The sequence below is a fragment of the Sminthopsis crassicaudata genome, chromosome X, assembly GCF_048593235.1.
Source record: "Sminthopsis crassicaudata isolate SCR6 chromosome X, ASM4859323v1, whole genome shotgun sequence".
NCBI classification, from domain to species: Eukaryota; Metazoa; Chordata; class Mammalia; order Dasyuromorphia; family Dasyuridae; genus Sminthopsis; species Sminthopsis crassicaudata.
In genome coordinates this window covers 32,698,727-32,770,815 of record NC_133623.1, presented here as the reverse complement: position 1 = coordinate 32,770,815, position 72,089 = coordinate 32,698,727, and the positions used below count along the sequence as shown (strand labels likewise).

At 39.1% G+C, this 72,089-nt stretch overlaps 2 protein-coding genes and 1 long non-coding RNA gene across 5 annotated transcripts; 2 read left to right on the top strand and 1 right to left on the bottom strand.

Moving 5' to 3' along the window:
- Positions 1–19,368: 19,368 nt before the first annotated feature.
- On the bottom strand, positions 19,369–32,967 carry LOC141548988 (uncharacterized). Of its 2 annotated transcripts, XR_012484218.1 has the most exons (5): positions 32,907–32,967; positions 32,262–32,488; positions 23,469–23,587; positions 20,567–20,693; positions 19,369–19,851 (listed from the first exon to the last, which is right to left on the bottom strand). It is a non-coding gene; the product is annotated as an uncharacterized LOC141548988 (long non-coding RNA). The 2 variants fall into 2 exon arrangements; XR_012484217.1 differs by lacking the exon at positions 32,907–32,967 and having other exon boundaries at positions 32,262–32,899.
- A 157-nt stretch (positions 32,968–33,124) lies between these two features.
- Positions 33,125–57,560, top strand: TMEM185A (transmembrane protein 185A). Its single transcript, XM_074278336.1, is given in 9 exon segments — positions 33,125–33,316; positions 42,841–42,900; positions 43,062–43,238; positions 44,793–45,000; positions 50,351–50,398; positions 50,400–50,435; positions 53,882–54,058; positions 54,807–54,930; positions 56,588–57,560. Coding segments are annotated over 9 exon segments (1,113 nt in total). The 5' UTR covers positions 33,125–33,278; the 3' UTR covers positions 56,833–57,560.
- Positions 57,561–62,556: 4,996 nt separating this feature from the next.
- On the top strand, positions 62,557–66,566 carry LOC141548265 (uncharacterized). Of its 2 annotated transcripts, XM_074277028.1 has the most exons (3): positions 62,557–62,901; positions 63,701–64,312; positions 65,559–66,566. In XM_074277028.1, the coding sequence occupies exons 2-3, from the start codon at positions 63,779–63,781 to the stop codon at positions 66,471–66,473; spliced, it is 1,449 nt and encodes a 482-aa protein (XP_074133129.1). In that variant the 5' UTR covers positions 62,557–62,901; positions 63,701–63,778; the 3' UTR covers positions 66,474–66,566. The 2 variants fall into 2 exon arrangements, with proteins under 2 accessions (XP_074133129.1, XP_074133127.1); XM_074277026.1 differs by lacking the exon at positions 62,557–62,901 and having other exon boundaries at positions 63,453–64,312.
- Positions 66,567–72,089: the final 5,523 nt, after the last annotated feature.

The window sequence follows — 72,089 nt, the reverse complement described above, 5'->3', positions numbered from 1 at the left end:
GCAGAGGATGCTGTGGATTCTAAAGAAAGCATGAAATCAGAGCAAGATGTTCCTCAATGGCAAAGCAGTATTTATGGCCTAGACAACTGAAATAAGTGGTAAAGAAAAGCTTAAAACCACAGTGGAAATCCTCACCAAAGAAAAAAAAAGCAAATTATTGATTAGGAATACAAATATACAAAAAATACAAATATAAAAAAGTAAAGAGACAAATAACATAACATTAAAAGAAATCACGATGTCCACACAAGCAAAACATTGATCTCAAGGACAGGATCCATAGAAATAATTCTCCTAGAAAAACACAAGTTAAAAAAAAATTGAACATCTAGAAAAAACATCTAACTATAAAAATAAAGTTCCAATTGAAAAGAATCTACAAATTGTCTCCAGAAAATAACAATAATTAGCACTGCAAAGTATTTTACAAATATCAACTCTTTTTCTCCTCAAAATCCTGGGATGCATGTGCTATTACTATTTCCTTTTTCAGATGAGTAAATTGGGGCAGAAAAGCATCAAGTGACTTGCCCAAAAATCACAGAATTAATAAGTGTGTGAGGCCAGACTAAACTTGAGTCTCTCTGACTAGATCCAGAATTTTATGCTACATTTTGTAGGATATGCAGGAGCTAAATTAGAGAATTTCATTAACAAACAACTAATTCTGAAAGCAAAGAAGAAAAAAAGATCATATAAAAGAGAGTAAATTCAACTATCACAAGATTATTCTGCACCTACCAGAAACTACAAAAGGAAATGGAATGTGTTTTGAAGAGCAAAGGAGTTCAAGATGCAACAAAGTGACATGGCCTATTCTGCTAATCTGAGCCAAAACATAAAGACATACATTCAATTAAAAAAAAAAAAAAAAAGAGGTATTCAAATCATTCCTAAAAAGAAAACCAGATCTAAGAGATTATTTCCTTTTAAGGAAACAGAGGGTAACAAAAACAGTAACCAAGGACAAGAAAATAACAAGAGATCATTAATAGATTTCTTCATTTAGAAAAACAAAACAAAAAGACATGACTGAAAGGAGAAGCCAAAAGAGAAGTGATATGTAAAGGAACAAGCCTGAAACATCATGAAGTACACTTCACAACACAACAAAAGCAGTTTTCTTTAAATTATTATTTAATTGCTGAATGAGAGGTAACACAAAAAGGAAGAGGAGATAACAAAGGGAAAGCTGGATATTGTGAAGTAGCTTACTCAAGTCAAAGGCTAACAATGAAGGGAAAATAACCCTTACAGTCTCTCAGGGGAAAAAAAAGGCAACCTATGGAAGAATGGGAGTAGAGCCAAAGAAAGACAGTGGAGAAAAAAGGAAAAGGGGAATATCTTCTTTCACTAGTGGGAAAGGGTACCACTGTTCCTGTGGGCGAGGAGAAAATCTATAAGAGATGAGGACCTCACAATGGGGTTTATCTACAGGGATTTAGTATGTACACATACCATTTATCCTGACTCAGGAGAAAGAGAATCAGAGATCCTGTAGATAGGAGAGTAGGAAGGAATGGACCCAGGGAAGAAATGGAAAGGCAAATGGGGCGTGGGGGTGAAGTGGCCAAATGGAGGGCAAAATGCAGTTCAATAACACACTGCAGTTAGGAAAATGGGAAAAGGAAAAGAAATAACTACATAAAAGCAAGTGAAAAAAAAAGGGACTAAAAGGGAAAAATCCAAAATCAAGGAAAGAGGTAACAATTTGGGAAGAAGAAGGTTTTCAGAGAGAAGGAAAGGGTCAGTGGGATAGTTGTCTTAAGGTAAAGTAACTGAAGGAAGATAATATTGTGTTTGCTGAAGAAGGGGGTAAAATTTTAATTAGGGGGAAAATGTTAAGAGATAAAATGTGGGAAAATATAAGCCTACCTTTCAACTTTAAATGTCAATCCAATAAAATGAAAAGGAGTAATAAATTGGACAAGAAAACAAAACTCCATAATCTATTTCTTACAAGAAATAGATTTTAAAAACAAATATATACAGAGAATAAAAATTAGGAGCTAAAAATTTTATTGTGCATCAAAAACAGCAGGAGTTGCATTCTTCCTATGAGACAAAGCCAAAACAAATTCTTTAACAACATAAAAAAGGACAAACAAAAAACTAGATTATGTTGAAAAAAAACTATCACCAATATCAATATTAAATTTATGTTCTCCAAATGCCTTCTCATCCAAAGTGAGAAAAGAAAAATTAAATTAATTACAAGAAGACACAGAAAAACAATAGTGGCAGAAGATTCCAATTTCCCTTTCCCAGTTTTGGATAAGTCTAACAGAAAAATAAACGGAACATAGGGAACAGTAAATAAATTTCTGGAGAAATTAGACCTAAGATATTTACGGTTGTCTTCTAAATAGGACTGCTAAAGAATACACGTATTTCTCAGCACCACAAGGAACTTTGAAAGAAACTAAGTAAATACAGAAGTGTTACAAATAAATATTTAAGAAATGGTAATCATATTCTTTACAGACTATAATAAAAATATTAAGCCATTCATTGTTCACTTACAAAAGACAAAGACCTAAATGGGGCTTAACGATGAAATAATGAGTAGATAAAAGAACAAATCATAGAAAAATAATTAAAACTATGTAAAAGAAAATGAAAATGATTTAACAATATACCAAAATTTCTGGGATGCAGTTAAAGTAGTCCTTGGGAGAAAATCATATCCTTTAAATATATATTAACAAAAGAGAGAATTGATTGTCTGATATACATTTTTTTAAATTAGTAAGTTAACAAAAGCAAACCTAAAATAAGCCTAAGAGAAAATATTTAGAAGTAGAGGAAAAAAATATAAAATAAAACCCCCAAAACCCTAGAAATGGTAAACAAAACTAAAAACTAGTTCTACAATGGTTAAAGGTGTAACAAGACTATGGTGACTTATGCTGTTAATAATCTGAATCAGAGTTTTGAGTTCTGGCAATAGCAATGGAAGGAAAAGGAATAGACACTGAAAGTAGGATGATAATATCTTCCAATGACCATCATAATTATGACCCACATTTTACAGATGAAGAAACAGGCTCACAGAGGCTAAGTGATTTGCCCATGGTTACCCCAATAATAAGTAGCAGAAGTGGGATTCCATTCCAGCCCTCCATTCTCTTCCATGACTCTAAATCCATAGCACTTACCTGTCAATTGTTCAGATGAGGGGTATAAGGGAAAGAGAAACACCAATACAGCCCCAAGTTTTTGAGCCAGGATCAGGAGACAGGTGACTGAAGTATTCAGCAAAGGAGTATCTTACATCTTATGTTGGGACACAGGGAACAGGAATTTCCCAAGACCCTCCAGCTGTTCCCAATTGCAAACTATCCCCAAGCCTTTGTGTAAGAAAGCCTGTTTAGGGGACTTCTAAGACTCATTCTGATGAAGAAAATCAGAGGCATGTCCTTGGTTAGAAATCCTTTCCAAGTTCATGTTTCAGGATAGTTCTCCAGGCAGCTGGCATGCCAAGTCCCTCACTCTCACTGGTGTGCTGTTACAAAAAGACCTTTCTAACACAGTTTAAAATAGACACACATACACACACTCACTCTCTCACAAATGGCCTTGTATTTTGAAAGACTAAATAGTTACTTACTTTAGACTGTATAATTCTTGAGGGTGAGAGAATCTTACCCCTAAGATTTCTTATCTTCCTTCCCTCTCGAAAACAATAAGATGAGAGGTACCTCATATTAAATCATATTATAGTGTTCTAAAAATCTGTGAGCTATTTTTTAATTGTTCATAAAAGTCAAAGTAATAGATAAGAGTTCATTCTACTCAGAAGTGATTCTCTAGATACTGCAGTATCATTTGAGAGCCTTATGAAAAGACTAGAAAATACTCCATGTTTAAATAGTCAGAAAAAAATGGTCTCACAAAAATTAATTCACAGTTACTAAAAAAGCAGAAAAGAAAATGCAGTTATCACAGCATTTGTGAAATATATTTTTTAAAAAAGAAATAATTTGTTCTAAGAGCTTGCAGATTGTAATCTTTGCTTTTGTTCTGATTCAGATCTGTGATTTCATCAGTCCACAAAGGAAGATCAGCAACTCATCTCTTATTTTTGGTCTTCAAGTTAAATAACTTGCCTGTGATCAAAGCTAGTATGTGACAGGAGAACTTGGACTTGGATCTTTTAGAATCCAAGTCGAACCCATAATGGATTACAAATGCAGCAGCATTTGGCCTAATTATCTCAGTTTTCCTCTTCCTTTTATAACTAACATGAAGTTTGAGGGACAGGTTGAAGTATTGATGGTTCTAGAGTTCTAGAGCACAACATGTTTTGGTGGCTTCAGTAGATCTATGACAGACAGCATACCTCAGTGAAAGAAGCTTCTACATCTGAAGTACTTTAATGGATAGGCTGGGATATTGGAGGAACTGGCTAATCTACACAATTGAAGTCTGGGTCATTGAAGAAGTACCTCTCTTCTTTTAGTATATGTGAGTACTATAGGAATGGAATGTGGTGCTTGAACCATGTTCCCTCTGTCCCACAGTCACATGTCAGCATAACTGCTTAAAAGAGTAAATGTTTCTCTTTGGTACAAAGGACTCACTTGGTAGTGGCTGAGGAGGGCTAGATTTGGAATTGATTGAAGTAAAAATGAAAGGCACCCATAAAATTTTTTAAAAATAATTAAAAATTTTAAAGTACCAAAAAATTGATTTGAGAGATTGGTTAGTCCAAAAAGGGGTTGAGATTACACTGTCTCTAAAATCCCTTCCATTATAATTAGTAGTAGAAATAATAATAGCTAAAGTTTATATATCTTGTTAAAGTCAGCAAAGTACATTATACAAAATATTTCATTTGATCCTAACATCAACCCTTAGAGGCAGCTATTATTACTCCCATTATTCAGAAGAGGTCATTGAGGCTCAGAAAAGCTAAGTGACTGACTCACAATCTCAAAGCTTCAAAGAATCAGATTCCTATGATAACTGGATCATAGATTTAGAATAAAGGGGTCTCCAAAGTCATACAGTTCAATTCCTCCATTTTCCAGATAAGGAACAGACCACCCAGAGAGGTTGAATGACTTGCTTAAGGTCACACAGGTCTTAAATGACACCACCAGGATTTAAATGCAGGTCCCCAGATGTCAATTAAGCCTTCTTTCCATTATCCACCTCTGTCTCTACTCTCCCTTAATGATGAATTTTGTGAAAGATCTAATCGAAGGCAGGAAGGCAGATTTGTCCTCCAAGAAGCAAGAGCTCAGATAAGGAAAATACCAACAAGTAAATGCTTACTCATGTCATTCTCTAAACTGAAGTTTCCCCTTCCAACTTCTCTTGCACCAATCAAATTTCTACTTCAAGCTTTTTTAAAATGCCACATCTGTGCTGCATACCCTTAATATATACACAGTTCTCTGGCTTAGTCTCCTCTAGCTCTCACACAAATGACCCACCTAATCACGTTCTTTATGCTAACTTCATGCTTGTAGCACAATCTCACCAGCAGCAGCAACAAGACAGATGCCTTTGTCCCAAAGATGAACATCTCACTGTACCAACTCCATTGCCTGTCTCACATGCCTATCTGAGCTGAAGATCCAGTTTCTGTGGTTAAAAATGCTTTCCCTGATGAAAAAGATCCTAACTACTAACCATTTAGGTGATGGAGATACTTTCAACTTCAGAACTGCAAAAGGTATTCCTGGCTAAGAAAATTGTGGAATCCACAGACATTGTCGTGCCTGACATTCCTATGACGGAAGAAAGGATCTCTCATTTAGCAGAACTTTACATTTCAATCTGTCCCCACAAACTTTTGTTCCCTCACTATAAACACATTAGCTGCACTATCATTAGGGAACATTTAGGTTATGGAATTTACTGTTGAGCAAAGGGAAGACCATCTATATGGATACACTGTCCACTACAGTATGCCAAGTATCTGCAGGATCTAGGAGAATTCTATCTTCCTTTCCAATGGGTCTGTTTTCTACTCTATAAATCAATGGGGTTGAACTGGACCACCTTTAGGATCCCTCCATCTTTAAATGGATGAACACCAAAGTATCACTCAAACTTTCCTTCTTCTACTCCCTTTTCTCTACAAGACATTTCATAGCACAGAACCAATTCCATCCTGGCCCTGCACAAGAGGCAGTGTCACAAAGTAGATTACAGTTCTAAACTTGGAATTAGGAGACCTAAATTTGAATACTGTATCAAACCTTAATTAAGTGGAATGACTTTACTGCAAGACAATCTGAGTCTCATTTTCCTCATCTATAAAATAAAAAAAGATAATTTTGCAATTCCTACCTCACAGTATTACTGGAAAAGGACTACACCTAGAAAAGCGAGTTGTAATTTCTGGGTTCTCCTGATATTTTTCAAGCTACAAAGTGGACTACGGTTAAATAAGTTTAGGAAACAATATAACACAAGATCTGTAAACTGAGTTATATAATTCTGGGGACGGATTGGGGAGACTGAGACACATAAAACTGAGCAAAAAAAAAAAAAGAAAAGAAACTAGCTACCAAAAAGCAAGTTGATTAGTAATTTACTGCTAGGTGGCAACCTTGAATTCAGGAGGACCCGAGTTCAAATCTGGTCTGAAGACACTTAATACTTCCTAGCTGTGTGACCCTGGGCAAGTCACTTAACCCCAGCCTCAGGAAAAAAAAAAAAAAAAGAATAGCCAACTAGGTAGATTTTAAAAGGGATGATTCTGCCCTCTAACACATTCTCTTCCTGTGTCTATTTAATAAGCCCTCTGCTAGCCTGAACACCCTCCCCCCATCCCCGTCAAACTTCTTGTTGGGGTAGGGAATTCTTTTCCTCCTCTTTGGCAGCAATGGAAGTTGTTCATACATATAAGTAAATTAGGTATTCTGCCTAGAAAAATCCAAGTCTGGAACTCAGGCCTCTTCTTTCGCTGCTTAAGTACACACCTGTTTGGGACTGGCTACCTCAGAGTTGGAGAATACCTGGAAAACTCAGTAGGTATCAGTAACAGAAATTTTTAATGCAATTGTACCCTTCTCAGAGAAGATGACCACTGCCAGGAGGATGCCAGGCCCTGAGTTGTCAGAAGATATTAAGAAAAGACAGAGTGAAGCTTAAGATGAAATGGCTATTTGGCAGTCATAGCAAGTGTTTCATGTTTGAAATACCCTAAATAACAACCTCCCAGAAGAGTACAATCATAGTCATGGATAGAGACATATTATAGATCTTTGTCGATGTATGCTGATTGGCCATACTTTGTTCTTTTACACCTGATCTGCACTATACCATGAGCACCTTCCTAATCCCTTTTAAGGAGACCATAGACATGACACAAATCCAAGCTTTAAGTGATTTTCTCCATGGTTACAGAATGGAGATCCTTACTGGGAGGAGGCACTCACTCTGGGTCCAGTCATTTCTACCATTACACTTGAAAAGGAAGAGAGGAGAAAATTTTTAAAGTTGATAATGAGACCTGACATTTTTACAGTGCTTTAGAAACATTATTTTATTTCACACCTAAAACAATCGTATGAGGAAGATCTGGATCATCCTAATTTTATGGTTGCTGAAATGGAACAGCAGAAGAGCAAGTATCACACAGGAAGCTACTAATTTATACACACCCTAATTTGAGCCTCAAAACAATCCTGTGAGGCAGGTGCCAGTATACTCATCCCATTATTTTGATGAGTAATGGAGGCTCAAAGATCTTACCCACATTCGCATTTATTAGCAAGCTTGTGAGTTGGCATTCAAACTCAAGCTTTCTTGATTCAGAACCCAGCATACTAGCTAGCCACACGAGCCACTGACGGTTTGAAGAGGTAACACCAACCAATCTAATCTAAGAGGAAGTAGGACAAAATGAGAGCTATTACAGAGGCACAATGTCAGAGAACTTTGGGATCAAATTTCTTGAAATGTCCTGATCCCCGTATTTTACTATCTGGATGGATAGCTCACTCTGGGCCTGGGCTCCTTTAAACCTAATTGCTGACTCCTCCCTTCTCTCAAGGCATCAGCTCCTGGCAGTAGGTAAGAGGGTACAGATGTGTGTGGTACTAGGTCAGAGTCCAACCTTCCTCTTATAATAATAATGGGATCCATTAGAGGGTCCATGTGGAAACACCCTCCACCAGCACAGATAAACAATTTTCCCTCTGTAACTAAAGATTAGAGAACAGTTAGGGGTACTGAGTGGCTTCCATGACTTGTCTTGAGTCACAATTAAGATCCGGTCAAAGGCAGGACCTGAACTCAAGGTCTTCTGATTTCAAAGTCAGTCACTTAGCCACTGAGAATCCCTAATGTTCCAATTTTATTTTGGTATATGAAACCCTTATGAAGCCATAAGATATGTATAAAGAAAAAAACAAAAGTTATACATCAGCCTACCATACCTGGGTTTCAAAAATAAAAAACCACCCCTCTCACACTTGGGGGTTTGGAGTACAAAAAAATTTAGCAAATGATGAAAGAGACTATGAACAGGGTTATTACTCTGATGTACTGAGAAGATATTCTCTTCTCAGCATTAACCCCTCTTTATCTCTCTCTTTCTGCCAGGATTTTGCTGCTAGTCCTTTACTTCTCTGTCAGGACCTTGGCACTGAGGAAGTCAGCCTCCTAGCAAAAGCTGACTTCTCAGTGCCGATAAACTTCTTTTTGCTTGTCTAAAAAAAAATTGAGAGGCAGAACAGCAAAGTTAACAGAGAAAAGATCTTAGAGTGAGGAAGACCTGAGTTCAAAAACTGACTTTGTCATTTGCCAGCTGAGTGATTATAGGAAAGTGACTCAATCAGTAAACATTTATTAAGTAACTACTATGTTCCAGGGACTGGATTAGGCCCCAGATATACAAAGAATTAAATAATTCCTATTTTCAAGAGGTATACAATAAGAGGCGAGGCAAGAAGTACATATATAAAACAAATATGGAGTAAGTATAAATAGAATAAAGGATTTAAAATACAAAGCAACCTTTCCTGGATTTAGTTTCTTCATAAGTTAAAGGAGGATAAAATGCTTTAGTATCTGCCTCCCAAAGTCATTATAACACAAATGAGATTCTCTTTCTAAAACACACACACACACACACACACACACGAATGGATGGATGGATTTCATTGCATATCTGTAAGCTCCACATACACACCAGTTCTTTTTACAGAGAGTATGAATCAGGCTACTATGGTCAAATTATAAACATTTATTAAGGACCCAACATACACCAGGCACTGAGCTAGGTAGAGGGGATACAAAGACAAAAATAGAACAGTCCTTGCCTTCAAGAAGCTTACATTCTATCAGGGAACACTGTGTGTATTAGGTTTTCTTAAAATATATGATAACCATTTCCTGGGAAGGGTGAGGGAAAAAGAGATAAGAAGGCTAAAAAAACCATTACTTTTCTTCCAAGTAATTAAGGAAGACTTCCTAGAAGGAACAGGATTTTAAATCTAATCTACCTACAGGAAAGAAATTGGCAAACTGGAGAAAGGACACTTTTAAGTAAAGTACTTTAGAGGAATAACTGGGATACCTAGATGATGTGATGAAATTTGCCTTCAAATAACTTTATGCAGTCTACTAAGAAAGCTGTTTATACTCCCTCAAAGAAAAGACCTCTTGAGGCCCTCTGCTGTGAATTTCTGTCTTTGGGATCACTTTGTGATCATTCATCATCACATGTTCCCTACACAATTTGGGATTTTCATCTGTTTTTATATAAATGAAAAAATTAAATAGCCACATTTAGAACAATGATTAGAAGATGGTTGGTATAGCAGGAAAAGAACTGTATTTAGAGTTAGAGGAGCCAAATTCATTTTCGGGATCCATATGGACTTTGGAGACTTCTCTGAACAAGAGGGAACTGAACTGTATGGTGTCTGCTCCTCCTTCCTAATAGTAGGACATTGGTAAGAAGCAAGCAGCGAGCTACAGAAGAAAGAATGCTGGCTCAAAGAAGTAGAGTTAGATCCTATACACTGCCATTTAGTATGTTTGTATTTTGGGCCATTCCAGCACAAATGTGCTCCTTCTATAAAATGAGAGCTTCTTTCACCCTGAAATCTTATCAAACTTACTCCTTTGTTCAAGGTATCCTCAAATAACCAGCACTGTATCACAAGATCTGTAAAATCCCTCTTGTGATTTAGAAGGTTAAGTGCCAAGGAATCTGCCTAAGGTATAGAAACAAAATGATTTGGCCATCATCACCTACTTTTTGATTATGGAAGATGGGACTTGAACACAGATCTTCTGGACTTTTAGCACACCCAGGTTGACTCATACAGAAATAGTTATCTTGATAGATCATAAATTTAAAACTGTAAAAGAATTTAGAATTCTTCTAGTCCAGGCCCTTCATTTTACAAAGCAGAAAAGTGAAATCTAGAGAAGTTAAAGCAGAAGTCTGTTTGAAAGTGGTCTTATGATGACAAAACCAGTCCTTTTCAGTATCCTGCTCCCTTTCCAATGGCAGGCACTCATTATAAACTGGCTGACGTGACTTGAAAGTACCTGAAGATCTTCCTGTTGGATGATTTCCATACCTGAAGATATACTGGGGGCCTAATAGGAAGCAGAGGGGAAATTTTCTGAAGGAATAACAAACACCAGTTATTACTTTTACAAATAAAATTCTAAAACTAGCAATGTAAAGATCATCTATAGCTTATTAGACACAATAAGAAATGTCTCCTAGTCCAGTGTTTCTGCTTGTCATAATGCTTCTCTTAAAGTAGCTCTAATTAGAGCATAATCAAACTCTTATGTGATTTTATGAAAACCCATGGCTAAGTTAAATCATACATGCACACACATCATCTCCCAGAAGAGACTATTCAGTCTTAGCCTGAAGACTTCAGGTGATGCAGAATTCAATACAGCTGAGAATAATCCAATTCCAATTTTGAAGAGCTGTCACAGGAAGTCTTTCCTGTTTACATTCAACCAAAACTTATCCACTCAAACTTCCACTTCCTTAGTTTTCCCTTCTGGGATCCAGCAGAACAAATTAAAATCTTCTTTCACAAAACACTTCATAAAAGATTGACAGTTTAGATCACTCACTTTTTTAAATCAAATCAAGATAAATATTTCTTAAGCACCAACTATGTCCTAAGCACTAGAAATACAAAAATAAAGAATCAAACATCTCCTACTTGCAAAAAAGTTATATTTTAATAGAGGAGACAACAAGCATTTATAAAAAATATATACAGTCAAAGTTAATAAATATAAATATATACAAAGTAGTTGAATTCAAGGTTGTTTGGGAGAGAGGATACAAAGCAGAATAAGAATAAGAAAGGCTTCATACTAAAGATGGTTGCTGGAAACGCATCCAATTCTCCCTGTGCAACAAGAGAACTGTTCGGTTCTGCACACATATAGTGTATCTAGGAAAGACTATAACATATATAAAATGTATGAAGACTGCCTGCTATCTAGGGGAGGGCGTGGAGGGAGGGAAGGAAAAAGTCGGAGCAGAAGTGAGTGCAAGGGATAATGTTGTAAGAAATGGTACTGTCAATAAAGTGATTAAAATAAAAAAGATTATATGATGATCAATTCTAATGGATGTGGTTCTTTTCAACAATGAGATGATTCAAACCAGTTCTAATTGGAACCATGGGAACTGAGTGTGGACCACAACATAGCACTTTCATGCTTTCTGTTGATGTTTGCTTGCATTTTGTTTTCCTTCTCAGGTTTTTTTCCCTAGATCCAATTTTTCTCATGCAGCAAGATAACTGTATAAATATATATATACTTATATTGGATTTAACATATATTTTAACATGTCTAACATGTATCGGACTACCTGCCAATTAGGGGAGGAATTGGGGGGGGGAGGAGGGAAAAATTTGAAACAGAAAGTTTTGCAAGTGTCAATGTTGAAAAATTACCCATGCATACGTTTTTGCAAATAAAAAGCTTTAATAAAAAATAAATAAAAAAAAAGAGTAATGTATCTAATCTTTAGTATTTTACACTAAAATTGAAAAGTGAAACTGAAAAAAATATGTAGATTCAAATTTTGTTACAGGCCTCAATAAGGGATCCAGGGGATTATTAAATTGTGTGTGTTTATTTTTTAAAATATACATGTGTAAATATATTAAGATTTTCTAGGTATGCTTAACTCGTATTCCTACAGTACTTACTATTTGCAAATCACTTTCCCTCAGGATTCTGTGAGTCAGAATGCATGGTTCTTGGCCACATTTCAGAGAATCACAGACTTAGAAGGGATCTCAGAAACCATTTAGTCCAACAATATATATGTATGACTTTAAAGAGAAGAAAAAACAACACTTTGATAACAGGACTAAGAATTATTCATTGGTATTTTAAAGTAACGCCAACAGATACTAAGCTGATTTACCAAGGCTAGAAAAGAATATAATGCAATTCAGATTTAAACCAACCAACATCGTTTCCAAATTTCATAAATTTCATTGTTTAAAAAGAATTTTGGACTTCGAAGGGATCTTAAAGGTTATTTAGGACAAACCACACATAGAATATATGATCTTTACAAAGGACTCAGCTACTATTTTAAAGCCTCCAAAGGCAAGAAACTCCATCTCACTTTTGGAAAGCTTTAATTTTGTAGCATTCTTTCCTTAATGAGCTGAAATCTGCCTCAGTGAAATTTCTATCTATTGATCCTATTTCTAGGTGTAAAACATTACTAATCCATGCATTCATTTTGGAGACCTGAATCCAGAACCCCTAAACCAGGGGTTCTCAAACAACAGCCCACGGGCCAGATGCAGCCCGCTTGAAGACGTTTATGCGGCCTACCGGGTTATGGCAAATGGACTGAGGGGCAGAGACAGAGTGTGAGTTTTTGTTTTTACTATAGTCCGGCCCTCCCACAGTCTGAGGGACACTGAACTGGCCCCTATTTAAAAAGTTTGAGGACCACTGCCCTAAACCATCTATTCTTAACTACTCTCAGGAGAAATTACAAATTTCTACTTGTTCCTTGTTTCCCTTTAAGGGCCTTTGAACAAGGCTTAGAAAGAAACATGAGGAAATTGGCAATAATTTTGCATCCAGACCATTGATCCAAACATAAGGATAACTGAAGGTCACCTATTGACTTAGAAAACCACAATTATAAGTTTTACTTTATTTCTTAATTATTCATTACTTTGTTAATTATTTTTAATTATATTTTAACCAGGCTCATGCCACACTCAGGAATATTAAGGATCACATGAGGCTTGCAGGCCATGTGTTCAAAGCCTCTACTTCAGAATATAACAGTGTCTTCCATAATGAGAGGTATAGTAAATGCTGAAGCAGTGTCCTGCAAATTTCCACATATTTTACATAAGGTGGGCCCATAGTGTAGGAAGCTAAGGCTCTGGGACAGTTATGCAGAATAGTGATGTCACTTTGGCAACAGGACTGCTGTATGATAGTGAATCAAACGCGGGACTCAAGGAACTATGGCTTGAATTACAGATGTTACTATTACTTAGAAGGTGATCTTAGGTACCTAAGAATGAGTTTCCTCATTTGTAAAATGACAAAAACTAAATGACTTGTGATTCCCCTCTAAGTCTATGATTCTATGATTGCTGGTTATCACTATCTCGTGGTTCTATATTTTAGACTTCATATAATATCTGTGCTATACAAAACAAAAAGTAAAACTTTTTTAAGAAAGGGAATGGACCACTGGGTGGCTGATTTCCACCTAAATCTGTGTTGTGTCTGTTAATAAAAATCTCTAACCCTTATCTTACAGAAGTTATTTTTATCACTTACTAATTATAAACTCAAGCATTGATTAGCTGTTTCATCAAATTAATATATAGACCAAACAGAACAAGGTGTGTCAGAAACTTTTCCCATCATAACTTTCCATTCTAAATCATAATGTGTTGTGAATGCCTTAAAGATGAAAATTGACGAGAGCTTCATTATCTGGGGAAAAAAATTAAAGCAGCTACTTATTGCATAAAATCAATGGAAAAGGCAGACTTTGCCTCTTAACATACTTAGCAATCACAGCCTTTCAAATGTTCTGCTAGCCAGAGAAAGGGAAAGATAGCAAAAGAGGCTGAGAAAAGGCTCTATTGATCTCTTTTAGCAGTTTTTTTTTTTAAGACCACCTGAATTAAGAAGCAGCATCTTTAATTATTTAAGTTAGGAATAAGAAAGAGAGCACCAAGGTATGGTTTAAAAGACAAAATGGCTACCCTAAAATGGCATGAATTTTTGTAATGACAAATGAAAACAGAGAGGGAAGTAACTCCATAGAGCCTATTTTCCCACCCATGGTTTCCCCGGAAAAAGAACTGAAAATCCAGAAGACTTGAAAGGACAATAAAATCACTTTGAAAACTTTCTTACTAACCTCTTGTAGCTCTGATGCAAGTAGTGGGGAGCCTCTCTATGCCATATGCTCAATCTCCATAGGGTCTCTGCAACAAGCATTAAAAAAAACCAAATAACTCAGTCTCCGAATGACTCAGAAGGTGTTATCAGGCCATGAAGTTATCAAACAGATGTTGAGAAGGTATCCACAAATAGACTAGGTCAGCCAAGTCCACAAATCTTGAGGATAAAAGGCAAGGATTTCAGAACATAAGAACAATTCAAAGAGAAAGAGAACTAGAGAGAAAAGAGTTGTACAGAACAAAAGAAAGAGCAGGAATTGAGTCAGTCCCTGGGAGAACAATCAAACTCAAAAGCCTATTAAGTTATTCCAGTTTTACATCTCAAAAGTAGAGAAATGAAGTCATACTCTTTAAATATAAGGTTAGGTTATGTAAAATATAAGGTTATGGGGTTTATTGATGATAATATACAAACTAGTAGTAATATGCACCAAAAGGATACAAGGATATTATGTGTCAATCAGCTCCAATGGCCATCCAATTTCTTGGATGTCCATGCTGGTCCCTGAGAAGCAAAGCAGCATATTAAGTAGTATGTTCCAGGAAAAACAGCCCTGTGCAGAACTACAGGCTGGGTCTCAGTGTCCAACTATCAGAGGCAGCACTATTTTATACTCAAGAGTGACAAAAGGGAGCTGGAGCCTTTTTCAAATGCACCAACCTAGGGTAAAAAACAAAGTCCAAGTGCCTTTTGAACATATCAGTCATGAGTAAACTAGATAAGGAGGCACATAGGGATTGGTAGAATTTCTTTCAACATTGCAGGCACTGCAGGAATGAATCTATTGATCACTCTAACTGTCCCCTCTTCCCTATAGGGCACGATGCTCCATCTGGCCAGAATGCATTATTTTATCCTTTGATTCTTGCTATACATCGACTAAAGCCCTCCCAAATTTACTGCATTACTACTTAATCTACCTACCTACAGCAACAAATAATAAAATTAAAATTATGCTACCATAGGAGCTCCTAATGAAATCCATACCATAGACATAGAATAACATGCTTGAGGCTTTAGGAGAATCACTGTCTTTGATTTATCTAGGGAAGATGCCCACCAAATTTAAGTCGTCCAGGCTATACGTGAATCAATGATGTCCTATTTCCTTGGTCATAATAATTAGTTTCAGCCACTGGCTGGAAGAATTATTCTACATTATAGGCAAGTGGTGATATTATCTAGGGAGAAAAAATATATATAATATCACCTTCTTCAAAAAAGGTCCAATTGGTGGCCAGTTATCCATTCTTATTCCTCTTTGGGTGGTAACATAAATAAGAATACTGAACCCTTGGCCCCACCCACATTGGGGCAGTCCAACCCATAAGATATAAAATGTAAAGCACCCTAAATATAAAAGAAAATATTTCTAAAAATTGGACAAAAGTGAAACTACCATTCACAATTATGACTAAAAGGAGAATGTTAAACCAAAGGGACAAATGTGATTATAAAAGAACATTGGATCATAAATCTAGAACCAACAGGGACCTCAAAAGCCATTCGGTTCAGCTTCTTCATTTTAAAGGTGAAAAAGAGGTCTAGGAAGAATTACACATATTTAACCTATATTGGATTATTTACTGTCTAGGAGAGGGGGAAGGGAAAGGGAGAAGGAGAGGGAAAAATTTGGAACACAAAGTTTTCCAGGAGTGAATATTGAAAACTATCTTTGAATGTATTTTGAAAAATAGAAAAAAACTCATTATTTTTTTTAAAACGAAGTCTAGGGAGGCTAAGTGACTTATCCAAAATCATAGAGAGAAGAGAAGGGATGGGAACTGGCATCCTCTATATCCAGAATCAGTGATCTTTACAATGTATTAGGCAATTTCTACTATGTGAAATTGAAATGTTTTTTGCATCAACAAAATGCAGTGAGGATAAGAATGAAAATTCCTGACTGGGGAAAATTGTTTTGAGTTAAATATATCTCAGATTTAAGTTTGATATCCAAAATGTATAAGAAATTGACACAAATGTAAGAAAGAGAAATCATTCTCCAACAGAAAAAAAAAATCAAAGAATATGAACAAACAAGTTCTTAAAAGAATGAGAAAGATTACTTGAAATTGTTATAAAGAAAAATGCAAGTGAATACATTTGGGTTTCACCTCACACCCAGCAAATTTGCAAAGGTAGCAAAAGATGGAATTACTTAATATTAGAAATGCTGTGAAAAATACTAGAACTGTAAATTAGTTCAAACATTTTGGAGAATGATTCAGAGTTATGCAACAACAACAAAAAGTGATTTAAATGCCCTATACTCTTGGACCTAGAGATCCTATTGCTACATATATACTATCCCAAAGAAGTCAAAAAGAAAGATCTTAAATAGACAAAAATATTAACAGTGGCACTTTTGTGGCAGCAAAAAACTAGCAATAAAGAAGGTACCCATCAACTGGGGAATGGATCAATAAAGTATAGTACACAAATGGAATGAAATACTATTGCACCATAAAAAGGTGATAATGAACAATTTAAATAAACATGGGAAGACTTCTTTATGAACTGATACAAGGTAAATAGAACCAAGAAAACAACATACATGATTATAACACATGTAAAGAATATGACAAAACTGACTGTTGTGTAATTATATTGAGCAAGCTAGGCACCAAATGAACAAGAAAATGTCTTCTTATTTTTGATGCTTATGTGGCATACTATGGATATGAAAATTTGTACATTCTGTCAGATACAGCTAATGGGTTGGTTTTGCTTTAAAAATTGCTCAATCTGTCTTACAGGAAAACCTCACTAAATGGGGGAGAGAAGATGTATCAGAAATCAATGAAATGGCGAAATCAAAAGGTATCACCAAAACTTTAAGAAAAAATAAAATGCTTAAGAGATACATGGGGCCAGCCAGCTGTAAATTTAAATATCTCTTACATAGGGAGAAACCATAAGAGTAATTATTCAACTGCCAATGACCCTATCCCAACTTTCCTGTCAGGTTATTCTCCCCTTATGATGAATGCACACCTGGCTCTAAATTATGGAGGAGTATCCATCATGGATACTGAGATCCTGCCCTTACCATTTCCCTCCAAATAACATGCGGCTATGGTTGCTTATTTTGTTTAAAATCTCAGTCAAGCAAGGCATCATCCCTTTGCTTCAGTAAAATTTCTCCCTCATAGGGTATTGACATTTCACAGTGATACTCATCTGGGCTATAAGATCAGGCTTATTTAATATATAGGCAAGGTGAAATAAAGGAGTGGCTTTTCATTCTATGGTTATTTGAGAATCTCCCTAAGTGTAGAGAATCCCATTTTATTGCCAGATTTAATGCTACTACAGAAATTTCAAGAGGGATATTAGTTTTTGACTTCAGGATATTGACTAAAATAATGGTTAAATCATTACTTAGATGACTGTCATCTCATCTTTGCCTTACTAATCTTTTACCACATAATCAGCTAACAGGTCAAAGCCATGACAAAGCGATGACATTGTGTTCTACCTACAGGGTAAACAACTAGACTGACATCACAAAGTTTTGCTAGATAGTTTCTTTCATTCTTATTTTGATACTGGTTAAATTTGGATTCAGAACTGCCAATTTCATGCAATGCCCTGTTAGCCAAAAAGCATTTTTTTGTTCTTTCCATTTACAAAATAATCTCTAGTGATTTCTTTTTTCTTTCAAAGATTGCTCTTAAGGCACTACAGGCAAGATTTTTTTCTGTTCTCCCTTCCCCTTTAAAAGCAGTGACAGGTTAGGATCCAAACCTGGATCTAGGAGTTATTTAAATTTATATATGCAGATATTTTATATCCAATATGCTATTTATACCTTCCCCTGCATGGGGGCTGCCACTTTCAAGAAAATGAAAACAGTAAGTATCTTTAGAAAAGTGAAGCCAAGAGCTTTATGAGACTACTTCCTGAATCCTTATCACTGCTTCTAAATATCTACTCAGAACCAATTCAGCAGTCAGAATGTACTTTCAAGGCCACCATAGACTAAAGTCCATAAGCACTCAATAAGGAACCTATGGCCCATCTTCCCTTGGTAGGTTGCCAATTCAACAACATGCCTGCCACATTAATAATGTCTAACACGCAGCCTGGTTTCTCAATTTATTATGGCTGCTAAAATAGAAGTATACTGTCAAATGTATAGAACCAAGAACAAAATAGGCTTACAAGCTAATGCATTAAGTGTGACTATTTAACATTTCCAATCAGTAAAGCACTCATGGTACCTTGATCCTCAAAGAGGATGCCCCCCTCACAGTAATATGCTGGGCCTTACCAATACTATTAAAATCCTTTCTCCACCACTAACAGCACAATCTTATAAAATTTCCTAAAACAATACTAACTATTTATTGCTATATAGCCTAGAAATGTACAGGAAAATAAAATAATCCAAAGAAATCATTAAAACAAAATAGATGTGACTGGGTGCAAAATAGATAGCTGACATATGTCCTATATCTGGCAATATCAAAAGCAGCTCACACTTAGCTGGAATACATGCTTTTTTCAACCTACAAAAAAAGCAGACTGTCAATTAATTAAGAGGGAGTGTAATAGACCCTTTTTTCACTAGGTGGAGATATGCTCAAGCTACCAGCCAAACGTTTTCATCAAGGCATGTGCAACACGCATGTGCATGCTTTCCAGGCAGTTTCAATAGATCCAATGCTCCCCAAATGCTATTCACCTATACCTCTCAGACTCTCTTCTACACTCCTTTCCCTCCCCACCTCACCATTATAGCTGGGCAGATTTAGCTGTCCTCAGTAGGCACTGACGACAAATTATAATCTAGAAGAAAAGAAGATAAATATTGTACAGAAAAATTAAAGTATGGAAATATTCCCTAGGCTCTCAGTGGTTCCACCTTGATCCCATATGTGGGAAATCAGCAGTCAACTAACCTCATAACACTCAAGACAACTTGCTTTTCAGCAGCCACATGGTTTATTAAAACACAGTAAAGAAGTTATCACTTAGCAAAGTTGTAAAGAAACTGCTTCCCTTGAGTCTTCCCCCAAACCTCCTCCCAACTTATAGACAAGGCAAAGAATAAAGGAAAGAACTGTCTCTGGAACTTGCTGATATCAACTTTGTGAACAACCAACCAGAGGAAAGAGGGAAAAAGCACTGAGGTTTGGGATCGGTCTTCTTGGCACAATCTCACAGCAGCTCAACTTTCATAGGAACTACCATTCCTATCCAGTCCCAGCCAAACGATTCTCTCACAATAGTAACAGTCTGTGTCCCATTCTGCTGGCTCCACATTGTTCCATGTCACTGCAGTTATGTAAGTTCTGCCCCAGTTCATCTTCCACTGTGCCCAACTTAGGCCACAGCTAAAACAGCCACAGCAAGCAGCATGAGCCTCAAGCAGTCAATGGTGGTCATCCATCTCACTAGTAGTATGGAGATAACAGCCTGAAAATGGTAAACAAGGACAAAGAGGAAATAAAGATTTTGTCATATGTACAGCTATATTTTCTTACCTTTTCATTTTGGTCTCACAAACTGATTCTCCCCTATCAAGTTTCTAAAGAGCATCAGGAATGTCACGTCTCATGAATCTGCTACAAAGATATGGTACCAACATTTGCCAATTATTATCTATCCCCAGTTCATTACAAATGAAGTGAATTCTCATTTAATGTAGCAAATCTAATCAAATTTAAACTGATCAAACCTAAGATGCCAACATAAACAAAATTTATTAGAAAGTGTCCTAATCAAGCACCTCAGAAAAACACATTTGGTATTTAGTGATCCAATACCTTTTTTTTCTTCCACAAAAATTGACAGACTTTATTACAGAGTAAGTATTCTTGGGACCTTACCTCAAACTGAAGAGCAGAGAAAAAACATTTTAAAGCCTTTGCACAATACCTCTACATCCTAGATCCCCTAGATCAAGAAAGGTGAACAATGCTCTCTTGGGAAACATACTATGATTGGGATGGGGGTTCCTGACATTCCCAGGGTGAAGGTGAGTTAGTCAGATTGTAAATAACATGGTCTTAGGACCAGATGAGGAATACATTACTTGGGAATATTGTTAGGGGTGGGGAGAAAAATGTTGACTCGTTGAGAAAATGGAAGGCAGTACTCGGGCCCAATTTCAGAGAAAATTGTTACTAGCCTCCTCAAAAGGTAAGTTTCTTTCTCTGAAGGATGTGATGCATTTTCCAACCTCAGGCAGATGATGAAGTAGACTTCCAATTCAATGTTCAGACTGTCTTTCTCAAGTATACATATTGATCCTGGATCTGTGAAAATAAACTTAAAATGCATCCCTACTGTTTCCAAGAAAAAGTACCAAATAAAATAAGGCAAGGGACCTACACTCTTCCCCTTCCCCCTGCCTGACATTCCAAGGAGAATATATCTCAATATATCTTTGCGTTATATATACAGGCTCATTACAAAACAGGATTTACATATACATAAGAAGACACAGAATCTACAAAACAGGATGCAGAAGAATGAATATCATTCATCATTTCAATAAGTCACTGTTTCTTGTCCAGACATGGATGCCAATAGATGGGTCTCTCCATGACTTAAAATATTTAATCCAGACCACAACAATCTATCCACCTCACTTCTCACCCAACTTCACAAATAAGCATAAAATTATACAAACATAAAATTGCTTAATAAAATCCTATAAAAGGGACAGAAGATATTCTGGTACTTGTAATCAGTTTCTTTTGTGTATTAAAGGAACTGGCGCTAGAGACAAAAGCTCAAAGGTACTGCTTAATCTATTATCACTGTTCTCAAATCATAATCTTCAGTCTTACTGCTGGCTAAAGGAAATATCCCACTTTATCATTGAAGGAGGACCTTTTAGTTTCCTGTCCTTCAGTCTTTTTGTACTTTTCTGTCCAAAGATACATAAACTATTTCTGATTATAGCTATTTCTGATTCATGAGTATTACACACATTTTTTCCTATCTCCATTTGTGGGAACATATCTACTGCCTCCTCCCCCCCCCCCCCCGCAGTTGTGGGAACATATCTTAAACCCCTGTACTACTTTAGGGGTAGGTATCAGGATACTGAGGACTGATTTTCACCACAATGATGAGTGCCATTTCCCTGAAGATAATGTCTACATGGCAATGTTCATCACCAATCAATACTTCCAATGGGGGAGATGATAGTAGGCAGGGCCCTCCATCCAGAGGAAGAGTTAGAAAACACCGAAGAGGCCCATTAAAACAAGTCTAGTACCAGTCTTTTCCTGGATATCAGACAAGTGGGTCTTGGTGGAGTGCTTGGGGAAATTCTAGAGTAAGGTCATTTGTTTGTTGTGACTGTTACTTAAATAGGGTCACAGTACAGTTTTTGAGAGGCACTTCACTATATTATTTGACTCCATCATTACAATTTATCATCTCTTTGCTCTTTTTTACTCCCAATACTATCTCAGCTAGCATTTTGTTGAAAATCTACTGGTTTTTCACAAGCAAGACATTTATAATCTTTCCCTACTCCATTTGGGAGAGCATATCCAAGTCAGTCACAATACTTCCAATATCCCGCTACCAGCAGCAGCAGCAGCAGCTGTGCTCAAACTGCTTAATAAAGCCTTTGGACAGCCCACTGTGTCACTTGGGAGCAGTTTGGGCAGGATGAGTTATTCTGGAGAATATCAAATGGCCAAATAAGAAACCTGAATCTTCCGCTCTCTAGTTGTACTGCACAACATAGGCCAAAATATACAACCCTGATGAATGAAGTTAGGGTAAGGATTTTCAGGACTGCTACCCAAATGCCCTATTAGTTTTTCTAAGTCAATTCAAAAAATCACAAGTGGCAGCACTCTCCAAGAGGGTGTTTTGGAGAATTTCTTCCTATCAGCCAAATAATATAGATTCACATGTTTGTAGAATTTGTTTCTCATCATCAAAGTTTGATTTCTCCCATGATGCAGATTCTTGGTCAGTAAGACCAACCCTATTCATTCTCTGTAGGAAGCAATCAACTCTAGCAGTGGGTTCTCCATCCTGGACCTAAGCAGAAAGCTGACCATGGGAGTCTCAGTCTGCTATCTAGAACCTCAAGTTCTATTGCTCTATTACTTCCCAAGTATAACTAGTGATTTCAAAGGTAATATCAAAATTATGGTTCTCCTTGAGGAAGCAGGAAGGAATGTGTCATCATGTCCATTTTTTAACTTGTCCCTTTCCTCATTCACTAAGTCATGTTGTCAGCTAAACATGCTGAAATAATGAAGAGGCTAATTTTTCAATTGATAAAACTTCAGTTGATTATATTCCAAGACACTGAAGGCCAGGAGTGTCTTCAACTCATTCTATTTGCTTGAAGGTCCTGTTTCTAGATGAAAAGGTATATAGGAGGCTAAAACAACAAAGAAACTAATTTTTCACCTGAAAAAAACTCTTTGTAGGTCATATCCTCTATCAAAATAGTAGAGGATACTAGACAATGTAATCCTTCAAAACCTCATTCCATCTAAGTATAAGACCCTCTACCTCTGGGTGTAAAGGGATGGAAGGGGCAAATATAATTAAGAAGCTAATTTTTCAACAAATAAAACTCCTCAATGGACTAAATTTCCTGTCCTGCCAAGTCACAGGAGATGAGGAGATGGTCTTCCATACATCACTCCAAGGACTGTCTGCCAGGATAAAAGGGAATGTGATATTTTCTTTCTTTTAAAAAAAATTAATAGTAGTATATTTTTCCAAATACATGCAAAGATAGTTTTCATCATACATCTTTGAAAAATTTTGTGTTCCAAATTTTTCTTCCTTTCTTATCCCCTTCCCTAAGATAGCAAGCAATCCATTATAGGTTAAATATGTGCAATTCTTCTAAACATATTTCCATATTTGTCATATTGTGCAAAAAAAAAATCAGATCAAAAGGGAATAAAAAGAAAGGGCAAAAAACAAGCAAACAAGCTACAGCAACAAAAAAGTGAAAATACTATGCTGTGATCCACATTCAGTCTCCATGTTTCTCTCTGGATATGGATGGCCACTTCCCATCCCCAATCTAATGGAATTACCTTGAATCATTTCATTATTGAAAAGAGCCAAATTCATCACAGTTGATCACCACGTAATCTTGTTGGTTCTTCTAGGGGAATGTGATATTTTCAAAGCTGCTGGTCTCCTCTTACAGTATCTGAGTTAGAAAAGTGAAAGAAGAAGTGACTTAAATCAGATTATAAACAGTAGGATCTTAGCTTTACCGATGAGAAAACTGAGGTGCTAGAAAGACAACTGATTATGTCAACAAAGCTATTATCAGAGACAGGATTCAATGTCTCTGACCCAGAATCCAATAATCTTGCAAGACAATATTATTCATTTTTACTTTTAAGTCTGGTTTTCGTACTTATTAGCAAAGAAAAAAACTACAAGATTCCAAGATTACACTGTCAGAGATAAGGAAGGCCTTCTCTACTCTCCCATGAAGTTCTTCAGGTTAAAACTTATCTTTCAAACTGGAATTCCTAAAGTTTACTTTTAAAGTTTTTATACTCTATTTAGTTCGTTCTCTTCTCAGAAAAATCAGTTCTCAGAACTGATCCCTTTGCAGTTTTAAGACTGCAATAAACATTCTAAATCTAAATCTAGAATTTGCAATTCTTTCCAAATGTACATAGGCAAGACATCAAGACACTGACAAACTGGGTAAAATTTAGCCAAGATTATGAATATACAATTGTATCTATGGGAACTGAAAATAAATATGCATGACTACATTACTTCTGCTTATATATTCTCTTCAATTACCACTAGGGTTAATGAAAATGAATTGATGGGTACTTTCTGTACATATATTCCAAGAGTTTCATGACTCAAATCTTTTAACTTTGACAATAGTCTTCTTGGCAAATTTGTATCCAACAAGTCTCTTTTTGAATTCACAAATATAAATACACTAAGCACTGATCACACTTGAAACATGATTGAACAAAGAAAAACATGCAAATTCTTGTTTATCAAAAGAGAATAACTCATTATGTGAAGTACTTAACTTGAACAACTTGCAAAAGTAAACCATATTTACCAGAGTTAAAAATGAAAAGGAATATACATAAGGGTGATAAACAGAGCTTAACTTCACAAGAGGGAGAATACACTAACAGAGTAGTAAAAGTTGAGGTTGCAACTTTCAGTGAAAGTATTTCCAAAAAAAGATGATGATAAATTCTGGAAAGGATTTGGAAAACTGGGACAGGAAGACATTGCTAGTGGAGCTGTGAACTGACTTTACCATTCTGGAGAGCAATTTAAAACTATGCCCAAAGGACAATCACACTGTGCATACCCTTTGATCCAGCAGTGTTTCTACTGGGATTATATGCCAAAGAGATTGTACAAAAGAGTCCTTTGACCTACATGTGCAAAAATGTTTGTGGCAGCCCTTTTTGTAGTGGCAAGGAACTGGAAATTGAGTGGATGCCCATCAGTTGGAGAATGGCTGAATAAGTTATCAAATATGAATGTTATGGATTATTGTTCTATAAGAAACGACCAGCAGGCTTATTTCAGAAAGTCCTGGAGAGACTTACATGAACTGATGCTGAGTGAAATGAGCAGATCCAGGAGAGTACTGTACATAGTAATGCGATAATCAACTGTGATGGACTTGGTTCTTTTCATCAATGAGGTAATTCAGGTCAATTCCAATAGACTTGTGATGGAGAAAGCCATCTACACACAGAGAGAGGGCTGTGGGAACTGAGTATGGAATACAACATAGCATTTTCACCTTTGTTGTTGTTTGCTCACATGTTTTTTTCTCTCATTTTCCTTTCTCATCTGATTTTTCTTCCACAGCATGATAAATGTGGAATTCGGTTTACAAAAATTGCACATGTTTAACCTATACTGGATTATTTGTGGTCTATGGGAAGAGGGGAGGAGAGAAAAAAGGAAAAAGATATGGAACACAAAGTTTTATAAGGGTGAATGTTGAAAACTATCTTTGTAAGTATTTCAAAAACTAAAAAATTATTATAATAAAAAAGAAGAAAGTATAAAACAAAACAACACAAATACCTTTCCCCATCCTCCTGCAAAGTCCTCAAAAAGGACCTTAATGCGGTTCTTTCCAACAATGAGATGATTCAGGCCAGTTCCAAAGATCTTATAATGAAGAGAGCCATTTACACCCAGAGAGAGGACTGTGGGAACTGAGTGTGGTTCACAACATAGCATTTTCACTCTTTTTGTTGTTGTTTGCTTGCATTTTATTTTCTTTCTAATTTTTTCCCTTTTGATTTTTCTTGTGCAGCAAGATAATTGTATAAATATGTATCCATATGTTGCATTTAACATATATTTTTATCATATTTAACAGCTATTGAATTACCAAGTAGGGGAGGGTGTGGGGAAAGAAGGGAAAAAAACAGAACACAAAGTTTTGCAAGGGTTAATATGTTGAAAAATTATTCATGTGTATGTTTTGAAAATAAAAAGCATCAATAAAAGAGGACCTTAAGAATCAAATGAGAGAGATTGAAGAAAAAATAAAAATTAAAAAAATGAACCATCCAAAAAAAAAGAAGATTATAAAAGGAATCAACTAGAAAAAGAGATCCAGACTCAAAAAAAAAATGATTCTTTGAAAATTAGAATTGGGCAAGGGGAAGCCAATGAGGCTATAAGAGACTTAGAAATAACAAAATAGAATATATAGAATGAAAAAATAGAAAAGAATATGAAACATCTAATAAGAAATACAATAGATCTGGAGACAGATCACAAAGAAAAAACATAAGAATAAGATTATCTGAAAGCTGTGACCAAAAAAAAGAACCCTGATACAATAGTACAATAATCAAAGAAAATTGTCCTGAAGTGATAGAAGAAGGAAAAGTGGAGATAGAAAAAAATCCACTGATCACCAATATAGGAGCATTAATGCTAAATTTCAAAACCCCTAGACTGAAGAGAAAATTTTACAAGAAAAAGCCAATTTAAATTTAAATATTCTGAAATCACAATTAGAATTGTATAGGACTTATCAGCAGCCACAATAAAAGACTGTAGGTCCTGGAATATGACATATCAACAATCAAAAAAAAAAAAAAAAAAAAAAAAAACAAGGCCTATAGGTGAAACTATCATATCCAAATTAATTTGAACAAAAACTAACCCCCCCCCCAAAAAAAGAGAGGACAGAATTTCAGGACTTTGTTTCAAACAAATCTGAACTCAATAGAAAATCTAATATATAAGAACCAACATCAATGACTATCTTCAAGGGACTCAAGAATAAATTTCGTTTTAAACATGGAAATATATACCATATATGTAAGATTGATATTAGTAATGATGCTATGAGAATTCAGTGTAAAGTTGACACAAGAGAAGTAGATGGGGGAGGGAGGCTAGGAGTTCTGAAAACCTACTCACATCGGGGAAATTGGGACACTAATACATTGCTGGTGGAGTTGCGAAAGAATCCAGCCATTCTGGAGAGCAATCTGGAATTATGCCCAAAAAGTTATCAAACTGTGCATACCCTTTGACCCAGCAGCGCTACTACTGGGATTATATCCCAAAGAAATACTAAAGAGCGGAAAGAGTCATATATGTGCCAAAATGTTTGTGGCAGCTCTTTTTGTTGTAGCTAGAAACTGGAAGATGAATGGATGTCCATCAGTTGGAGAATGGTTGGGTAAATTGTGGTATATGAAGGTTATGGAATATTATTGCTCTGTAAGAAATGACCAGCAGGAGGAATACAGAGAGGCCTGGAGAGACTTAAATCAACTGATGCTGAGTGAAATGAGCAGAACCAGAAGATCACTGTACACTTCAACAATACTGTATGAGGATGTATTCTGATGGAAGTGGAAATCTTCAACATAAAGAAGATCCAACTCACTTCCAGTTGATCAATGATGGACAGAGGTAGCTACACCCAGAGAAGAAACACTGGGAAGTGAATGTAAATTGTTAGCACTAATATCTGTCTGCCCAGGTTGCATGTACCTTCTGATTCTAATGTTTATTGTGCAACAAGAAAATGGTATTCACACACATGCATTGTACCTAGACTATATTGTAACACATGTAAAATGTATGGGATTGCCTGTCATCGGGGGGAGGGAGGGGGGGTAATTTGGAAAAATGAATACAAAAAAATAAATAAATAAATAAATAAATTTTTAAAAAAACCTACTCACATCAGAAATGGGTTAAATAAAAAAATACATACATACATATAAATATACAAATATATGACACCCTTCAAAAAAAGCAAATAAGGAGAGAGGGAATATCATAAGGTGGAATATAGAAGGGTGTGGGACAAGGTGTATAGATGAATGGGAAAGTGTTTTATAAAGGGTGGCATTGGATAAGATTGGGTAAAAGAGTATTTTTAGATTAACAGGAGTGGAATAATATGTGCAGATTAATGGGAATGGGATAAAGTGGGGGAGAAAAGGTAGGGGAGAAGATAAGGGAGGGATCCATGGGGGGAGGAGGTTAGAGTACAACTAAAGTAGAAGAGTTAGCAGGGAGAAGAAATAAGAGCTATACACAAACACAATGATCAGGGAAAAAAAAGACAGGGGTAGTCATTGTTGATCTCAAAGTTAAACTGAAATGATTCAATCAAGAGAAAAACTTAGATGATTGTATATGTGTATCAGATTATTTGCTGTCTTAGGGAGGGAAGGAGAAAAAATTGAAATTTGAAATCTTACAAAAATGAATACATATAACTGGAAAAATACTATTGATTAAAGAAGAAATCTACATTATGTCAGCCATATTAATATTGTTTTAGATGCATGTCTATGTACGTATATATGGAAATGTGTGTATATATGTTTATAGGTGTATGTATGCATGTATATAGATATAGGTATGGGAGAGTATGTGCAGGTGTGTGTGTATGTGTGTAAACACACACAAATACATCCATGCTTAAGTGCACCTGCTTGGGGATGGTGGGGGGTAAGGATGAAAGGGGAAAAAAAAGTAAAAAGTATACAACAGAGAACAAAACAAAACTTATAAGGAAATAAAGAGGGATAATCACAAATAAGCCTTCTAATATATGTTTTCTTGGAATGAAAATTTATTGTTACATATTTTAAATACTCCATGATGTTCTGCTCAGCATGACAATGGTTGATTTCTATTTTTTTTTCTTATTTTGTATTTGTTTTAAATAAATTTTAAAGATTTAAAAAAAAAAGATCAAAATGATGACTGAATTTGATGGTACCACAAACAGCAGTTAAGCCCTCCATACCTAGGTGCTACTCACTGCACAAGCTCTTCTGGAACTTGTCTAAAAAGAATACATTTATGTATTTTCTCCAACTCTCACTTTCTTCCCAGTGCTGCACTTTCCTGTGCTCTTCCCAAAAAGGCAGCAGCACTTGTGAGTACTGACCCTGTAATCATGCTTAACAGATAGAACCAGAAAAATCAAGCTCCATGACCCCATCTGTGATCTTTTTGGGGTACAGGAAAATAGGTCAGTGAAGGAGACAGAAAGCAACTGTCTAAAGTAAATTATGAGCTCAAGAGTTTGGTGTGGTGGCTAGTTAATCAGAGGAAATAAGTATATGTTTTTTCTCTTCAATGAATAACTAACTGACCTTCAGTTCTTCTAGAAGCCCAGATCCTGAGTAAACACTGTCCCCCACAGAATTCTATTCCCTGTCATCAGACAAGTTCCTATTGTCAACACCTAAGGATGTGCCAAATGTTACCTACCAACTATACACCACATCAGTGAGAAATAGTATCTTTCACTTTATAAAGCATGGTGTGAAATACCTTTTTTTGGGTGGATGGGGGATATGAGAAGATATGGGATACCCACCCTCCTGATATATCTAGTATAAGGCTAGCTTGTACATAATTATTTGTATATTGTCCAAAAATTAGATTGTGAGTTCAAATATACTTTGTATCGTCAACATTTATCACAGTGCCTGACATAGAGTAAAGCCTTTAGTCAATGTTTACTAACTGCCATGATATTCCTTATATATAACATTCTACCTCATTCCTCCATGTTCTTGCAAGAGTTGTACCCACTTGTCTATAGCTTCATTTAGGGAAGAGCCCTAGGTCTTTCTTGATACTCTCAATTGTTAATGTGTTCCCCACCTAACCCCTAAACTACTTTCTATTTAGTTTGGTACATGTTGCACGTCTCCCTTACCCCCAGTGGAATGAGTGTCTTTTGTACCCTCAAGTCCTACTATCATGCCTGGCACAAAAATAAGTGCTTCAAAAATATTTGAAGAACAAATCAGACCATTTGCATCCAGGCCCAAAACTGTATCCCTAAGGTTCCTTACTTCTAGGACTTTCTAGGAATAATAGACTCAAGTGCCTGATCTGTTATCAAGAGAGCTGTGCCTAGGGGTCCAGATGTAGGCCTTTATACTAGGCCTCTATGACTTCCCAGAACCAGAAGCTCAGACATCAGATTTATCACTTCCAGAACTCAGTCTAAGAACAACTTATACCAACTTGATACTGCCTGGATCAGAACCTCAGAACCAAGCCACTAATCTGTGGGTATTGAACCTCCGCCGTCAGGTTTATCTACAAAATCAGAGCCTTACATCCCTCCTCTTCATGCCCAAAGGCTCAGACACCAGACCCTCACCTCAAGGACCAGAGCTTTAGGGACCAGGGCCCTCATTTCCAGGAAAACAGCTTTGGATACTACATAGAGCAAAGTATCTTACATACAGCAGGTACTTAATAAATGCTAGTTAAACAAATGAACTCAGACTCTTTCCCTTTCAGTAGAATTAGCAAATAACACCATCGGAATTCATATAGCCTAGCTGAGGAAAAACAGCAGCAGCAGGTAACTTAGCCATCGAGGAGATGATCAATAGTTGTGAAGTGTTCAAAGTCTGGAGTCCAGTGTGGTGATAGCTAGCAACATAGAGAAAAATCTAGTGGAAGTCACTGAATTACATATAACAAACCAACGATAGCACTGAAATTTTCATTTTCTTAGACACTCAGTTGACAATTCTATAGAGGTGACCACAGACTATTTGTGGTTATTCTTTGGTTTCCTTTTTAGCTTTTATCAAGCATCAGGAAGAGGAGTAGTAGGGGACAGAAGAAGGAGGGGATGAGGAGGGAGGAGAGAACCCAGAAACTGAAGCATAACTGGATAGACACCTCTATGCTCATAAAAGCAGAGTAAGGATGTCAAGTACATAAACTGTGGCTGTGATGATGATATAGATCTTCTCCAAATGCTGAACAGCATTTATTTTTGGGGGGGAGGGGCAAGGCAATTGGGATTAAGTGATTTGTTCCGGATCTCACAGCTAGCAAGTGTTACGGAGGTCCTATTTGAATTCAGTTCCTCCTGACTTCAGGATTGCTGCTGTACTAGTCCATCTAGATTCCCCAATTCCCCCCTCCCCCCCATAACAGTGAACTTAAATATCATTCTGAACTTTGGAATTTTAAATTTTGAATTTGGGACTCCTAAGGACTAAAGATCCCTTGCAAAATTAAATAATAATGATTAGGAATGATACTATTGAGAAGAGAGAGTTAATGCCTGAAACACTATAGCTGGCCACAGATCTTCATTTGAGCTGTTAACTTCTTATCACTGACTGGCCAAACATTTAAAGAAGAAAGAAAAACTATTCAAAATTTTCTTTTCCTCACTTACTCTTGGTTAGACTATTAAATTAAGTTTATAATTTAGATCTCCAGGATGGTCTTCATGTTATGAGAATGAAATGCTTTAGAGTTAACTCGCTGAAGAAAAATCAACAGACCTAATTAGGTTCTTCACCAAAATGGCCTGGAGGATATCTAGCTTGAACAAGTCCCTTGGCTTTCTAGGAATCCATTCTATTATTTACCTTCCACCTAATTGATAAACCATCATACACTTATAAAATGGGGTCCCTTCATATCCATATTGCCCCTAGGCAGCATCTCCCCCATCTAGCTCTTACCAGATTCCACCACATCACACAAAGCGGACATCACCATATGCATTTGCTGGAAGCCCCCCTGCTGTGGACTAACATACCACTTTTTAAAATTTTTTTATTTTTTAATTTTCAATAGTATTTCATTTTTCCCAAAATATGTAAAGATAGTTTTCAACATTCATTTTTGCAAGACTTTGTGCTCAAAAAATAAACAGTATTTTAGGAAACAAAACAAAAAAAAAATTAGAGTATGATATCACACTCAAAAATAAATAAATAGCTTTTTATGAAATAACTAAAATTTTTGAGGGAGAATTGCAAATTTTTTCCCCTCCCTCTCCAATACAGGAAACAATCTGAAATAGAACTCACTCCTTTTGAAGGCAGCCTATTCCCTATGTGGCTCTTTCTTCTTTCAGCTTATTTCTTTCTATCAAATTCAAGTCTCTGAGTTCTTAGATCTGCATTCTGCAATCAAGACAAAAGCGTCTAAATCCTCTTCTAAGAAGTTACTGCTGTTGCAATTTTGTAAAACAAATAAAAAACAAACAAAAAGGGAAAGTTGGCATCCACCTAAAAAACAAAAACATGCCCTTACTCAAAGACCTCCAGCGAGAAAAGAATTGCCCTCTCCTAGGCAGCACATTGGGCATAGGCAGCACATACAGCTTTGCGTCTCCTTCTAGCCTAACGTCGAGCCGGAACCCCATTCTCTGTCCTAATTCTGCCGTTCTAAATGGGCCGCCCAATGGCGCACTCCACCCCTCTCGCTGAAAAAGTGTCCTCCACTAGTTGACTAAGTGTACTAAGAGATAGTAGGGCTTCAAGTTTAAAAACATGAGTAGCAGGTCGGAGGTGTGGGGAAATGGGGCAAGGGACACTCACATTCTCCTGCACCGGCGGCCCGTGCTCTACCCCTTCCTTCCACCAAAAAGGCCAAAAAGGTCTGTCCTCGAGGCCTGAGGGCCAGTTCCGCGAGGGCCGGCTGGCCAAGTCCCGTGTCGGCCCCTTCGGGGAGCTCCGACGTCTAAGAGGCTCGTCCTTCCCCGTGGGAGCTCGCCCAGAGCCTTATCTGTCTCCTTCCCAGTCTGGCAGGGGCTAGTAAGAAGGGACTGGGGGGAAGAAAAAAAAAAAAAGGCAATTTGGTGTGGGAGGACAAGTGTGGGGGGGAAAGGTCTTGAGAAACAGATTTTCCCAGCGGGGGTATGAGAGGGCGGGTAAAATCGCTGTGAGGCAATCGAGGCATGCTGTCCAGAGGAGGTTGGAAGCCTTCTTCCCTCTTTCCTCCTCCCCCCCCCCCACTGTCTTCCCTCAATCTGGATGATCTCTGCCTCCCCAACTCAAATGGCAACTTTTTTTAACCCCCTGAAGAAAAAGGCTAGAGGGAGACGACCGCTCTCCCCTTCCCTTCCTCTCCTTCCCCAGCTGCTCCACTCCCCAGCAGGCCATCGCCTTTCTCTCAGGCCAAGTCGCCTCCCACGCTGAGGAAAGTAGAATGAACTTTCCCTCTGCACACTACTCGGGGACTACCTCCGCCTCGAGACGCTCCGCCGTGAGCGCATGCTCAGTGGGCTCCAACGGCCGCCCCACCCGATTCTGAACATCCCCCCTCCCTTCGGCTGGAGTCTCAGAACCCGAAGGTTTCGTCAGGGTTCGATGCGCATGCTCAGTCCCTTTACGGAAGCCGGCTAGGGAGGAGCCGAGGGTGGGGGGGGAAGAGGAGGCGGCCTCTCGAGCCTCGGGAGGAGGAGAAGGGGGAGGAGGAGGAGGAGGCTGAGGCATAGGAGGAAAGACACGGACCCGGAGCAACGGCGGGACGGGTAGCACCATGAATCCGTTGTGACGCCCGACTGGAGCGGTGTCGGGGAAGAAGGAGAGGAGTGAGCAGCGAAGTTCTTCGCCATGAACCTGAGGGGCCTCTTTCAGGACTTTAACCCAAGGTGAGGCCGCGCAGCGCCCCCCGGGAAGTAAAGGGCCAGGGACACCGGGAGGGAAGAAGCTGGAGATGGGGGGAAGCGGCGAGAACGGCTTTGGGGGGAACCGGGAACGAGATCCCGGGGCTCGATCTGTGGGCCCCTCTGCTTTCGCTTCCCCTATTTAAAGGTCCTTCCCTGGAAACGACCCCTATTCCCCTTCATTTTCTCCTCCCCTGACAATACCATCAATTCCCCTGACCCTCATAGGCCAAACGTTGAATGTCTGCTTTCAACTTGTTTGTCAGTTTATACACACGGACATACAGACACACACTGCCAACAGATCGCTTCCACGCCTTTCCCCCCACCCCCCCTTCATTGTTTTCACCACTTCCTTCTCGTTGTCTTGTTCTTTCCTTCTCTCACCCCCTCTGCCCTCCAGGGCTCGGCATCAAACCTCTTTCATTTCTCTCACCCTTGTGTTACCACCCTGCTCTTTCACCTCTTGATTTTTCAACCCTATCCTTTGATCTCCCTTCATTTTTCTTTGCTTTCTTTATCTTGCTGCATTTGTATCTGGAAGCCAGCCTGGAATTGATGGCAAGATACACTGGTACTTGCCTTACATAGCATCTTTTAATGAGAAACTTAGAATTTTCCACCTTCTTACTTCAATATGCTGTTTGGTAGGGGTTGCTAGAGCCTTCCCTCTGATTACTTCCCATTTACACTGTCTGTGTGATTGTGTATGTGTGTAAAACGTATGTATACATTTGTTTGAATCTTGTCCCCCTCATTAAATTGTTTGCCTTTTGAGAGGAGACTAATTTTGCCTCTTGTTGGACCCCAGAGCTTAACTTGACACATAGCATGGGCTTAATAAATGTTTCTTGACTGACTGAAGTAAGAACTAGGTTCCTCATTTTAGATAACTGAGACAGAGAAGTCATAATTTTCCTCATCACATTAGTAATGAACCAAACTTCCTTTATACAGCAGTGCCTCTGTGGAAGCTGCTCTCCATAATCTAGACAAAAGTCCTGTTGCAAGCAAAAGGCCATTGGAAGTTTTGTTACACAGAGATAGATGGCTTGCTTTGTAGTAGATTGTGAGAAGAGAGAATGTATATATGCTATGTGTGTGTGTTATAGAAATGGGCTGCATCATCGTTAGCCTCCTAGGTAGGTCATACGAGGATCACAGGACTTTTTCAAAGCTTCAGAAACGACTTTTGCACTACTAGGAAAGCAGCTAAGAGCTGGGGTTGATCCCCATTCATTCATTCATTTACCAAATTCGTTAAGTGCCTGATGTTTGCAGAACATGGTACTAAAGGAGAGGGGAAGATCACCCAAAGTCTAAATAAAACATAGGTTTCTGTCTAAGTGGATCTACCAAAGTGTTCTGTGGGGGGTGGTGGAACTGGTATACATTACACGCTAAGTGCATTAGAGAATTTCAAAACAATAAAAGGGATTAGGGAGGACCTCTTGGAGAAGGTGATGTTTAAGTTGGGCTTTAAAGGATAAAGTTAGAAATGTAAGATAAGAAAGGGCGGAGGGAGTGGCTCTCCAGATTTAAGGAATTCTGTGAACTGAGGTGGAGATGAGGTGGAAAACTGCATATGATGCCTAAAGAAAAGTAAAATGAAGTTATGATAGGATTGTGGGGGCCAATGAATGCTAGAAAAAAAAAGGAATTTGACTCTGATTTGATAAGCACTTTTTAAAAATCCACTCAGGATGTTTGAGGAGTGGTGTGATAAGATGTATGGAGACAAATAAAAGAATTTTGGTAATATAAAGAATTGATTGAAGATGTACAATTAGAAAGGAAGGCCAAAAAGTAATGAGTTTCTTTAGTAGAGATGAGAACACTAATTAAAAACTGAGCTCCTGGTACATTGGACAGAACACTAGTTCTGGAGTGGAGGATCTAAATTCAGATCCTCTGTTATCTTGAACAAATCACTTAATCTCTCCCCAGACCCAGGTTTCCTTCCCTATCAGTAAAATGAGGGACTTGGAACTGATAAACTCCTGGTAGGTGGGGGGTGGGGGTGCAGCAGGGAACCTAGCATTCTGCTGTAGAGCTTAGGAACCTGCTTTGGGCCTGGGGCCACTCCTCTGTTTGTCTTATCTATCAGTATTGGGAGGTGGATCTCTCACCAGAAATGTGACTGTGATTGTATAGCACTTCCTTGTCAAAAAGTGTTCCAAATTCACTGGACAATAATCCACCAATTGAGAATTCAAAAGGAATTGGAAGTAATTATCTATGGCATAACACTGGATTGGGAAGTCAGATGACCCTGGGTTCAGATCCTTGCCTCTGTGTGACCTGGGATCTACATGATCTCCAAGGTCCCTTCTACCTTCCAATCTATGATCTTCTGACTAAAGGGATTGACAAGGAGAACTTTGCTGCTGCAGCTACAGAAATATTAGTTGGAGGGTTTGTTTTTTATTTGAAACATTTTGGGTATGTTGACTTTTTTTGAAATCAGTATAAGAAAATTTCATATCTCCAAATACAGATATGCCAATCGTACACTTAGTAATTATTTTAATTCTACTACCAGCTATAGATTCTTGAAAACTTTAACTGTTGTGGCATAGTCTTAACTTTCATATTATATTTTTGTATTAGCATACTTTGAATTCATTAAGAATGAACTGTGTTATAGAGAGTCCATTATTTTTTTCCTTTTGAAACATAAGACAGTTGATTGGTAATGTTAACAAATCAGTTTAGTGGGATTAAAAGGTATAGAAAGGTTGTAATCAGCATGATCAAAAGAGTTTGGGCAATAGACTTGCCTTTTAAACATCCTTTCCTCCTTGTTGTGCTATGAAGGGTCCTTCGGACACATACTAGGTGCTTTTCAACAAACATTAGGCCCCAAACATAGTTGGCCCCAACTATGTTTCAGGTGTAGTGAAAAGAGTTCTGGGCCTTAAATAAGGAAGACTTCAGTAAACTGCCATCAAGATATAGTAGCACAGTGACAAGTTACTTAACCTCAGACAATTCCTCAGGAACCCATTCTATGATTCAGTAGTTCCCAGCTGGTGGGTAAGGATATGTCAGGCATTGTTCTAGGTATAGAAAGATGAAAAACCACACACATACCTTGCGTTTTCCCACAGGTAACTTACTTTATAATGCTGAATTAGGGAGAAAGCTTGTGCTGTAAAGCCTGGGGTCCCTGCCTTATTTTGCTCCGTTTTTAAAAGGCACTCTACATGTAATCAAAAGAATATGGGGATATCAGATTGTTTGCTGTCTTGGGGAGAGGAAACAATTTAGATCTCAAAATTTTAGAAAACATGGGGGTGTTAAAATTGTCTTTACATGTAATTGGAAAAAATAACATACTCATTACATAAAAAGGAGAATATTTCATTCTGTTTTTTTTTTTTTTTAATTTGCCATTGATGATAATTGAGTCACCCTTTGGAATGTGATTGTAAAACAACAGCATTTGCTTAGATCAGGGATTCTTAACCAGGATTCCATGTACTTAAAAAAAAAAAGATAGCAGTATTTCTGTATGGTTGGTTTCCTTTGTAAATCCAGGCATTTGATTTGATTTTACATTTGGAGAAGAGGTCTATAGGTTTCTCCAGACTGATGTCCCAAGGGATCCATGACTCCCAAAAAGGTTAAGAACCTGCGAATAAGATGATCAATAAAACCCCTCATGGCTCCAGGATACTAAGACACGTAGTAGTATCATGCTCCACACAGAATCCTACAATCTAGGAGCCTTTAGGGGAAACCCCCTGCTGTTATTTTTACTGCTAGTTCCATGAAGTCCTGAAACATGGGTATCCCACACCCATTCCTCTCTATCAGAAACAAATTGTCATTATATTGCACAGGAGAGGCCCAAAGCTGAGACAGGTTCCTAAACTCAACAGGAGACCCAAATCGTCTCAGCCTTCTGACTGGAATAGTGTTCTCTCTTTCCCCCACCCTCCCATGCTGTAGTAGTAGAAGTGACCAGGATGTTTTTTCAGGTTAGGCCTGATAGTGATTTCCCAGCACTCAAATGGGCAGGCTGAGTTACCAGGTAACAGCTGTGAGCCTATTTCTAGCATCATGAAATTCTTTTCACAATTACTCGTAGCAAGTTAAGACCTGCTGAATCAGATATGTTGGCTTCATCAACAGTCATTACCTGCTTGAGTGAGGCTTTCTGATGACTGGGGCACCTTAGTCATAGGATTTCTAAACTTCAGTTCAGAGTCGCTGCTGCTTTCCTTTTATCCATGGTGTCAGTGTAACTACTTTTGCCCTTAACTAGAATTATGGAAGCTGGAGATTCCGAACTGCTTCAGAGATACTGCAAGGGGATAAAAAAAGGCTACCCAATATCTGTGGCCTAAGAGCCATCTTTGGGACTTGTGAAGCTTCAGACTCTAAGGTAGAATCAAGATCTTGGCATCCTTTTTTTTTTTTTTTTTTTTTTTTTTTTAAGAGTTCAGGGTCAGCATCTTTCTGGCATGGATTGTTAAAAGAAGTTGAAGGGGAAGGGGCCTAGGAAAGAAGAGAGGAAAGGAGAGGACAGGACTCATCAGCTAGTCCTTTTAAAAATTCAGTATGTTACATCTTTTAAAGCCACATCAATAAAGCCATGGCAGTATAAATGAATAGCAGCGGGATGACAGTTGAACGTTAATAGGTGTCATCAAAATATTTATATTTCTAATGGGTGATGTTTTTTAAATGGTGTAGCTAGAATTAAATTGCTATAAATGTCATCATTTTTTCCATGACTGGTTGTAAAAAGATTTTTGAGAGGATTGAGTTACAAATCATTAGATCTCTTCTATCCCTCCACATTTTGCTACTGAGGATGGCAAATAGACATCTTAAACTCAACCTGTCCAAAAGTTAATGGACATAAAAATGGAGTTAATTGCCCAAGGTCCCTGAGGTGGTAAGTGACACAGCTGGATTATGAAATTCGACTTTCTTGTCATTGCAGCCCACTGCCAAACCTGCCCCCTTCCCTTCCCTATCCCTAACATTAGGAGTGGATCAGAATGGAAGAATCTAGAGGAAACCCAAGGAGGTTTCGTGCTCTACATTTTGTAAGTTTTAATTACATGTTGAATCTGTGTGGGTAAGCAGTGGCTGAGTCGCTCAGTAAAATTAATTTGGAGGAATTGTAATATAAAGCTTATTGAATAAATGGGCCTCTGTCATCTACTTATTGAGCATCTACTGCTGTAAACATCAGCACCTACTATGAACCCGACTCTGGGGATACAAAAGGTAGTCCCTGCCCTTTTAATGAGGGAGATAACAAGTAAACCAATAGGTACCAACAAGCGGTAGACAGGATAAATTGGAAATAATTAACAGCAGGAAGGCACTAGAATTGATGGAGGTTGGAAAAGACTTCATGGAGAAGCTGGGATTTTAATTGTTACTTGAAGAAAGCCAGGGAAGGAAGTAGGTGAAGGTGAGGCTGGAGAACAATGGTGGGAGCTGAGAGATGAAGTGGCAAGGAACAGCCAGGAGAATGGTATCACTGGAGCAAAGTAAGGTATAAGGTATAATAAGGTAGGGGGAGCCTAGGTTATGAAGGACTTTGAACTGTTAGAGGATTTTGTATTTGCTCTTGGAGGCAATAATTTTGGTTTGGGTGTTGTGCTTTAGGAACCTAAATCACTTTAGTGACTGAATAGAGGCCTGCTCCGGAGGGCAGCCTTGTTAGAAGACATGGAATTGACAGGTTTGGGCAACAGATTGGATATGGGGGTGGGTCAGGGGGAGAGTGTGAGGAGTGGAGGAAGCTAGATGGTGCAGTGGCTAGAGTTAGGAAGATTCCTTTAAAGATCTGGCCTCAGATATTAACTAGCCATGCGACCCTGGCAAGTCACTTCATGTTATTTGCCTCAGTTTTCTCATCTGTAAAATGGCAAACCGCTCCAGCATCTCTGCCAGGAAAATCCCAAATGGGGTCACAAAGAGGCAGATGTGACTGAAAGACTACTGAATAACAACAAATATCTACCATTGAAATCTGAGTATTTGAAGTATTCAGAAACTTTTGCAATGTTTTGCAAATATCTGAGGAGCTGTCATGTGAAAAAGAGATGGGGCTTTTTGTGCTTGGCCTCAGAGATCAAACCCAGGGTCAGTGGTGGTTTCTTTTGATGAAGGTATATCCTTCCAGAGCCACATTGTAGTGATTGCTCATTTGCCTCATTGCATTCAGCTGGGTAGTTTGGCTTGCTCTATGCATTTATGTGCAGGCATTCTGGGCCATAGTTTTTCTCTTGCTGGTGATTTCATTGGATTTCGTCTTCTGGATTGCTATCCTTCCCACATCACAGCTACCCTTATGGTATCTAGTTTGGTAAAGATAGGGAGGTAATTTTCTCCGGCCCCCTTTCAATTTGAAATTCTTCTAATTAGATTTGCAAGATTCAAGGCAAGGAGATTCTTACCAGCCACAAAATCTCCCTGGCCGGGAGCCCATTCTTGCTATATTTTAAGCTGTGATTCAGAAATCCAAATCCTGTTTTCAGATACCATCTTCTTAGCCAGCTGTTCATTTGGTTGAGGGATCACTCCTTCCTTACTCTTGCATGTGGTGTTTTTTTCCTCTCTCTCTCTCGTCCCAAGCCGTCTATAAAAAGCCAAGTCTTCCTTATAACAACCTTAGTGATATTTCACTGCTGTCAACCTGATCGCTTCTAGAAATTAATTCAGAAGCAAGTAACCACATTATGTCATAAGGAACTTTCATTTTAGGAGGTGCTTTGATTGGAGCCTAGACTCTGCAGGCAAAAAACCACACACAGATGAAAGTACATAAATCCAAATGACTGTTGGCCTTTAAAGAAGTCCCCCTGGGACACTGGGTATACACTTAATTCAGTGATGCTGGCACTGCTCAAAACCTTTTTGAAAATCTTCTTTGGAAATAACCCCGAGCCTGGGTAGGAAACCGTAAAGGCAGCCTAAGCAGAGTAGTTTTACTTTTCTCAAATGTAAGCATACCTGAACTCTTAAAAAGTGAGTGTACAGGTAGCAGGGGCAAAGATGTCTCTAAATTCCCTGAAGTAGCTTTCCTAGTCTAAAAGCTTGGCATTTTCATTTGCCATAAATGGACACGGGAAGAGCAGCAATATATGTGACATTGGGACTTAAGAAATATTCAACAGATCAAATCAAAACCCTGAATTAAATTCCAGAACCACCTTTGCTCCAAATGGTAATTCAGAGTATGTGCTCCTTAATCTGGGCCATTTGTTTGTTACTCTGCTCAGAGTACTGATAAAAATATTTCCATTTTGTTAATAAATGTCAGTCATTGTGTTTGTTTCTTAATATTTAATTCAGTTCTACAGATTGTCTTTTTATTCTATCAACTCTCATGGTCTAGTCATATCATGAACCACATGAATTTTGTTTTTATGCTATAGTTTAATTCCGAGTTGTCATCCTCACTAAGAACCTGCTGAACTAGAAAAAAGTATCATTGGGAAAGGTTTATAGAAGTAAATAAAAAAATGCACTGACAACAGAGATGATGTTAATTTGTGGTTTTCTACATCAGTATGTCTCCTACACGGATCCTTTTATATTTGCATTTAACACCAGTGATTTGATATTCTTCCTCATTAGTGCAGTAATACATATTACTATATAGTATGTAATACACTTTTGCATCTGGAATTAAACTAGTTGAAATTTCTATTCAAAGACTTTGTTTACTGTTCACAAAGCTCTGCTTGGTGTCAAGAATAGAAATGTCCTAAATAAGACAATTTATTGTAGAAAATGTATTATCAAGCCTAGGAAGTTCCTAAGAAGAATCTTAGTATCTAGAGGTAATGTATAAGTTTATTGTTGCATGCAAATTCTCAAATCCTCACAAGGAACAAAGAATATTTAAAAATACGAAGGAAAACTACAGGCAGAAGTGTAGAGTGAAGCAAGTAAATAGTATCTATGTACCAACTACAAGTAAGTAAAGGAAAGTAAGCTGGGTTCGGGGGCCTCCAAATTAGATTCAGCACGACAAAAGCAGTGCCCCCTGTGTTTTTAACAAAGGATCAGGTTACACAAAACAGTAGGGATAGGGTTAGGAACTGGACCTGGGATTTCATTGGTAGATGGAACTCCTAGGTCAAGGAACTTCTCTCCCAATGCTGGGCAGTACCTTCTCTGCCCCTCAGAGCTTTAGAGAGTTGGCTGAAACACCAAGAAATTGGTGCCGAGATTTCCCCAGAGTCACACAGCCAGGATGTGTCAAGAGAGAGATGGGAAGCCCCCTCCCTCCCTTCTCCCAGCTCTCTTCTAGCATCAAGGAAGTCTGATCGGGGCAGAGTATGGCAGAGGGACACAGGTTGTACATAGTAAGTATGCTGGTTTGTCTATGTCTGTTGACTGTATTAAAACAAAATGTATTGGTTTTAAAAATGCAAGGGGAAAGAGAAGTATTTGTTGTGTTCTTTCCCCTCTCTCCCCCTACCCCCCGAATTCTGCTTGAGATAGGAGTCGCGGAAAGAAGACTACTCTTTCCTGGAAGAGGTCTTGAGAACAGGTGGAAGAGCTTTTATAGTTTGACCAAGGTTCTGTTGGCTTCCTAAAACATATTGATTACGGGCTGTTTCTTCCTCTGGCTCTTTTTATCTTTTCAGTCTATTCACTTATGAAAAGAAAGAGCCAAGAAGTAAAGACCTGAGGAGAGAGCTCCATCTATGTTTCTGCCAAGCAGAAGCCTTATAATGATGATTAGATAGCTTTACAGATCACTTTCTCCACATCAGCTCAAAGAGTAAGTTAGCTCCATTTTATACAGCAGGAAGCTGAAACTCAGAAAGGTGAATGGATTTATCCCAATTACATAAATACACAGTAGGCATCACATCTAGGATTCGAATCCAGGACCTGAGCCCAAAGTTTAATACTATTACCGCCTGGGGATGATGGGGAATGTAGATTGTTTTTTAGTTTGGGGGTGAAATTAAAGCCCTTTTTGCAATTTTATTGGCAAGCCTTAGATTTAAAAGTCATAGGAAATGTCATAGCTTCTGACTGAATCTGATTCTGCAGGAATTTTTTGTGCTTGGAGAAAATCCCTTATAATGACTATACCTTATAGGTCCAGGACTTGTTGAGACCTCTTTTTAGAATTAAAGTATTATATGATTCTTTTTGCTAAGTCTTTGTTATTACTTCTGTTGTGAAAAATTTCTATTACAAATAATTAAAGTCAGGATGATTAAATGAAACTCTTAAGATTCTGATGGGGGGATTTATTTGTAGTCTTATTATATGTCCCTTCAAATACCTCATTAAAATTGTATGTAAATATTTTCAAGACATCAAGAGGGGCATATTTTAATTACTTTATGTGAGTTTTGAGTATTATGTACATACATGTTTAATGTTAGTTTATGAACATGGCTTTTGCTTAGTATTTTTCTTTTGCAAAAGTTTTAAGCAGAGTTTAATTGATGCCTTTTGTTTTTACATCCTGGTCATTTGTGACTGTGCCCATGACCCCCTTCCACTCCCAGTGAATCTTCCCTTTTAACAAAGAAAAGAAACTTAAGCAAAACCAATCTCCACAGCCCCGGGTAAGAATATTTTTATGTTTCAAGGAACCTAAGTTTTTGTCTCTTATGATGTTAATTAATCATGCTTTGCTTTTTGCTATAGATTTTGATATAAAAGAATTCTTTTCAATTGTTCTCTCTTCCCCTGCCCCTTTTTTATTTTTATTTTTTATTTTTATTAGTAAGTTCCTCATCTATGCTTGCCTGCTGCTGTTTTCCGTGCTGCTGGCCCTTCGGCTAGATGGTATTATTCAGTGGAGTTATTGGGCTGTCTTTGCTCCAATATGGCTGTGGAAATTAATGGTCATCGTTGGCGCCTCAGTTGGAACCGGAGTCTGGGCACGTAACCCCCAGTATCGGTAAGATTGCTTTATCAGAGAGAGTGTATGATTAGATTTCGATCAAGTTTAGCAGAGATAAATGCATGTCATAGATACGTGAATGATTTTTCAATTTAGTAAGAAATCCTTTTTATATATGTAAATATAATGGGTGCTGATAAGGTTGTGCTGTAAAAGTATATCATGTGAGTTCTTCTTTCTTCACATAAGATAGCAAGCTGCATTTTTAAAAATACTTTTTCTGATACAGAGCATGTGACTTATAGAGGGGAAAAACGGGAGAGTCATCTGAGCATAAACCTGGAGTGTTGTGTTTTTTTTTTCTATTTTTTGAATCATAGAGTAATAGAATGTTGCGGCTGAAATGGATCTTAGACATCTTCTAGTTAAATCCTCCCATCTTGCAGGTGAGAAAACTGAGGCCTAGAGGGATGAAATGGCTGAGCCAGGGCTAGAACCCGGGCCTCTTGCCTCTCAGTCCAGTGCTGTTCCACTACACTGAACTGCCTCTGCTGTTTTCTTGTTTATTTTTTTGGTAAAGTGAGAGTGATTCATTCTACTTGCTTATTAACTTCACAAAGGTTTTAGAAATAATACTTTCTAAGCAGTTCTCAACTCAGGAGAGAGCAGCCTTTGTAAATTACCTACTTTTCCCTTCTCTCCACCCCCTCCCTGGTACTTGCTCAATTTTTCTAGAGAAATTAGAGCCTTTTAAATTGTATTAGAATAGATTGTCATTTGCAGAGTTTCTCATTTATTGATAAATGCACTGTGGCACAGTGAAAAGACTGCCGGATTTCAAGTCAGGGAATCCAAGTTCCCATCGCAACTCTGCCAACAACTGCTGCCACCTGTCTAACTGAGCAAATCACTTGACCTCTCCAGGCCTCAGTTTCTCCCTCTACCACTTGTGGTAATTGGGCTTCTAAGGTCCTTCCAGCTCTAAAACTCTGATTCTGAGGTACCAAAAAGGGTATGAGGCTGTGGTAATAACTAACTAAATAAATACAAAGAAAATTAATAATAAGTAAGTAAATAAATGAATGAATGAATTTCCAGGGGAAAGAAAGTTAGACACTTGAATTTCAAGTCCTATGCAGAAATATTGATGGCAGCATTTAAACCTGGTCAGGATTATCACCTTTCATCTTCTGGAGCTGTTGCTAGCACGAGATTCCCAGGACAGTGAAGCAAATGGTGGCACTTTACTTACTAATATTCTTATGTTCTCCCCTGTGAAATCACAACCCTAGACACCCCCCCCCCCAAAAAAAAAAAAAATTACAAATCGTATAACGAGCGAAGTTCCAAGGGGCCACAGCCTAGTTGGTTTGTGTGAGCTATCATTTGATTACATGTGGGGGGTGGTTCCTTTACATTTTTCACATTCTGTTGAAGAAACTTAGTTTATTTACATCTTTTATACTTTCCTTCATATCGATACAATGTTTGGTACTGTTTTGCAAATAAGTCTCAAAGCATTCTAAATTGCTCAGAATACTTATTTCTAACTGAAATTTGAACTTAGATATTTGGTGTTTTCTTTTTTCTTCCCCTCATGATCGTTTTTAGAGCAGAAGGAGAAACCTGTGTGGAGTTTAAAGCCATGTTAATTGCCGTGGGCATCCACCTGCTCCTGTTGATGTTTGAGGTTCTGGTCTGTGACAGGATTGAGAGGGGAAGCCATTTCTGGCTTCTGGTCTTCATGCCGCTGTTCTTTGTCTCCCCAGTATCTGTTGCAGCCTGTGTGTGGGGATTCCGACATGACAGGTCACTTGAGGTAAAATTTCATGAACTGAAAGTAGACATTTTACAGTAAAACTTTTGGTGACATTTTATCATGAATTTCCTTCCAATCATTTTAGTGTATTTTTGAGAGAGAGAGAGAGAGAGAGAGAGAGAGAGAGAGAGAGAGAGAGAGAGAGAGAGAGAACACAAGAAAATGGCAATAATAGTATCCTTTTCTTACCATTTAAAAAAAGTATAAAGTAATAAAATGATCCAATAGGAAATTATGCAGATTTTCATATCTAAAAGTTGTTTATGTGATCTTACCTCTAACATTTTAAAATATTTTATAATCATCAAATTGACTAAGTTTCTATTAGTCCTTCTGAACTTCTTTCTTGACTATGGAAAGAATAAGCAGTGGAGAAAAACTTTCACATGAGCCTAGCACCCCCACAGTGATAGAAAGCCCTGCTACTACCTATCAGACAAGTGTTTCTTTAGCCTCTGCTTGAAGGCCTCTGATGAGGAGAAACCCACTACCTTCTGATAACCATATAAGGCAGTCTATTCCACTTTTAGATAACTCTGATTGTTAGGAAATTTTTTTCTAAATCTTTCTCTTCCCCTTGGTTCCACATTGCTCCTCATTCTGAAGCCGAGAAAGTATAACTCTTGGGTGTACCAGTTCTTCAGGTACTTAGAAACAGCTGTCATACCTTGGCCTACCCCCCCCCCATCTCCTTTTCTCTAGGTTAAACTTCCTCATTCTCTTCATCCAGTCCTTTGTTGGTAGGGTCTTTATAAAGGCTTTTCACTATCCCGCTTGCATTTTCTGGGTGCTCTCAAGCTTATATCTGTCTTTTTCTAAAATGTGGTGCTCTAAACCGAACAAAGTACTTTAGCTGTGGTCTGGACGAGGCAAAGTATAGCATAAATTTCACTTCCATATTTTTTTGCAGCTGTGTCTTTCTTAGTGCCTTCTAAGATTACAGGAGCTTTCCCCCTCCCCATATCACATCAACGCTTTGAGCTTTTAGACCATCGTTCTTCCTTCCCCTTTTTTCAAAGCTAGAGAGAAACCTTTCTACAATTCTCTTATTTTGTCGGGTTATTTTTTAAGCCAAGTATGACACTTCATATTTGTCTTTAATTAATGTCAACTTACTAGATGTAGCCAAAATATTTTAACATGCTCAGATCTTTTTGGATCTTGATGCTGTCATCCAATATGTTAACTAACTGGCTAACTTTGTGTTAGGTAGCATATTTTTTTAATCTGCAGATAAATCTTTATCCAAGTCATTGATAAAAATGATAAATAGGGCTGAGCACAGATCCCTGGGCCAAGTTGATGATAAACCATTAATGACCATTCTTGCCATTTGGCCAGTCACCAGAGCCACCAAACATAAGCTGTCTTTAGCCCACATTTCCTCATCTTGTCCACAAGAAAAGCTCGAGTCTTTGTCAAATGCTTTGCTTGTTTTTGAGTAAACTGTAACAACAGCATTCCCCAATCATTCACTGGTCTAATAATGCTGTCTGAGGAGCAAATTAGGGTATCCTAGAATGACCTATTCTCGTTGAAACCCTTCTGGCTCTTTGTGATCACTGTTTCCTTTTTGAGAAACTGTTGCCTAAGCATCCTTTTGAATAATATGTTTTAGAGTTTAGCCAAAAATTGAAGTCAAGCTCATTGGCCTATGGTCTGCAGACTTGAAATGAATTTTTTTTTTTTTTTTTTTTTTTTTTTTTTGCTGAGGCAGTTGGGGTTAAGTGACTTGCTCAGGGTCATACAGCTAGGAAGTATTAAGTGTCTGAGGGAGAATTTGAACTCAGGTCCTCCTGACTTCAGGGCTGGTGCTCTCTATTCACTGCGCCACCTAGCTGTCCCTGAAATGAAAATTTTTGAGAAAATAAAGTAATCAAACAAATGCTAGCTGAGTTGCACATTGAACAATTATTCCTAACTATAGAGTTAAAGAAAAACCTTTTCAGAGCCACTGTCTTGGCAGCCCTATCTACTAGAAGGGAAAACATGGCCAAACCTGCCTACCTCTTAGCTCATGTGTTTGCCTTATTCCTGCCTATCATATTATTTGTAATATTAGAATGAGGCTTTCATAAAAAAAGCATCACTGTGTGTTCTGAGAGAGTGGCTTGTTAGCTAGACATAGAGAAGACCAGGTGCTTGTAAAGTTCCTTTATCACCATTTTATCATGTTTCATCTTCTGATAGTTGATTGTACTAGCAACTGTTCTGCCTGGTGGCCAGAACTCTCACCAAACTAGAGAAGCACATGCTAAGGACTCCTTTATTTGGAATGGCAGCATTCATTTTCTTCATGGTATATTCTGGATTAATCATCTCCCTCCAAAAACAAGCAAACAAACAACATATGAACTTCTTTTCCTAATGTATAAACCTAACAAGATACAAGAAACTAAACACTGTACCATTAGCAATGCAAGGTTTATACCTTCACTTCTTTGTACATTAAAGTCTTTCTTGAGTTTTGTCATAGAAGATTTAGAGACAAAAGCCTTCGGTTAAACTTTCTGCATTCTAATCAGAATGCCTTAACAACCATTCTGATTTGGTCTGTTATCAGCTCATGTTATCCATCCTCCTCATCGCTCCTCAAGGCAGCCCTTTTCAGTCCTACATAATTGATTCTCTGTCTTACTCCCAACAGGAGGTAGTCCAAAGTTATTCTCCTTCCTCCTCAAACCCCTTTCGCTTTGCACAGTTCTACCTTGCCAGTTTACCTTTTGACATTTGAAACTGGATGTCCCAAGGATATCTTAAATTCAGCACATCTAAAACTGAACTCATTATCTTTCCCCCAAGCCCTCCCCTCTGCCTAAGGGAAGGGACCACAATCCTTTCAGTGTCCAAGTTCCCGGATTTCTCGCTCTCCCTCATGTCCAATCAAATTTTAACATCTTTCTCAGCATCTCTCAAGTCTCAGCAAATGCCTTCTCTCCACTCTAACTTAATTCAGACATTCATCATCCTTCATCTGAACTACTACATTAACCACCTTATTGGTCTCCTTATCCCAACTTTCTTCACTGCAGTCCATCCTATATACACTGTTGCCAAAGTTATGTTCCTTAAGCACAGATCTGACCTATTCATTCCATTCCACTGGTTTCCTATTGTCTTTAGGATGAAAGGTGAAGGCCTCTCTTTGGCTTTTAAAGGCCTATATAACCTGGTTCCACTATACCTTTGCAGCCTCATTGAACATTATACTTCCCCCTCCCTCCAGCCAAACTGACTCCTGTCTAGTTTTTCACACATGATATATACTTTCTTCCATGATTGTGCCTTCATACTGAATGCCTTTTTGCATCCACCTCATAGAGTTCCTTTTCCTTCACAACAAAACTTAGGTATCATCTGCATGGAGCTTTTCCTAATCTACTTGTACCCTCCCTCCAAACCTACCTTATACTTAATGTATTTGTTCACTTTATAGTTAAGCTTTCTTTACTTCCATATATTTATTTGCTATCTCCCTCTTTAAAATGTAAGTTCATTGCAAATAGGGGTTGTTTGACTTTTTTTTTCTAAGTTACAGAGCCTTTCACATAATAGGTATTTCATAAATGCCTTTTGATTTGTTGAGAATGGCTAGGCTAGAAAAAAGAAAAACATGAAAGACAGTTGAGATTCTAAATATATGACCAGCCATTTTATCTCTATAATAATGTAGCTTAGAGTCTATGTAGTCTGTTAGCATGATTCGCTAAATTTATCTTTTTAAAGTACTGCCAAATATTTGTATGAGAATGTGCAATATCACTGATTGTACTTTTTTTTTTTTTTTAAGTTTCTAGATGCTTTAGGTTTATGCTTTTGGTTGTTTGGGGGTTAGGGACGAGGAGATTTCTGCACTTGAGATTTCATGGCAGTGAGGGAGGGGTGAAGGAGATTCCTTCCAGTCATGCAGGATAATTGGCTGCTATTGGGAGAGTTGCCTAGGGCACTAAGAGGTCACCTAGTATGAATCAGAGGTAGGACTTGGACTTAGAGCTTCCTGCTTGAAGGCTAGCCCTCTAAGCTATCATATGATCTTGCTTCTCTTTCATTATATGAACCTTTTCAAAATGCAAACTGTACTTGAAGCTCCTCAGTTTTTGATTGTCTAGATAAATATTTCACTAGATTGTAATCCTCATCAATTTGGATACTCCCTGTGTGGTGGAGAGTACAGCCCGTCCATGCCTCTTCTTTTTCATTTTTTGTGCATATCACCTTTTAAATTGAAGGTTTTTCTTTCTTTTTTTGTTTGAGGCAATTGGGGTTAAGTGACTTGCCCAGGATCACACAGCTAGGAAGTGTTAAGTGTCTGAGACCAGTTTTGAAGTCCTTCTGACTTCAGGACTAGTGCTCTACCTACTGCAGTAACTAGCTGCCCCCTAAACTGAAGATTTACATATTGAGGGCGTGCACACTACTGAAAGCCTTTCTCTAAATCGCCAAACATTAGACGTGATGTTCTTAAGCTGCCCATATTATATACATTATACTTTGTCATGTGAAATATCACCCTCTTTCTCCTGTCCTGCGTGTTATGGAAGGTAGCGGCTGTACCACTTTCATTGTGTCTTTTTAAAGAAAAATACAATTAGAGCAAAACTTGAAAAATATGCTCTAGTGAGTACTTCTCAACCTCTCATCCTGGGATCTCCACACAGACTCATGCACATATGTGTACATCTTTATCCTATAGCTGTTGCATGAGCAGTCATGAAATTTCTGGAGCCGGGTTTTCTTCACTGTAGCATCATGTCCGAGGAGACATAGAAGAGAAGATTGATAGTTATCATGACTTGGATTTTCTAGACAGAGTATCCTCATGGCCTAGGTTCTGACTTCACCTCCTGCCCATTTTATCCCAGAGAACATTGATCTCAGACCACCTACTGAAAATGCATTCCCTCAATTTCCTCTCTTCAACTAAATTAAGTGATATGGTGTATTCATACGGTCTATAGCTCCCAGCCCAGGGAATAAGATATATTCTGAAACATATATTCCAAGCAATGGGGGTAATTTGCAGTATAGAATTGTGTGTCAAATGGAGATACAATAGCACTGTGCCACCTCTCGGCTTCCAAGTAAGGTGATAAGGAGAATGACAGTGTCCGAGAGAGCGAGTGAATGAGTAAGCAGGAGCAAGTGATAATTCTACCCATCTTATTGCCCTCTATCCTGGCTCTCCATTAACTCTGATAATCAGGACTTAACTCTTGCTCGGAATTGATGAACCCCTTTGGGTAATATGTCACTACAGTTTGCCATCTTGATTTGGTAGTATGCTAACTTAAAAACAGCAGTGTTTTCCAGCCTTGTTGTAAATTACTATTTTTCTTCTCCATTTCTTAGTTTAGAGATCCTGTGCTCCGTCAACATTCTTCAGTTTATATTCATCGCTCTTAAGACTGGACAAGATCATCCATTGGCCCTGGCTAGTATGTACCTTGTCTTTCTCTCTCTTTGGTAATTGCTTTTTAAACTCTTAATGGATATAACAGTTTACTTATAAATTCCTATTTGGTTAGTCAAAGGGAAGGAAGCCAAAGAGGAAAAATGAGTCACAACCAGCATGAGTAAAGGTGAGTTTTTACAGGCTTCATTTAAATTCTTTGGTGTTGAATCTCTTATTGGAAGCCATTACTGAGGACCACTTTATATCTGCAGCCACATCTAGATGCTCTTTGTGTGAAAGCAAATATTAAGGTTTAGGACCTGTCAGGTCATGAATGATACAGAAACCATGATAACATAGACCCTAGTCTCAAACAAAAGTGACTAGTGATTCAGAATTATTTGTGTGAAGCATCAAATTTTCAATTTCTTCCTCATTTTTTCTTTTTTTAATTTTAATTTTTACCAGTTATATGTAAAAACAATATTTTTGAGCAGTTACCCATGTACATTCATTTTTTTCCCCATATTTTCTTATGAATATTATTGGAAGAGAAAAATCAGAACAAAAGGAAAAAATTATGAGGGAAAAAAAAAGAAATGAGCATAGCTTGTGTTGATTTACATTCAATCTCCATAGTTTTATCTCTGGATGCAGATGGCATTTTCCATCCATTATTGGGATTGCCTTAGATCACTAAATCGTTGAGAAGAACCAAGTGTGTCCTAGTTGATCATTGCACAATCTTGCTGTTGCTGTGTATAGTGTATTCCCTCCTTCTGTTTGTTTCAACATCAGTGTGTGTAAATCTTTCCAGGCCTTTCTAAACTCTGCTTGTTCATTTTTTTATAGAACAGTAATATTCTGTTACCTTCATATACCACAACTTGTTCAGACATTCCCCACTTGATCGGCATCTATCTCCTCATTTTCCAAATCTCTACCACACCTAAAGAACTGCTACAAACATTTTTGCATACAGGTCCTTTCCCCCTTTTTATGATCTCTTTGGAGTATAGACCCAGTAGGAGCACTGCTAGCTCAAAGGCTATATGCACAGTTTGACAGCCCTTTGGGCGTAGTTACAAATTGCTCTCTAGAATGGTTGGATTATTTCACAGGTCCACCAACAATGTATTAATGTCCCAGTTTTCCACATCCCCTCCAACGTTTATCATTATCTTTTCCTGTCATCTTGGCCAATCTAAGAAGTGTGAGATGGTACCTCAGAGTGGTTTTTAATTGTCTCTTCATATCCTTTGACCATTTATCAACTGAGGAATGACTTGTATTCTTATAAATCCAGTTTATTCTTTAGTCTGTGATCATGGACTTATTAGAGCTGGAAGGGACCTTAATTATTTATTTTAACCTCATTTTACAGTTGAGGAAACTGAGGCCCAGAGAGGAGAAGATACTTTTCTGTATTTATTTATATTTGTAATAAGAGGCAAAGCTCTAACATATGGTGCAGCTAGAAGTGGTTGGATAATCAGTTCTTGAGCATTTGTATACCTCAGCATCTGAAACAATGCTATACGATATGCCTAGGTAAAATTACAACAGTCAAAGGAGAATTCACATCTCTATCCTGGTTATATTCTCTTCCTTCTACTCTGGGTATATCTTATATCACATGCTGTCTCACCCATTTGTTTGTAAACTTGGGGGCAGGGACCATGTTTTTGCCTTTCTTTGTATCTCCATTGCTTACCATAATGCTGGGTACTAAGTAAGCACGTAAAAATTGTGTTGATTTATGATTACTATCAGTTTGATCTTAAGCAAGTCACTTTAAGTTCCCCAGGTCTCAGTTTCTTCATCTGTAAAAGAAGCAGGGGCAGACTAGGCAAGATGATTTCTAAGGTCCCTTCCAGTTCTCTTGCTGTGATCATAGGAAAGAGCAAGTAAGAGGGAAATAGTAATCATGTCTATTAACAACCCACACAAGAAAGGAATCAGTGACATGTCTGGATAAGGCAGTACCAAAACTGCGCAACAATTAACTCTCAAGAATAGAGGACAGGGGCAGCTAGTTGACGCAGTGGATAGAGCACCAGCCCTGAAGTCAGGAGGATCTGAGTTCAAATGTGGTCTTAGACACTTAACACTTCCTGGCTCTGTGACCCTGGGCAAATCACTTAACCCCAATTGCCTCAGCAAAAAAAAAAGAAAAGAAAAGAAAGAATAGAGGATAGTGTGTGTGTGTGTGTGTGTGTGTGTGTGTATTTTATATACATAAATATGTAAATTTCATTTACATAAATATATACATAAATATGCCTGCTTGAGGGAGTTAAGGAAAGAAAAGAGAACAGAAGAATAAGTACACAGCAGAAAACAAAAGAAAATCTATAAGGAAGCAAAGAAAAGATGGACAGTTCTCAAAACAATGTCTTCAATTATTATATAGGCTTTCTTAAAATGGAAATTTATTATTACATATTTTGAATCTTTCCTTATGTTCTGCTGTGCACGTGACAATATTTCTTTTTCTTTTTGTGTCTTTTTTCTTCTATCTTGTGTTTTGTTTCTTTTTTGCATTTAAGTTTTAAATAAATACATATATTTTTTTAAAAGAGCAGGGAAAGAATCAGTGAAGGCAAATGGTAGTCCTTTACTGGACCCCTGCTGTGTCGCTTCATGCCTTGGGCTGGTTAAATATTTGTTAGTAAGGTACATTTAACACAGTCTAAAACCAGACTCACCTCATCCTGAATTCATCATAAGGAGTAATATGTCCATTCTCATATCTTTTCAGAAAGTTCGTTTAAAGCAAGAAGGGTTTTAATCTTTTTTTGTTTGTGTTTCATGGACACAATAATATGCATGTGTATTTTTTGTTTTTTTTGTGTTTTTTTTGTTTGTTTGTTTGTTTTTTTTGTTGTGGTTTTTTTTGTTTTTGTTGTTGTTGTTGTTGTTGTTGTTTGCTGGGGCAATTGGGGTTAAGTGATTTGCCCAGAGTCACACAGCTAGGAAGTAAGTGTCTGAGACCACATTTGAACTCAGGTCCTCCTGACTTCAGGGCTGGTGTGCTACCCATTTAACCACCTAGATGCCTCACAATAATATTTTTCAATGCATAAAGTAAAATACAAGTAGATTACAAAAGAACCAATTAGATTGAAATACCAGCATCAGAATATTTTTGAAACTTCAGGTTGAGAAGCCCTGCAACCAGCAGAGATTCTGAAGTATAATTTCATGCACAAAGGCTGGAGAATATGAGGCCTGCAGGGATATTGCTTAGAAAAGAGCAGGTTTGAATTAGATCATGATGAAGTCTTCATTATATACATTCAGGAGATCATCTACCCAACTGACAAGGTTTTCATAATGATCCATATAGGAACACTACGAATGAGTAAAATTTGTGTTCCAAGTGCAAGTTGCCAGGTCTTTAACCCTGCTGATAACTTGGGCTTTTTCCCAAGGCCTGCCACAAAATGCCTAACCGATAAAGAGCTCTTTCCTTCTTTTTTTCTCCAGGTTGTTTGTGTGCCTCTGTGGATATTGATGTCCTTTTTGTGCCTAGTCGTGCTGTATTACATAGTTTGGTCTGTCTTATTCTTGCGCTCTATGGATGTGATTGCAGAACAAAGAAGAACACACATAACCATGGCCATCAGCTGGATGACGATTGTTGTGCCACTGCTTACATTTGAGGTAGTTTATTCCAGCGGTTTTTTAGCCAGCTGTTGTGATCCAGAAAGTCAGATGTCCTGTTTTCTGATGTCAGCCTATACAACTGGGAAAGCATTGTGCTTTTTTCTTGCTTTAATGCAAAGGCATCATTCACTTATGGGAATAAGAAAGCTACATTCCTGTGGGAAATGCTAAAAATTAAAACTTAAAATTTGGCAACTTCTGCTGAAGTGCTCCTCTCACGCCAGACCATAGTATGAAGGATGATCCTGAAGTCTCAGAAACTAGCTCAGTGAAGTGTTAAGCTCTGGCAGCTTCTACCAATCTGGAAAGGCTTTAAGTACTGACCCAAGTGCAGATTGTCTGTCTTTTATCTGAGGACCAACCTAGCTGAGTGCAGAAAGCCTCATCACCAAATGGTTGGCTAACAGGTGATGAATGTATTTGAATCATAGCGACTCATGACAACCTAATCCATTATGGCGACTCTGGATCTCCATCAGTGGACTAAATGTATGTGTGCTTTGATCACACCAGGTTCTTGAAATAAAAAAAAAAAAATAGTGGTTTTAGCTTTGTGTAGGCAGCCCAGAAATAGAAAAGTCAAAAAGGTGGATTTTTCTGAAAGGTAGAATTGAATGTCCCCTTCCCTGTCACACTCTATTAATAATGCTAGACTCAACATTGCTTAATAGATCTCTTGCTTCTGACTTCATCTGCCATTTTTAAATGTTTCTGAACAGATTATGTTGAAAACTTTTTCTTTTAGATTCTGCTAGTTCATAAACTGGATGGCCATAATACATTCTCATGTGTGCCTATATTTGTCCCACTTTGGCTTTCATTAATAACTCTAATGGCAACAACATTTGGACAGAAAGGAGGCAATCACTGTAAGTCAATATCATGGAAAATACTTAAGGATTTTAATTTTGACCAGCTGTTTTATACGACAACTTTTAACTGTTCTATTTAAGAAGAGAGGCAGCTTGACATAGTAGAGAGAGTCAACCTTAAAGTTCAAGTCCCACCTTTAACACGTATTGGCTGAATGACATTGAGCAGGCTCAGAACCCACCAACACTCCCAGATCCATCCGGCAGTGGAACCAAATTAAATTATAATTAGGAACAAATTGAACAAAATAAGTACAAAAATATAGATAGCATTTTATTTCCAAAAAAAAGTCAGGATGTAGGCCCCAGGAAACCTCATATAGGGACTAGTGGTCCCCACTTCTATTTGAATTTGACACCACTGATCTAGAAGGTGCTCGTCTGCACTGGTAGAGGAAATAGCCTCACCTTGAAGTTTCCTCCACCAATGAAATTACAAATTTTTTTTCTCTATTCATATTTAAATGGGCTATAACCTTGTGAGGAAAAAAATGGAGATTTCACGAATAAAGGACAAGACAAGTTCTTATTGGTGGATGGGAATTGGAAAAATGTTTTGTTAAGCCAGGAAACTTTAAAAAACAAAAAAAAAAGACTTTTAACTTTATTTTTTTGCATGCTACTTTGGGAACTGTATATGACTGAGATCTCCAAGATCATATATACAGTCCCATATCCCAGGGAGCATCATTGCCTGAGCCAGACACAGGTATCATACTAGAAGCTACCTAAGAGCAAGATGGAACTGACAGGGATTCACTGTTCTGGAGATTCCAGAACTTCCTTCAAGTAGCTCTGGATCCTTTTTTTTTTCTTTTAAATAGGTTTAAAGTTGTTTATTTAGGGCAGAAGTTCTTGCTCTGGAATCCATGAATTTATTTTCTCCTAAATGTTTTGATAACTGAATTTCAACATAATTGATTTACTCTGTAACTCTATTTTATTTTATTTTTTATTTATGTTTATTTATATTATTTTATTTATTTTATTCATTTCAAAATAGGATTCCAATAAAGGGGTGCATAGGCTTTTCCAAACTTCCTGGAGAGTCTCCTAACACCCAAAAGGCTAAGCCCCTGATACACAAGAAGAGTTTTAACTTCGTGTCTTGGATATTTAAATGCCTTGTATGGTCAGGTGTGAAATAAGACACATTAGAGAAATGCTTGTGTGTCTTGTGACTTGGAATTTAACAGATGAGGAAACTTCAAAGTGGGAAGTAGCATGCTCAGCATCCATCTCAGACTCTGTGAGAGGTGTTTCTGCTTAATTTTTTCAGGGACTGTACTCTGGGGGGTGAGGCTGGACCTATTGTGTCACAACTGAATGGAAAAGTTTTGGGTTTTTTTTTTTTTTTTTAATACAATTGGGAGCTACTTTCTAATAGAAACCTTTTGATTCATTTGAAAGAAATAATGCATCTTATTCTCATTCTGGAAAAATAATTAGAAGGAATCTTAGAAAAAAGACATTTCTACATACCTGAAGATAAAATAAATTCTTTATTAATCTTTGTGATCACATTCCTAATTTTCTATTAGAAAATCAAAAAATGCATAAATACCATTTTAGTAGACTCTACATCACTATAAACTTGTTTAAACAAAATGAATTTTCCTTGATCTAATTTTTAAAATTGAACTCTTCTTTTCAGGGTGGTTTGGAATTCGTAAAGATTTCTGTCAGTTTCTGCTTGAAATCTTCCCTTTTCTAAGAGAATATGGAAATATTTCATACGATCTACATCATGAAGACAGTGAAGAAACTGAAGAGACACCAGTTCCCGAACCTCCAAAAATTGCTCCTATGTTTCGAAAGAAGACTAGAGTAGTTATTACACAGAGTCCTGGAAAATATGTCCTTCCGCCTCCAAAATTAAACATAGACATGCCAGATTAAATTGAAATTCAGGAATCGGATGGACAGTATGTGGCATAAAAGATACACAAGACAAATGTCTTCTACATTACTTTACCTACATTCTAAACTGGAACTGGAAATAAGAGTCAAATCTTTTCATCTCATGCTTTAAATAAATATCACAGCCACTAGTAAACCATCAGTATGTAATATATAGATATTGATAGTTATTTTAATATATGTTTGTGTGTGAGTCTGACACTTAAAAAGTTTCTATCTGCAAGCTAAATGGATTTCTTAAGAGTGAACGATGGGGTACCCGCCTAGCTTTTCTTTAAATGCTACCATACCTTTCAAAAGTAGTCCTAGTCTCAGTGGTGAAACATAATCTACAACCAGCATAAATATTTCTCTATTCCACAACTTGTTTCAAAGCATCATATGCATTATTTTTAGTGTTCCTCCTGTTAAGATTTTCTTTGGGCATGCTCTTAGCCATCTTTAACGGTCTAACTGGTGAACCTTTTTAATGGAGTTACTCCATGCCTGTATAGTATTTATATGAACGTTTTAGCAATGTGTAATATATTCTGTTAAAATTCTAGTCTGTACATATAATTATATTATGTTAAAATATTTTTAAAAGCCTATATATGAAGATATATGTTCTATTACAAAAGAAATCCTTTCAAGTCTTTTAAAAATATTAATGTGTGTCTGTTGGGTGTGGGAACTTATTAAAAAGGTAGTTGACATGACCACAGAAACTGAAAGTTGTGTTGATTTGAAATTCAGGTGGTTGGTTTTTTATATATATATATTTAGGTCTATACTAAACAGTCAGTGGAGACAATTTCAAAGCTTGTTACATCACATTCTCAGATTAGGTACTAATTCCATTTGGAAACAGACGGTTGTAGCTTTTACTTACCTATGACATTCCTGTCGTCTTGATGCAATACCATGCAATACTTGATGCAGTACAGACAGCAATTTACCACTGTTTTCCCCACTTGTGCAGCAGATTTGCTCTTAGAACACTGACAATTAGAAATAAATGGCACTTCCATTTCCAAAAGGCTTGAGATCACAGTTTACTGATAAAAGAAAGCAGTAATTATCATTGGAATACAGAGAGGTGACTGAGGTGGGAATTGCGAGGATTAAACATAGATCAGGATTGTCCTGAATGGTCCAAAATGACTTCGTGGCGATAAGTAATGCTACACCAGTTCAGCTGCTTTCAACAAATGAATTGAAAAGTGATTTGTTAATATTATCCCTGTGTCGAGAAGAAATCAGATTCCTCCAGCATAACACCCTTGTGACTGACTACAAATGAAAAGAACCATTTGATAACTTTTCCTCAGGATAGATCTGAAGGTGTTTGTTTGATTTGACAATATAGGCAACTTTTTTTTTATTTGAATTCTGTTTAATGTAAATTATGTAAATAACTAAAACCTTTGCACTGGCCTAGGGACAGCTATGGTCTGTTGGGAGCTTGGGAAGTAGAGGGTGGGGGGGCGGGAATGTCGTTTTTCCAGTTTTGTGTGTAAAAACCTGAGCAAAAATTCACTATTTTTTCCCCTCTACATAGCTGTTCAATAAACTGGTTCCTCATTTTTCATGTGCACATTGTCTAACTTGTTTTGTGTGATGGTCATAAACTCCATTAGTTTTACCCTCCCAATGTGCTGTTGCCATAATAAACCCATTCAGTACAAGAGGATGGGGAGGAGTCCCTGAGGAGAAGCTCTTTCTTGTGAAGGGTTATCCCTGACCTCTGAGTCAACATCCTCCCCAAGTGTAGTAGGACCTTAGTTGGGCTCAAATAATTAATTGGGTGACTAGTGCTGCATACAATCCCCTGGCCCATTTCAGTCCATCTCAGAAGCTGGAGGGCTGTCGGGAAAGCGGCCCACCTCTCCCTCATCCTCCAGCATACGCTGGTGGAGAACCTGCTGTGAAATCATTCCTACATGATTTGGTTCTAAGTCATACAGACCCATGAAGCTCCGGCATCCTAATCAGTTCAGTCTGTAGTTAACCTCTGTTTATCTAGAGATCCCATTCCATTGTGAGTGAGCTCCAGTTGTTAGAAAGTTTTACCTTACCTAACAGCTGCCATTTCTATGGAACCCTAAGGTTTAGCTTATGTTGTGAGGTTGGTGCTATGGTGATTCTCGTTTTACAGATGAGCAGACTTGAGGCTTAGAAATGCATGACTTGCTCAAGGTCACTCAGCCGGTAGGGTCTGAGGTAAAATCTGAATCCAGATCTGCCCGGCTGATCTCAACAAGCCTTGCTGTCTCGCAGCCCCACTACAGAAATCTGCTCCTTAAAACTCCAGATCTTGTTCTTAATTCCCTCTGGAGTTAAATAGAAGTGTAAATAAAAAACCAACAACCTTCTGTCAACTGATTGAACTGACTGGTGAAGGAGCTACACATGAAAAAGGAGGAATTAACAAATTAGTGTAAGCCCTCCCCCTGAGATTCCAGCTCAATGACACTCGATGTATTTTTTCCCCCTCTTGTCAAAGAATTGCTTTATCAGCACTTGAGATTTCTGGACATCAACAAACATTTCCTTATATCCTTCAATAAAATACCTGTAGTAGTTTGCTAATTGGGTTTGTACCTTGGATTTGTGGAATCCGCTCAAGTGCTGCAATTACCCAGAAATGAGGCCCATGACATGACAAAGCTAGCCACAATGAGTAAAATAACCAGACTTGGTCTTATTCTAGCTATTCAAAACCCCACAGGAAGAAATTCATTAAGTGAGAGTTCTCTTAAAAGCACCGTGATGTTTTGGTTAGAGGGCTGCCCTTGAAATTAGCAAAACTTCATTTCAGTCCTGCCTTGGAAACACTCGTGAGGTTACCCAAATCTTAATTTAGTTTTAATAGACATTGCTTTATGAAGCATGTGAAGTGGAGAGGAAAAGCCGAGCAAGAGTGTAAAACCAGGGGAGAAAAAAAAAAAAAAAAAGATAGAAAAAGAAAGTGAACATAACTTGTGTTGATTGACATTCAGTCTCCTTAATTCTTTTTCTGGATACAAAAGGCATTTTTTGTCCAAAGTCTATTAGGATTGCTTTGGATCACTGTACCCACATCACTTTAAGCAGAGCTTCTTCAACTTTTCCCTCTCATGACCCCTTTTAATATGATCTCTGATATGTAGCTATATGAAATATAAAAGATACAAAACAAACACCTATTAATAATAAACCATCATTTCTCGACCCCTACATTGAGTTACATGAGGTCAAAACCCAGTTTATGAAGCTTTGACTTAAACGCACTGAGTCTGGGGTCAACTAAGATTAATTATTACCACATAGAAATGAGTTGCACTCTCCCAGGGGGAGGGATCATTAAGCCCTTTTCACAAATCAAAAGGAAGACACATTCCCACTAAGTTAATTGGGATATTTAAGTAAATTTTCTCTAGGAAGTAAAAAAAAATCCCAACTTTTTAGGCTCTTAAGTGAAAGACTTGAGTAAGACATCGGGGACAGAAAGTCACAGAAGAGGTAAGTCCAATTCTGATTAAGATACTTCCTAATTGTGTGATCCTGAGAAAGTCCCCATCTCCTGGGCCCTAGGTTCCTCAGCTATAAAATGAAAGAGTTGCATTTGGTAGCTTTTAATGCCCCTTCCAACTCTAAATGTGAGCTTTAGTGTGGTCATATTTCAGTCAAAAGGAAATCCCTAAAATTGAGCAGTTCTGTTTCCTTTGGGCAGGTGAGGTGGCAGACTGCTGTTGTTTTTTGTTGTCGTTGTTGTTGCTGTGAATGTTTAATCAGTAAATTAATTGATAAATGATTATATCTTTATATAATGATATTATATATGTAAAGAAAAATAATATCTTTATCCTTAGGCTCTTTTATTTGTAGTGTTCTTCCTAGTCTTCATTTGTGTGTGTGTCAAGTATTAAAGATTTATACCTCAAATTTGCTTGTTCTTTAGCAGTTAAAGGAAATATATGAGAATGCTGAATATTCCTAAAATTTTAAAGTACTTTATTCATTGAATTTGGGGAGGTTCCAGTTTTCTCATGGAGAAAAAAAAAAATTAATTTAGACACAACCCAGTCTTATGCATTGTCTACTTCCTTGGCTTCTACAGTACAGTCCTGGGTGGTAAGTTTTGGTGTATGTTGTCTAAATTTCTATTGCATGGGGAGGGAGAAATCCAGAAAATCTCTCAGCCTCATATGATAAGCCTCACAATTCAATTATTAGCTTTTATCCAAACTCAATGCATTTCATGATCTGATCTAAATTACTCTAGTTCTTCTGGTACATTGCTGGGCAGCCAGTGTACTATTTCATGCTTGTAGGAGCCCATAACTTCATAAAGAATTTGGAAAATTTCATACTGAACATTGTTTTGTGGTTTCCTTACATTGTAATCCCTCTTTTCAAAACTAGCGTATAATACAGAATTGTCTGTTTGAAGCCCAAAAATTATATGAAACCATCATTCAGGGAGGAAATCATGACCACGGTGATCAACAATAACTCCATCTTCTTTAGTTTTATTTTCGAACTTAGCAGCTAACTGAGACATTCGTGGTCTTCATCAAAGCCATCATATAACTGTCCTTCTTGGGCTAAATCGACCACATTAAGGTACGTCGGCCCTGTTCTCGAGGCAAGGGGATTTGGGGTGTCAAGTATTCAAGATTTTTACCTCTTTTCTCAAATCTGCTTTTTTTTTTAGCAGTTAACTGGGGTAAATGGTGGTCCAGAGTGGTCTTGCCAACCCCTGGTATAGCTGTGAGCAGGATGTTGGGCAACTTTCCACAAGGGAGCAGCAGGCAGACGGGGCTAGGCAGGAGCTGAGTGGGTAGGCCCCAGGGATGTTACTTTCTGAAGAACATTTTGTTTTCCACCCAAAATCAGTAGCAAAATGTTCATGTCTTATCGTAATACTATTTACAATGGGGAAGGCAGCTCTTGTAATTTATGCTGATTATTGTTGCTTGTTCTTCTGGTACTACCCCACATAAAAGATACAGATCAGGACAACTGGAGATGGATCCGGATGCAATGGGAGACCTTGGTCTTTTTCAAGCTTAAGTCTAACAGGTCTCAGCTTGACTGAGGTAATTCCCAATCACTGATGAAGAAGGCTAGATAAGAAATGGAGTGGAGAATGGCCTCTTTTACCTTTTTTTAAAAATGTCATTTAGTACCATGAAATTTATTGCTTATATATTCTCTATCCTAACACCTCTTTTCCTTGGCCTCTTTTACCTAATCCCCCCCCCAAAAAAAAAGAATAAAAAAAATCAATCTGGCCCCTGATAGCTCTGATGGGGAAAGTGAGGCAGATGTCCTTGCCCAGGCCTCCCTCATTTCAGTCCAACTTACCCGCTCGTCCTGGCATCGCCTCCCCGATGGCACGGGCCTCTTTGAGAGTGAGGGACAAACGACAACCCCAAATAAAAAGGATCAAGATCTTCCAGTCCTGTGGTGCAAACCAAGATAAGTTACTTTGTGATGGGTTTAGAGGAAGAAATCAGGACTTTTGGTGAATGTTGCTGGGAAAAATTTGTTGACACTATTCCCTGAAGGGACGTGGGCAGTTTCCTTTCCCTTCCATTTGGACAGAACACAGGAACCTGATGCCCTGTTTTGTTACTGCTTATGTGCCTTGGTGTTTTCTTTTTAAAAATGAATTGATTCATTTTGTTTAAACCCACCAGCCCCGTGATCCCATGTGGTTTCTGAGCAAGGCAAGTTAAACGAGTGAAGCAAATGACAGTGGAAGGTGTCTTGAATTGGGCTTCAGGGGACCCTAGTCCAAATCCTAGCTCTTCCACTTATTTTTGTGACCTTAGACAAGTCACTCTGTCTCAGGCCTCAAGTTTCTTCATCTATAAAGGGAGACAGTTGGACTGGATGGCATCTAAGCTCCTTTCCAGCTGTGGTCCTATGACTGTTGCCTGACCTTTATCGCATGTGGCTGTTAGTGGACCGATTTGCAATTTTTTTTTTCCTTTTTAAAGAAGCGCGTACCCCCAACTGTGCCCTGCGTAAGAACTCGGATCGCTCCGTAAAGGATTTTTGAGCGTGAAATTTCTTTTGGTGAGTAATATAGAGAGACTCCTGGCTTTAGGAAATAAAATGCTCAGAATATATAGTTCAGTGAGAGGGCAAAGAGTAAATAAGCTTTCCCTTCTGTCCTAGTCAGGTTGACAAGGAGCCAAATCTAGAGATGAGAAATTAGTGGCTATATTAATGTCCATTAGAAGTCTCTCCGTTAAGTATATGAAATTATGCTTATGTCAAAAGTTCCCTTTTTCCCAGTGGTGAGGAGACCCTTGGGAATGGAATTCTCAGAGCTGACAGGTGGCTTTAAGGAGCCCTCATCTAAGTAACTTATTTAGACTAATCATTATTGTGGCGCTGGTGAGGAAACCAAAATTATCCTGTGATGTCACATGCAATCCCTCCTGTTGAGCAATGTAAAGACTACTAGCTTTAGGGAACAGGATGATGCTTTGTATATCTATAGCTCAGTGCGAAGGCAAAAGGTCAGTTCGTTTCCCTCCTGTGCCCGTCCTGCTGACAGGGAGCCAACTCTGGAGATAAGAACTCCCTAACAATGTTACTATCCATTAGAACTCTGTTCGTTCATTGTATGAAATTATGCTCATATGTCCACTTGGGCTTTTCACAGCACTGAGCAGAACATTATGAATGGGATTTTCAGAGCTGACAGGTGGCTTTAAGGAGTGCTCGTCTCAGAAACGTATTTAGCCTAATCATTACTGTGGTGCTCACTAGGAAACCAAAATCATCCCGTGATGTCAGGGCTAGGAAACTGGAGACACCATTATGATGTCCTAGGCTTACTTTAAGTTTCTTGTAAACTGTCTTTTAGCCTGCTTACTTGCTGAAAAGCCTGAGCACATTTGATGACCGGAGCAGTGTAAAAACAGCGAAGAGTGAAAGATTAAACATGGATTCGGACACATCTGAATCCGAAGAAAATTTCCCTGGAGGTGAACCCCTTGACACAGAGCAGAGCAGCAATTCTACTTTTTCTTCTGCACCTCCAGAGGAAGGTGAGATACCAATTATGGATGCTGACCTGCGGGCTCTGGTTGAAGAAAATGCTTTTCAGGCTCTGACCGAAGGACCTTTGGCAAAAAGAACATGCTTTTCATTTTCCACTGAAAGTCTGGCCATGGAAGAAAGTGAGTTTTTCTCCCTTACCTTTCCGAGAAAGCTTTGGAAAATAGTTGAAAGCGATCGCTTTCAGTCAATTTATTGGAATGAAGATGGGACCTGCATAGTAATAGATGAGGAGCAGTTTAAGATAGAGATTTTAGAGAAGAAGAGCGCCATCAGGATCTTTGAAACAGATTGCATGAAGAGTTTCGTTCGCCAGCTGAATCTCTACGGCTTCAGCAAAGTCCGGCAAGACGTGGAGAGGTCTGCCTCCCTGCAGGAATTTTTGGTGGAAGAAAGAGCAGCTTATCCATTAAACAAGGTAACTTCAATAAGCTGTGATGGGACTGATTAATTCAACTGATTCATTTCATGTCACTGATTTCAGGAAGGAGCTTACTTTTGCTCTCTTGTGTTTCCAATGCAAAAAGGAAGTTTATTTTGAGCAGGAGAGATTGACCCTGTAATCTGAAGTGGGCAAATTCTGATTTCTATAGCATGAGGCCTACGGTGGCTCTCTCTGCTTTGGCTCAATCCATTGCTCTGAAACTCGCTTGCCTTTTGAGAAATGCCTTTCTAGAAAGTATTTTAAGTGTGAGTTGATTCTGTTTATTATATAAACATATATATATATATATATATATATATATATATAATATGATATGATGTTATATATAATAGTTAGCGAATACTAATTAACTCAACTAATAACAACATATAATACTATTACTATTATAATATCACATTATATACTGACGGTTAGCATGAATGCTGTGGGTGATAATTTTCATTAGAATCAGCCCATTAATCTTGGTAGAGTGCTGAAGTTGGGCTCGGAGCAAGTATTTCAGTGCAATAACATGGCACTTTGAATTCTGGGCACTGGAGAGTGATAGCACATTGAAATAGTGCATAATTAAGAAGCATTCCAACTTGCTGGCCACTAATCCGCAGAGTTTTGCAGGGTTTGCCCCAAGGCTTTCCCACTGGTGAATTAGGGACTCTTCTGTGATCTTGTTTTAAGTCTACCCTGCCTTGACCAACACTTTTTTATTGATTTATTTATTCCTTCCTTCCTTCATCATTTATTTCTTTATTAGTTAGTTAGTTAGTTTTTTGACCAAGAGTTTTGAAAAGCAATGTCCACGCGTTGAGCCTAAATCTGCTAACCTGGGAAGTTTTAGGGAGATGCCTCTAGGGCATGGGGTTCTCAAGCTTTCCGACTCAGGATCTTCCCAGTATTAAAAAGCCATGTTCTTTCTGTGGGTTCTCCATATAGCTTTTGACCACGTTCGAAATAAAAACGACTTTTAGGGAGCCTTCCAAAGAGTTTCAGCCCCTCCCCAGCCCCCCCCCCCGACTCTCCGGACCACCCTTTGGAGGACCCCTGCCCTAGAGAGTGAAATGAAGGAGGCAGCCAGAGGCGAAGGGTCGGGAGACCAAGGGGGTCGCTAGCTCCCCCCAATGCGGGGCTGTCCCGGAGGAGCGCCAGCCGGATTTGGGTTGCTAGCAACTTTTCCTGGGCTGTGTGGGATTTAAAGTGCTGTTTTGTTCTTTTGCTTTTGCAGTTGCAGCTGTACAGCAATCCGTGTTTTAAAAGAGGCTGCCCTCAGTTGCTCTCAAAAATGAAGCGCAGAGTGGGGGTGAAAACCACGAGCGGCCAGCCTTCCTTGCCCAACCAGAGTCCCGGCGAGAGCTCCGTCCAAGAGCCTCAGCCTGAGCCGGAAGACCAGAAATGTGTCCCCACTGGCAAGTCTGCGAGGAAGCGCAGCCTCTCGGCCGCCGCAGCCTCCACCTCTGGTTCCTGTGCCTCTCCTTCTGACTCCGCCTCTGCCTCTACCTCGGCCTCCGCTTCTACCTGGGCCTCCACTTCTGCCTCCACTTCTGCCTCCACTTCTACCTCCGCCTCCGCCTCCGCCTCCGCCTCCACCTCCGTCTCCACTTCTTCTGCCACCGCTCCCGCCTCTTGTCTTGCTCCCGCCGTGGCTTCTACTTCCAGAGAGCCGGAGCCCAGAAGCGTGGAGGGGAAGCCGGGCGGCGGAAAGAAGGCCGCTCCGGGGAGCGGCGCGGCGCTGGCGCGCGGGGGCTTCTCGGCCGGCCCGTTCCTGAGCGGGGCCCCCCCGGCGCCCGTCAGGTTCAGCCACTTCGGCCCCTTCCACCTGCCCCCCATGATGGGCCCCCCTCCCCTGCACCGCGAGGGGCTGGCCGCCCAAGCCTCCCTGTTCCACGCCCTCCAGAACGGCTCCCTGCGGCCCGTGATGTACCCGGCCATGTATTCCGAGGTGACCGCCTTCCAGGCGCACGTGGCCGGCGTGCTGCCCTTCTGGGGCCCGTGCTACTCCATGCCCATGGTGACCACCACGTCGGCCGTGTCCGTGTCCGTGCCGGCCGAGCCCCGCCCGCCGCAGTACCAGCACTGCCCCGGCTGCACCTGCAACTCGCGCGGCGGCCCGCCCCCCGACTGGGATCCCCGGCGCAACTGATTCCCGGGCCGCCCCACCCCCGCCGCGGCGCCCTTCTTTTCCAGAGGCCCGGCGATAAGCATCGGTGTGAACAATAAAATTTATTGCTTCCAGTCGGGTTTTTCGTCTTTCTCTCCGTTAACTCCGCCGGCGGCGACTGGAGGGGAAGGAAGTGGGGGCAGAGAGGGTGAGCAGAGATTGTGGCCAGGGAAATGCGGAAACAGGCTTGGCAGGGAGAGATTACAGGCAGGGAAATGGGGGGAGAGATGTGGGGGCAGAGATTGTGGCCAGGGAAATGGGGGGAGAGATGTGGGGGCAGAGATTGTAAGCAGGGAAATGGGGGGAGAGATGTGGGGGCAGAGATTGTAAGCAGGGAAATGGGGGGAGAGATGTGGGGGCAGAGATTGTAAGCAGGGAAATGAGGGGAGAGATGTGGGGGCAGAGATTGTAAGCAGGGAAATGAGGGGAGAGATGTGGGGGCAGAGATTGTGGCCAGGGAAATGGGGGGAGAGATGTGGGGGCAGAGATTGTGGCCAGGGAAATGGGGGGAGAGATGTGGGGGCAGAGATTGTGGCCAGGGAAATGGGGGGAGAGATGTGGGGGCAGAGATTGTGGCCAGGGAAATGGGGGGAGAGATGTGGGGGCAGAGATTGTGGGCAGGGAAATGCGGGAACAGGCTTGGGAGGGAGAGATTACAGGCAGGAAATGGGGGGAGAGATGTGGGGGCAGAGATTGTGGCCAGGGAAATGGGGGGAGAGATGTGGGGGCAGAGATTGTGGCCAGGGAAATGGGGGGAGAGATGTGGGGGCAGAGATTGTGGGCAGGGAAATGCGGGAACAGGCTTGGGAGGGAGAGATTACAGGCAGGGAAATGGGGGGAGAGATGTGGGGGCAGAGATTGTAAGCAGGGAAATGGGGGGAGAGATGTGGGGGCAGAGATTGTAAGCAGGGAAATGCGGGAACAGGCTTGGGAGGGAGACATTACAGGCAGGGAAATGGGGGGAGGGAGAGATGTGGGGGGCAGAGATTGTGGGCAGAAAATGCAGGAAGAGATGTGAGGGTAGACATTGTAAGCAGGGAAATGGAGGAAGAGTTTTGCTTTTTTTTGTTTCATTTTTTAAATTTTTTTAAAAATTTATTAATTTTATAATTATAAATTTTTGACAGTGCATATACATGGGTAATTTTTTTTACAACATTATCCCTTGTATTCACTTTTCCAAATTTTCCCCTCCCTCCCTCTACTCCCTCCCCTAGATGACAGGCAATCCCATACATTTTACATGTGTTACAATATAGTCTAGGTACAATACATGTGTGTGAATATCATTTTCTTGTTGCACAATAAACATTAGAATCCGAAGGTACATGCAACCTGGGCAGACAGATATTAGTGCTAACAATTTACATTCACTTCCCAGTGTTTCTTCTCTGGGTGTAGCTACCTCTGTCCATCATTGATCAACTGGAAGTGAGTTGGATCTTCTTTATGTTGAAGATTTCCACTTCCATCAGAATACATCCTCATACAGTATTGTTGTTGAAGTGTATAGTGATCTTCTGGTTCTGCTCATTTCACTCAGCATCAGTTCATGTAAGTCTGTCCAAGCCTCTCTGTATTCATCCTGCTGGTCATTTCTCACAGAACAATAATATTCCATGGAGGAAGGGTTCTGGGGCATAGATATTGTGGGCAGGGAAATGGGTGAATATATGGGTAGTAGAGATTTTGGGCAGAAAATGCAGGAAGAGATGTGGCAGATAGAGATTGTAAGCAGGGAAATGAAGGAAGAGATGTGGGGGATAGTTATTGTGGGCAAGGAAATGGGTGAATACATAAGGAGGAGTAGACATGCTGGGCACAAAATGAGGAAAGGGATGTGGGGGGTAGAGATTGTTGCCAGAGAAATGGGGGAAGATATGTTGAGGGTAGAGATTGTGAAAAGACAAATGAGGGAAGAGACATGGGAGGGAGAGATTATGGGCAAGGAAATGGGGGAAAAATGTGGGAGGGAGAGATTGTGGGCAAGGATATGGGGGAAGAGACTTTGGAGGGAGAGATTGTGGGCAAGGAAATGAGGGAAGAGATGTGGGGGGTAGAGATTGTAAGCAGGAAAATGGTGGAAGACATATTGGGCTAGAGATTGTGGGTAAGGAAATGGGAGAAGAGATGTAGGGGATAGAGATTGGGGGCAGAAAATGGGGAAAGAGATGTGGTGGGTAGAGATTTTTGGCAAAAAATGCAGGAAGAGATGTGGAGTGTAGAGATTGTGGGTAATGAAATGGGGGAAGAGGCATGGGAGATAGAGATTGTTGGCAGGGAAGTAGGGGAAGATATGTTGGGAATAGAGATTATGGCCAGAAAAAGGTGGAAGTAACATGGGAGGGAGAGTTTGTGGGCAGAAAATGGGGTAAAAGATATAGGGGGTAGAGATTATGGGAAGGGAAATGGGGGAAGATATGTTGGAGGTATACATTTTGGGCAGAGAAATGGGGGAAGAGATGTGATGGTAGAGATTATGAGAAGACAAATGGGGGAAGATATGGCGCTTGAGTTTTAGGCAGAAAATAGGGTAAGAGATATGGGAGGGAAAGATTATAGGCAAGGAAATGTGGGAGGAGATGTGGGGGGTAGAGATTGTGGGCAGATAATAGGGGAAGACATGTGGGGGTAGAGATTGTAGGAAGAAAATGAGGGAAGAAATATGGGAGGGAGAGATTGTAGGCAAGGAAATGGGGGAAGAGATGTGGGGGGTAGAGATTGTGAGATGACAAATGGGGAAAGAGATGTGGGGGGTAGAGAATGTAACCAGTGAAATGTGGGAAGAGGTGTGGGGGGTATAGATTGTGGGCAAGGAAATGGGAGAAGAGATGGGGGGGTAGAAATTGTGAGCATGGAAATGGCAGAAGATACGAGGAAGGGGAAATTACAGGCCGGAAAATGGGGCAAGATTTGTGGGGGCTAGAGATGTGAGGGGAGGAAAATAGGGGAAGAGATGTAGTAGGGAGAAATTGTGGACAGGGAAATAGGGGAAGAGATATTGGGAGCAGAGATGAGAGGAGAGGAAAATGGGGGAAGGGATGGGGGTAGAGATTGTGGTTAAGGAAATGGTGGAATATATGGGCATGTAGAGAATGTGAGTAGAACATGGGTGAAGACATGTTGGGGGCAGAGAATTTAAGCCGAGAAATGGGGGAAGAGATGTGTGGAGTAGAGATTGTGGTCAAGGAAATGGGTGAATACATGGCAGGTATAGAGATCCTGGGCAGAAAATGAGGAAAGGGATGTGGGGAGTAGAGATTGTTGCCAGAGAAATGGGGAAAGATATGTTGGGGGTAGAAATTGTGAAAAGACAAATGGGGGAAGAGATGTGGGGGGTAGAAATTGTAGGGAGAAAATGGGGGAAGAGATGTGGGAGGGAGAAATTTTGGACAGAGAACTTGAGAAAGAGATGTGGGGGGGTAGAGATTGTTGGGAAGGAAACGGGTGAAGAGACATGGAAGGTGGAGATTGTAGATAGAAAATGGGGGAAAAGATGTGGAAGGGAGAGACTGTGGGCAAGGAAATGGGGGAAGAGATGTTGGGGGCAGAAGTTGTAAGCAGAGAAATGTAGGAAGAGGTGTGGGGGTAGAGATTGTGGACAGGGAAATGGGGGTAGAGATGTGGGAAGTAAACATTGTGGGCATGGAAATAAGGGAAGAGATGTGGGGGTAGAGATTGTGGGCAAGGAAATGGAAGAAGAGATGTTGGGGGGCAGAGATTGTAGATAGAAAATGGGGGAAGAGACATTGGAGTGAGAGATTGTGGGCAGAGAACTTGAGGAAGAGATGTGGTGGTACAGATTGTTTGGAAGGAAATAGGTGAAGAGACGTGGGCATGAGAGATTGTGGGTAGGGGCAGGGGGAAGAGATATGGGGAGTAGAGATTGTAAGCAGGGAAATAAGGGAATAGATGTGAGGGAAGAAATTGTGGGCAAAAAATAGGGGAAGAGATGTGGGGGGTACAGATTGTCGGCACAAATTGGGGAAAGGGATGTTGGGGGGAAGAGATTGAAGGCTGAAAATGTGGGAAGAGATGTGGGGGATAGAGAATGTAAGCAGTGAAATGGGGGAAAAGATATAGGGGGTAGAGATTGTGGTTAGAAAATGGGAGAAGAGATGTGGGGGGTAAAAATTGTAGGCAGGCAAATAAGGGAAGAGAAGTCGGGGTAGAGATTGTAGGCTTTAAATGGGGGAAGAGACATTGGGCGTAAAGATTGTGGGCAAGGAAATGTGGGAAGGGATGTGGGGGGTAGAGATTGTGGACAGAAAATAGGGGAAGAGATATGGCAGGTAGAGATTGTAGGCATTAAATGGGGGAAGAGTTGTGGATGGTAGAGATTGTAAGCAGGAAAATGGTGGAAGAGATATGGGGGATAGAGACTGTGGGCAGGCAAATAAGGGAAGAGATGTGGGGGAAGAGATTAGGGGCAGAGAAAGGGGGGAAAAGACATGTGACGTACAGACAGAGGGTAAGGCAATGATGGAAGAGATGCGAGCGGTAGAGATTGTCAGCAGAAAATGGGGAAAGACATATATGGGGGGTAGAAATTGTGGGCAGGCAAATAAGGGAAGAGAAGTAGGGAGTAGAGATTGTAAGCATTAAATGGGGAAGAGACAGGAGGATACATGGGTGATCAAGGAAATGTGAAAAGAGATGTGGGCAGTAGAGATTATGGGCAGGGAAATGAAGGAAGAGGTGTGGGGGGTAGAGTTTGTGGGCTAAAAATAGGGGAAGAAATGTGGGCTGTAGAGATAGTGGTCAAGGAAATGTGCGAAGAGATGTGGGGGGTAGAGATTGTGGGCAGAAAATGGGGGAAGAGATGTGGGAGGGACAGATTGTGGTCAAGGAAATGGGGGAAGAGTTGTGGGGGGTAGAGATTGTAAGCAGGGAAATGGAGGAAGAGCTTTGAAAGGTAGAATTTATGGGCAGGGAAAGGGGTGAATTTATAGGTGGTAGAGATTGTGGGTAGAAAATAGGGCAAGAGTTGTAGGGGGTAGAGATTGTAAGCAAGGAAATAGAGGAATACATGTGGGGGGGTAGAGATTGTGGTCACGGAAATGAGGGAAGATATGTGGGGAGTAGAGATTGTAAGCAGGGAAATTCAGGAAAAGTTGTGGGGGGTACAGATTGTGGGTAAAATTAAGGGAAGAGATGTGGGGGTTACAGATTGTAGGGAGAAAATGGGGGAAGAGATGTGGGGGTAGTTATTGTGGTCAAGGAAATGAAGAAAGTGATGTGGGTGGTAGAGATTGTGAGCACAGAAATAGAACAACAGAGATTGGGGGCAAAAAGTAGGGGAAGAGATGTAGGGGACAGCAATTGGCGGCAAGTAAATAGGAAAGAGATGTGAGGGGTAGAGACTGTAGGGAGAAAAAGGGGGAGGAGAAAGTGGGGGGTAGAGATTGTAGGAAGAAAATGGGGGAAGAGATGTTGCAGGTAGAGATTTTAGGGAGAAAATTGGGGAAGAGAGTGAGGGGGAAGAGAATGTAGGGAGAAAATGGTGGAAGAGATGTTGCAGGTAGAGATTGCAGGGAGAAAATGGGGAAAAGAGTTGGGGGATAGAGATTTTAGGGAGAAAATGGGACAGAGAAGTGG

Excerpts from the sequence above, each read along its gene's own strand:
- LOC141548265 (XM_074277028.1), top strand. The coding sequence starts at position 63,779 with ATGGATTCGGACACATCTGAATCCGAAGAAAATTTCCCTGGAGGTGAA. Across the intron at positions 64,313-65,558 it reads CAGCTTATCCATTAAACAAG|TTGCAGCTGTACAGCAATCC; the intron begins GTAACTTCAATA and ends TTGCTTTTGCAG.